The 72,089-nt window shown below is 42.8% G+C and overlaps 1 protein-coding gene across 1 annotated transcript; it reads left to right on the forward strand.

Moving 5' to 3' along the window:
- The first annotated feature begins 17,289 nt into the window (after positions 1-17,289).
- KDR (kinase insert domain receptor) lies at positions 17,290-49,774 on the forward strand. Its single transcript, XM_065697161.1, has 30 exons — positions 17,290-17,463; positions 18,701-18,791; positions 19,342-19,538; positions 20,669-20,793; positions 21,120-21,288; positions 22,520-22,659; positions 22,845-23,013; positions 24,396-24,507; positions 24,601-24,764; positions 25,571-25,727; positions 26,794-26,914; positions 27,530-27,638; positions 28,303-28,647; positions 29,599-29,745; positions 29,893-30,024; positions 31,694-31,800; positions 32,212-32,347; positions 32,604-32,708; positions 33,922-34,035; positions 35,266-35,354; positions 37,022-37,178; positions 38,658-38,758; positions 40,103-40,225; positions 40,358-40,469; positions 40,861-40,960; positions 41,077-41,182; positions 43,072-43,223; positions 46,663-46,759; positions 46,866-46,954; positions 47,755-49,774. The coding sequence occupies exons 1-30, from the start codon at positions 17,412-17,414 to the stop codon at positions 47,972-47,974; spliced, it is 4,038 nt and encodes a 1,345-aa protein (XP_065553233.1). The 5' UTR covers positions 17,290-17,411; the 3' UTR covers positions 47,975-49,774.
- The last annotated feature ends 22,315 nt before the right edge of the window (positions 49,775-72,089 follow it).

Here is a 72,089-nt window from a genome sequence, read left to right on the forward strand (position 1 = left end):
AAAAGGCTTTTTGAAAAACAAAAGTCAAAGAACCCTTTTAATTTTTATGACATCTCCAACCTCTTCTTCCTGTACTGTGGTGCTGCTGCCTTTATTAGTTACCATGGACGTTCTCATTGCTATTACTTTCACTGTGGATCTTGTTGCTAACTGTTACGTGCAGAGTGCCTGAGTGTTCTGCAGTGCTGGTGTCTCTTTTCACCCAGTATTTTCTTCAGCAAAGTGACTGAGCCTGTCACTGGGATATGGTGTTTGTGAGAGCGTGGTCAAAGTGCACCGCACAGCACAGGATGACAGCCTCAGAGTCAGGCCTGCAGCTGTTGTGCTTTGAAAAAGACCTCAGTCAGCTCTTACAAACTTGCTGATGTTATTTCATTCCATCAGACAGGCCGGGAGCCCCAGAGCTGTCTCTCTGCCCATCTGCTCCTGCCATCCCTGCGCACCTCGCTGGGAGCTTGCTGCAAAGGCTCGCTCTTTCTTTCAGTCTGCTGGCACTCTGAACCAGGTCACTGTGACAAGGTGCTTGCAAGCAGTCAAAACTTGACACGGTCTTGAAATGTCACTGTATCAGATCAGGACTTTGCTTTTGGTGGAGTATGAACTGATTTTGATCAACTCTGGCAGGAAGTAAAGCAAAACTTGTGCAAAGTCAAGGTTGGTGAAAGCTGTTTGCAGAGCAGCCCTTCGAACTCTGTGCCCTCAGGAAGAGAAAGAAGAGTAAAAGAGGGAATTGTGAATGTGATGCAGCCTGCAAAAGCAAGTGACACTGCTGCTCATGCCACTTCTGGAGATGGTTATTGGAAAACAGGAAGCTTTGCAGGGAACATGAACCACTAGACTCAGTTGAGACAGCAGCATTACAGTGCAATGACATGATTTACTGAGTCTGACCTAGCTGCTCACTGCCAGCAAGGGGGTGATCTCCACTTCCCAGTTTTCATCAAACAAAAATAATTGCACATTGCATGATGATTGTAGGTTGCATTGGTCCGTTAAGCTTATCTGATGGAAAGTCGTTTCTTACAGTGGGTTTGTTTTCTGCCAGATGATCTCAATGGATCAGCTCACTGTAACTGTGTGGTTATGGCTGTAAAGAGAAGCAATGAGAACTTATGCCTGGGTTTGCGGCATGTTATTAATCCCTTTCAGTGCTGGCATAGGTGAAATATTCAGCTTCATTTTCAGAGGCCGTATCTGAGCCATCAGCTGGACCAGTGGGGGTCAGATTAGCCCTAAAACCATGTCTGGGGATACCAGTGTCAAGGGTGGGCAGAAGCTGTGTTTTCTCTAGGGCTGTTGCACTAACACTGGCCCTGGGAAAGGCACAGGGATGCATGGCTGAGTCTGAGAGAATCTGGGACCATACTTCTCAGAAGCAGTCTTAGCTCACCCCATTTGTGATGCCACAACATCAGGACTGCTGTTTGTTGGTAATGTAGGTGAAAGTTTCTGTCTCCAGGTGAGATGAATACTACTAGTAAAACACAAGTCCTAAACCAGTGTTGCTCCATTAATGTCTGTACATGCATGTCATGGCAAATGATTCAAGCACAAGACTTTGAAAGCTGACCATCTATCAGATTTGGCTACTACTACAGCTATGTGGTCAAAAAGCTGTTTAGCTGCCAAAAGGCATCATTTTGTACTTGTGTGCAAGTTCCTTTCCATAGCAGGGAGCACAGTGACACTTACTACGTACAAGGAAGATGAGGTACCAAGCCATGGCATCAACAGCATACTTCTGAGTGAATGCAGAGGTCTTGTGCCCCTGTTGGCAGTGACGGATTGGTATTTTTTGTCAGCAAGTGGTGAGCATGACCTGGTATCAGCAACATGTAAATGGACGTGAAAGCTCCAAACCCACTTCTGTGTTCACTGATGCTTGTCTTCCGTTGGAGGTGTTTGTCTGGATGTGACTATGACATGGCTGGTTGGTCTCTGGCTACATCCATGTTGCAAAAGGGCTCAGGAGCAGGATACATACCTGGTGAGATGTGATAGATTTAGGTGTCCAGGTCCCCACCTGTTTAGTCTTCTTTCCCAAAGGGCCTTGCCCTTACTGAACCATTGAAGTTAATAATCTTCACAGAACAGGCACTCATCCTGAGATATTTTATTTTGCTGGACTGCAAACCACAAGGATCCAAAGGCTGTCACAGAAGCTGGCAAAATGCCCTACAGCAAAATCAGAAGCTTCTGAGAAATGGATGGCAGAAATCACCACGAGTTTTTCCAGCCCATGAATCAGACCTTCTTTCAAGGTAAAAACACCACTTCCCTGTCTTCTTAACCATTCACCTTTTTATTAAAACAAGAGACTATACATCAACTTTTGGATATCTGTGGACTTGTTTCCCCCAAGTAAAGGTACTAAAAGAAACTTGTTAAAAAGATGTTTAGAAACATGCAGCTTCCTCTAATGTTTTTTTTCTTAGATAGTGAGTTCCACTTTAGAGCCTTGAGATGCTTCAACTTACTTTATGCCTTCCTAATTAATTGCTCTCTGATGACTAGAAAGACAATAGACCGGCAACTCTTAATGAAAATCCAGCTGAGGGAAAACTATATGACCCTGGCTGGATTTTTCTTTCTTTACTTTTACACAGAGTTGATAAGTTCAGAAATTTCACCATAAATTATGTTTTCACTTTCCCCTTACTTAATCTTTAGCCTTGAAAGTGCACTGCGCTTTAGATGATAATGGAAAAATGTATTGCAGTCTTCGCAGGGCTGGGATATAGAGCAGCCCCTTCTTTAAAATGCACTATAGGAAGTGGGATGGGGTGGAACTGCGTACAAAATAAGAGCTCTGCTTCCTGGCAGTTTATTTTCTGTCATTTTATTTTATCAAGGTCCGGGTGTGCTTGCCACTTTCACTGGAAATCCGTGTTTGGCTCTGAATTTTAAGAAAGGATTCAAGAAGTAGAAATCAAATAGAAATATCCCCCATAATGAAAGGAGCTATTAGAGCCTTTTGCTTCAAGACTCCTTTTATGTGTGAAATATTTATTAGTCCTTGCCTGTTCATTATTTGAAGTGATATCTGAACTGGTGTATCCTTAGGGAATCATGAAGGGAGCAGAGGGAATGTTTACAATGAAAATGGTGCTTAATCTCCATGAATGACAGGAAAAGATTAAGCAAACTACAGATAAACCATCTTATCATTCAAAAGTATACATGCTGAATGTGTTGTAAAATAAATACACAGCTGCTCTTTAAGTCCTTTGTGCATCAAAGGGCCAGAAGCACAAAAAGGACTTACTCACCTCAAACAGGATTTACGTGGGCTTTCCATCCAAAGATTTAAAAGAACTTGCACTGATCAACCACCTCAGTCTAGCATCTGAGCTGGTTCGGAGGTTGGACTTGGAAATCAGACCCGCTTGTTGTGCTGCCACCATAGAGAGTCACACTGGCTTCGGCAGTTCCATTCCACTCTCCTCCACTGTGATTTCAAAACTAGCAAAGTGGTCTTCATTCCTATGCTGGCTTCACTGGGCTATTAAATGACTATAGAGTTTTTATTTCAGGAAAGGTTTCCAACAGTAGCCCATTTTATATTCAACACAGTAGTCAACTCACATATCCAAGAAATGGGTACCTTGGGTTTTCTGGCAATTCAAAACTGTTGGATCATGACTTTCAGGGTGTAACTGAACCTATGAAAGCCCCAAATATCTAGAGAACATGACCTCTTGATTGACAAATGGCATTTTGAGAAGACTTTCACAGAAGGAAAAACTTACGTGCCTATAAAACTTTTATCAATAAGGTGAGAGCTCATTAGCTACTTTTCTCAGTAATGTGTTCAGAAGGTTGTTCAGATGCTGTCTTTTTTTCCCACTATAACATTCTCTCTCACATATGCAGCATTTTTCTGCCACTAAAGTTAATGCACCAAAAGCAGAGATTTCCAGCCTTTATAAAAGTTAGTTTTGTACAGCCTTTCCTGTTGTCTGACACTGAGATGAAAGCTCTTCCTCACATAGTCCATTACAATTCCTCTGAGGCTTAAAGGCTGTATATCCAAAGTGCTATATGGCTACCACTAAAGATGATCACAGTGACCCCTGACATAGAGGTGGTTTCATCTGCCTCTGGAAGAGGACAATGTGCAAAAACTTCAGTGAGATGGGTAAAGTGCGGAGCTGCCTTGTTTGCTCTTGTGCTGTGTCATCTCCCAAAGTAAATCTCTTCCAGGTTAAGACTGTCCCCACGCACCACCTGCAAAATTTGAGACAAGCATTTTCCTGTCTCAAGACCCTACCTGTCTATCACTGGGTGCTGTTGTTCACTCGGAAGAAAGTGATTTTTCTCTTCCTACTGCATAAAAAGCCCACCACACTTATGGTGGAGAAATAAATCTTTCTCTACTCCAATTGATAGAAGTAATGACTTCAGGTAGATAGATACTTGATGAAAGCCAACCATTAAGAATGAAATCTAACCTGATCATACTGAAGAAATCTAGATTGACTCCACAGGCGGAAATAACCTTATCATATATTCAATCCAGTTGTAGCTGAATTCCAAATATGCGTTCCTGCCCTGAGAACACAACTTTTTAAGTTGTGGGCCTTCTTTTTACAAAACCAACAGATTTCTACAGGCTGCGTGAGTGCTTCATGACAGATGAAAATCAGCGTCCCTCTTTGCATAGGTCCTTCCCCAAATGTAGCACTGTTGTTTTTAAGAAAACAGACCTGACATCAGCTCAAGGGTGAAATTCTTTTTACTAGTTGGTGGAAGTATCGGTGTGAGGACTCGAGATCCAGAAGACCATATTTCAGATGAAGAATTACTTGGCATTTCTTCTTTCCTCACACTGAGCCAATTTTGTTATTGACTTCAGAGAAGCTAATTTGGGTTACTGTCAAAAGAATTATGCAGCAGAATGAGTCTATCAGAAATGCTGGGGATTTTTCCTGTGTTTTCTGGCTCTCAGAGGGAGTTAGTTTGAAATGGTATTTTACACACACTAGCATTAACCAGCGAAGGATGTCCACGCAGAGTTTTCCAGTCTGCATCAGTGCAAAGGAGGTCAGAACTGGATCAACAGAAGCACACTTACTTTGGAGGCACTGTGGTTTCTTTTTGGAAGACACTGGTCTTTCACTTGGCTATGATGTGATAAATAAATCCAAGGAGCTTTGGCGTTTGGCACCTGATGTACATCTGAACACAGTAATGCATTAACACATCAGCGTTTTGAGCAGCAGAGCTAGCAGGTCTTAGTTCCCCATGGACTTGAGTCCTCTAGAAGTCTCTTCAGCATCACCCCAGCTCCTGCACCCATTTCCATGCCCACTGGGCTGGAGGTGTACCTGTGCTGTAGGTAGTCAGGAGCCAAGAAGAAGCGGGCAGGCTCATATGTGCATGCTCTTTATCTGGCTGCTGTCAAAGAGATTACCTGTTCCCTAGAGGGATAGGGAACTGGGTCTTTCCACAAACATAATTAACTGTGCTATTTCTAACACCCTTTCAGCTTTGCAGAAATTGGCCAATGAATTTAAGAGCTAGTAAGGAGAGTGGGACTTACAGATGGACAAACGATGTAATGGCACAGTTTATTTCCTTAGGACAGCAGCCTAATGCTGCCTTAACTGTGGAAATCTCTCCCAGTAGGTTGAGCTATTTTGTTTGTTTCCCAGTTTGAACTGGGCATGGCAGAAACAGCAAGTCAGGACATATTAAACCACTTCCAGTCCTGCCTAGGGGAGAGATCCATCTGTGAGCAGTAGGACTGCTCAGAGCGGTGAGATTTGGTTACAGGTTCCCCATTCTCATCTGGCCCAAAAGATGCACAAAATGATATTTGATTTGAAAATATTCTTGATGCCCAATTTGGATTAGTTTTGAGTTCAATTGCTTCATTCATGAAACTAATTTTCTCCACACCATAGCCAAAAGTACACAGAATTTGATCTCAGCATGAAGAGAGATGCAGTCCTAGGCCTAGTGCCTTGGTGATGTAGTTGGAGGGATTGAAGTTAACTGTTTCTAGACAAAGGAGCATTTTGTGGTGAAGCCCTCACTAACATGTTCTGCGCTCCCATGACTTTTCCAAGTCACCATGCCACCAGAGGGTGTTGTGCTACTCCTTGGCCTGCCTTGGCTTCTCAGGGACCACAGCACTGGGGACTCGTGAGAAGACCCATCTCCACTGCTCAGTCACTGCCCTTCAATGGTGCGGCCTGAACAACAGCAAATGGGCAGTAATTTCATTTGCTGTAGCATCAGGATAGCAGCCATCACACGAATTGGACCAATGCAGGTAAGGACAGATACATTTCTCCTCCCGGCTCTGCCTTTTTAGGCTGGATTATTGCTCTGTTAAACTACCTCCTTGATGATGTCTGATGCTCACCCTCCAGCTGTGGCTGTTCTCTTCTGTTTTGTCAGAAGAGATGCTTATCCTGGAAAAATTACCAGAGAATAAATTTGGGTGCATAAAGGGGATTGGGAATATTGGAGAAAGTACATACGACTTTTTTTCTGGCATCATCTCCCTTGGAAGAAGAGGACAGAAGCATCTGAAGAAGTGGAACTCTGCTTTTTCATATGTCCTGTTGCTGCTGGGTGCCAGTTTTGCAAAGGCCAAAGTCCCCATTGCCATGAGGCATTCATCATCCTACCCAAAGAGGCAGCAAGCAGGATGCTACATTCTTTTTGATTCCTTTTTCACAATTCAACTACCCCTGCTGCACAGCACACTGGAAACAGTGCTTTGTTTTCCAATGGCAAGAATGGTTGGAACCCAAGCACATTTCCATCACAGCCATCATACGGGCTGATGAAAATAATGAACCCTGGACACGGTGAAGGTACAGGATGTGGTTGTGCTAGCAGAGCTGCTGTGCAGGTGGCAAGCCCTCTCAGCAGAGAAGCCAAGGGTCAGGAAACATGTGGAGTTAAAGGGGCGGAAGAGAAAGTAGTGAGCCTGGCCTCAGTTTTCCTGATGACATGCATATCCAAGAAGAAGGCTGGAGGCTACAGAAAGTGGCTTTTGCTGACTGCACCATGCGAGCGCAGTAAGCCTGCCTACTTATCTCTGCTGGGCTGAGGCAATGCTTAGTAGGTCAAATTGATTAAGGAAGGGAAGCATAATTCAGAGTCCTTTAACAGCTTTTAATCAGGACCTGTAATTTATTTTCCCTTACAAGCTAGAAACCATAGACCTATATTTTCCCACTTGCTTCCTTTAATAACTGGATAATATTATTATATATGGTAGGTATGTTATTCACCTAGCATATTTTGACATCCATACCTTGGGTTTGCCTGAAATATTTTTGCACCAGTTCAATCAAAATATTTTCACAGGTTCACATGGAAAAAAAAATATCAAGAAACTGAAATGATGACAAGAGGGTGCACATCTGCAGTTAAACTGTGTGAATAAAGTAAATGGCATTATGGATGAGTCAGAGGGAAAGGAATGGGGAAACAGAGGATTATTCGACATAGTGACTGTTCATACATCTGTGGATGTTAGAGAGATGCGTTCTTCACTGACTCCAGTTGCTACATTTTCTGGGTTTAAAAAAAACTCAACTATTTTTGAGTTTAGAAATGGCAGTTCTATGCTTAGGTTCTCAGTCTTTATGACACAAATACTCCTGTATTTCTAAGTCTAATATAAAATAAGTCACGTTGGCAGGTATCAGTGATTTTGAGCTCAATGTCTTCCTTCCTTGAACTGCTCAGTTACCTTTTCCTTGGCACACGACAGTCAGCAGATGTCAAAGAGTAAGGAGTTGTGTGGTGCCAACATTTCAGTGCTGGCATAGTATTTCCTGCAAGAAAGGGTCTGGTTTCAGGCTTGTGGAGGATTTGTGCTGCTCTCATCCTGTGGCATTTTATGAACAGAAGTTCAAAACCAGATAATCTGAGATCCATGAGAATCCTATAAGGTGTTCACTCTAAATGGCTGCTTGCACCACTCTTTCTAATGGTGATAGTTGTGGCTACGGGAGAAAGTCCTTCCTACTAATTTAAGCCTGGAGATTTGGCATCCCAGTCTACTTTTGCACGTGTGTCATTCTTGTACTCACAGTTGTACTCGCAGTTCTGCCTCACCTCTTCTTCACTGCCTAGCACTGCTGTGCTGGTCTCAGTGGGAAATGCAGCCACTGAATCATAGCCTCTGCAGAGAAAGCAGCACCCCAGAGGACAGCCTGGCAGCATTCCACCACATGGCCTCCTGTGTATCACTTTTCCCAGTCTGTGGTGTTGTGTATCCAGGACTTGATGGAAAATGTGATCCCAACAATAGCAAGGAACAGAGCCAGGCTCTCTCCAGGGCTGCACCCTCAGCTGCAGGATGGGCCTCTAGGAAACCTTCCAGCCCATCCCAAGGGACTGGGCTTCCCTTAGAGCTTCCTTGGCCTTGTCAGCCTTAATCAGCTCCCTGAGTCTGAGGAGAGGAAAGGAGTATCCTCATTGCTTGCTAGGAGTGTTACAGGGAAGGGTCACCTTGTTTATTCCTACAACCGAAATAATGGGAATGGCAATGCATTTCTTACAAGCACCAAATCAGCAATTTAGTGAAACTGAATAATTTCTGCTTGCTTAGCAGCTATATTTACTCGGTAGTTAATAAACGCTATGCTAGTAGAACTCCAGAAATATTCCTGATGTCCGCAAAAGTGCATACGTTTATGTATATATACGTACATGTATGTGTATATATGTACATGTATGTGTATATATTATAGCCCCCATATATATGAGTATACAGTTATTTGTCCTTTAGAAAAATCTCAATACAGTGCTAAGGTTGCTATTACATGTGGTCCTAAGATCCTCCTGGATAATGTGTAGGCTCTGAGTCTTTCATCGTCTGGCTCTAACTTCAGTCAGGCTCCAGCTGCTGGTAAATATTCCTCTTCCCCTCTACTAGAATTTGCACTTAAATAACGAAGAGGTGTCCCAGTGGGCTCCCTGTTTTGCCTGCAGTTTTCAAAGGTCAGACTACATGTCCTGATATTTCATTTTGGACTTAATGACGATTCCATGAATGTTGTGCATGGCTTGGTCAAATGCTCCCCTCCAGAAAACCAAGTTGAATGTACTTTTTAACCTGTGGTTGGTGACAGCTTCTGGTGAGACAAACTCAGTGGGGAATACAGCCAGTGCCTAGTTGCTTCCTTTCCTTTCCTGTTGATGCTTTTCTTCTGGGAGCCACAGTGCTGCCCATCAGCTACTACATGTTCAGAGGATTTGTTTAGCTACAGCCACAGAAGAAAACAGTGTGAGGGTGGTACGATATTTGCTATGATGTTTCTGCGTGGATGAGAGGTGTGGGAGTGACTAAAAAAAAAGTGTAATCAATCAATCAACTTGTTCATAAAGGTAAAATATGTAGAGAGCAGAGTTTGGGGTTAGGATTTATGGTTTTGGGGTGAAGATGCTGGTTGTGAGGACTGAAGTAGTCTCATTCCCCAGACTGCTGAAAGGTGACTTGCACCCCTGTAAATAGAGGAATTTTTTTCAGAAAATAAGCTGAGACATTCTCCCTGTTCCTTTTCAAAATGGATTAATTTGTGACCTGGAAGGGGAGTCTGAACAGAAGCTGAACTTCTAGCTGAACAGAAGCTGAACTAGCTGAACTAGTGAAACAGTTCTTTTCTTTGGGATAAATGATGGCAAATATCTCGTTAAAGTGGGTATGAAGCGAAAGAAGCAAAAGCATAACACGCAAATAGATGATTGGTTGTGATGAACTTTTATACATTGCAAGAAAAGGGATTTGGGAATAGGGGTGTTAAAAGTCAACTGGTGTATTGCAACTTTAAAGTGATTAATCACGTTTAAAATATTTGCTGTGCAAATAAATTTTGACCGCAACATACTTGAAACAAGGCTTCTTCACTGCTGAGATGAAGGTAGTTCTTCAGAGGGACTGTGAGACCCAGGTGTGCTAGTACCCCTAAAACTCTTTAGAAGAATGGTAGAGTGATGGAGGTCCCTCCTGTATCTATAACAACCCTTTTTCTGTGTCTTTTTCTGGATCTCATGGTTCTTTATGTTCTTACATGCTCATATTGTGGAGACCCTACATTATGTCCCATGACACTATTCAGTTACCATCCAGTTATCCTGGTTGTGAAAATATTTGTGGAGAAAATGAATTATCTGGAAAGAACCAGTCTGGACATTCTGTAAAGGGACTTGCAAGCTTTAGTTGAGAAAGAAGTTGTGTGCTATCGACCCATGCACCATAAATTGCCATTGGCACTGATTTGGGAAAAATGTCTGACACCATTTTGTGCCATCACTATAAAGCACTGCTTGTACTTTGGCAACTGCTGATACACTTCAGTAGTCCCCATCACCTTGTGCTCTGAGACCTCTCCCAGGAGTTCCTAGCTGGAACTAGTGTTGCATGAATAATGGTTTGGAGGTCGGGTGAATAATGGTTTGGTTTTGTTTCTGAACAGAAAAAAATTACAAGAAACCCACTCACTCCAAGATACCTTTCAAAATAGAAATAGAAGAGGTGTTAGCTCAGACTGATCATATTAGTTATCGCAGCTGAGAATAAATACTGAAATGTTGTAGGTTGGTACACTTGTCCCGATAAAGAAGTGCTTCGTTTTTTGGGCTCTTTTATTACAGAACAGAAAACCACAAATTGTATCCCTATCAATCATGAATACGTAGGACTTGAATGAACCTGAGAAAACTATCTAATACCTACTTCTATTGTAAAGCAGAATTAGATTTCATCCCTGACAGAACTGATCTTAAATACCTCAACTGATGCCAATCTCAGACTCCCCACACTACCTTATTCTGTGCTTAACTGCCCCAAAAGTCAGAAAATGTTCCATGTTATGTGAGATAAATCTCCTACCCAGAAAATTAGGCTGATTGTTTCTTCTGTTACCCTTGGTGGCTGTGAGGATAACTGATCAGTCATCTCCAGCCTTCCCCACTGGAAGGCTGTTATCACATGGGTCTGCCTGATCTCTCCTTCTAGACTGAACAGTCTTAAATCCTTCAGCTTTTCCTCGTAGGCTGGGTTTTCACAGTTTCTGACAGGGCTTTGCTCTCCTTTGAGTTGCCTCCACTTTCAGCATCTAATCCTGTCCTATGAAATGCTGGTAGTTGGTGTGACCTGTAAATTTTCGGGATTTGTTTCCTAGGGAAATAGGACCCACCTAATCACATTCTATGTCTGTCTGTTTATTTTTCTATCTACTTGACTCATAATTTTTTAACCCTGCTGCCAGTTTCAAGCAAAAGTGGCAGTGGTCAAATATCTCTAAGATATTACATCTATATATATTTAATTTAAGAAGTGGTAGGATGTAGGCAAGACATTTAGTTATAGCCCTCACCAGTGAAAGGCTGCAACAGATAAAATATGAGCAGACACTGAGGCACCTCCATGGCAGAAAGGTGCCTCAAACAACCCAAAAACCTTCAAATGGAGATTGCTCTTTATGTGATATGGGGGACACAACCTCCCTGGGAGCTGGGGTGCACTGCTTCTACTCCTAATGCAATGACATGTAAGACTACCTTGGATAGGCTGGCGCTCTGTCACATACATTCATAATCTTTATTTATTTCATAGCAAACTGGTAACATCTATTTTTGGCAGTTATTGTTTCCCAAGCAGCTAGACTTCCACCACCATGGAATTTAACCTATGGGAGTCCTGGCTTCAGGTCAGTAGAAACCCTTAGGTACCACGCTATAGCAGATGGGCATTTTAGGTTTCCTGGTGATGCTGTTCCACACCAAACAAAATCCTTCAGTATTTGCATCACTGAGGGTGAGAATGCCAGGTCTCTCCTCCATGACCCACTTTATAGTGTGATGCTGCTCCCTTATTCCCCTCCTTCAGTGAATATTAAGGGAATCAGCATGAAAACGTAGCCATGTGGCCAAAATGACTGAGGAGGCTGCTTTCAATTCCTGCAGCGTGGAGGTGAGGGTATTCTAGCAAGATCATTTCGCAGGAAGGGATGCAGTGAGAGCATGCTGCACCAGTGAACTATTAAAAGAGATTTTTCATTCACCAGCAGTTTTGTAAAGCAAAAAAAAAAAAAAAAAACAAAAAACAAAACCCCAAAAACCAAACAAAAAAGAACAACAAAAAAGGACAAAAGAAGGAAAAAATAAGAAAAAAAAAAAAAGACAGAAAAGAAGAGAAAAAAAGATCGCATGTCACTTCTGTGTAAGGATCTGCAGCTTGTCCCTGTCACCAGCTTCCCATCCATTAGGCTGACTGACCACATGTCCAGGGGCTCAGATACTGAATTACCCTCTGCTTCCTGCTCAGAAAGTGACTCCTCAGAGCTGCTTCCTGCTTCAAGCAGGAGAGAAATTTCCAGAGGCTTCAGCCACATAAACAAGTAAGGGCATTTTCCCCACAAAGCTCCTGCCCCACACAGGGTTTGGTGGGGAAGACCAGCTTGGTGGGGGAAAATGAACATCTCTTATGGAGGGTGCACAGGACCCTGTTGTCCTGGCATGAGCAGTTAGTTATACAGAGAGCTGGGATGTGATTTAGTCAAGCAAATAAACAATGAAAGAAATTGAATTTTTCAAAGGTGTGTCCCAAAAATTCCACAAGCCTCCAACCATAATTAGGCACCTAGGAGTGGAGAGATGTACCCAAGGCTAGTTAGACTAGTCTGGACCTTGACAGTAGTGAACCTGCTCCTCCAGTTGTGTTACAATGAGCATCCAGCCAAGCTAGAATAAAGCTGCTTTGGGGATGTCCACACATGCCACACTCACACCTCCTGTTCGTATCTGGACAAGGCCAGACACAAGTGGACATGTTCACAGATTCCAGCAAAGGTTTCAGCATTTTTTGCATACTCTGAAAGCAGTGTCATTCAGATCTCTACTATTAGGAAATGCCATCTGAAAATGAGCGGTTTTACGCTTTCTCATTCCTATTTCCATGCTTCTTGTCACCTGGGACAGTTATTATTTCATTTCTAGCTGAAAGGACAGATTTTGTCCTTTTCAATGCCACTTGTGAACCAATACATTTTCTGGGGTCTACACATGGAGTATGCATCATGCTAAATATATATTTGATTTTGTACGTGTTTGATATGAAAAGTGATGCATCCAATATTAAATGAGTGCCTTGTCATTTTCTTCTTGTAGCAGCATCTTGAATGTGCTTACTTCCGCATCTGCCTTAGCAAGGTTTATCAGTGTGTTAGCAAAGCACGCGTGATGAAAGGCACATTAAGGCTGTGTTGCCTGGCTCCAGCAGTTGTTGCACAGATGCAGGTTTGCAGTGGTGCAATTTGCAATGCAGACAGAACTGAAGGTAGCTTCCATCATTCATTAAATGATGAGGTGCTTGCAGCCCCAGCTGTGGCACAGAGGTGTGACGGCGAGTTGGTCCAGCTGCTGGCTGCCACATCCCAGATGTATTCTACACGGGACATTGCCCACTTGCAAACCCACTGAGCTACATGAGGAAGGAAGCACATAATCGGTGTTTCCAGCCCTTATCTCCCCAGGTTATTTGAATAATTAAGCAAACAAAAGGTGGCCCGGCTGCTCCTGTTGCTGCAGTTGCTCTGGACAAGCTCCTCTGCTGGGCTGCCCGGGAGGCGCTGACAGCCAGGGAGAGTCGTGACAGGTCAGGGAGGAGAGGGGAGGGGGGGCTGCCCGGTTCCTCTGCTGCTGCTTTGTGTCTTGTTTTTAATGAGCTTTTGGCGACCAGAGGAGCAGATGCATAAACAAAAGCCCGTTGGCCCCCTTTGGGCAAGGCAAGGCTTCGTGCCCGCTCCCGTTGCACTGCCCGTTCCCAGGGGCCATCCGTGGACACAGTTTCCCCTGCACTGGGGCCGTGTCAGAAAGAGGCTGTAGGGAAGGAGGAAAATAACCCCAGAGGCTGGGAACGCACTGATTTCAGGATGGGAGCTGCTCTCAGAGGGGCTCCGGGAGATCCTGTGGGAGCGGGATATTGGTCTGACAAAACCTGGGAGTGATGCGCGGGGTCTGATCGCATCCCGTCTGTCAGCCGCCAGCTCTAGTGCAAACCTCCAGGTCTGGTCCCACACTGGGCTGAGGTCTGCTCAGCGCGGCAGGAAGGCTGACCATTCTCAGAGCTCCTTCCAGCCCCCCATTTCTTTACTGGTATTGTCTGGCCAAGGCAGTGGCACTTTTCTGAACTAATCCAGATTTGAAATGTCTTGGCAGGATTGCCTGTTATTTAAGGCAGGTGAGAGTGCTGGGACAGAGGGTGGGCTAGGTTTAGAAGCCATTGCATGTTGTTTTCAGAATCCCAGGAAGTTTCCCAGGCTGAAACTGTCTCTGGGGAGGTAGGAAATCCCATTCCTTCCTCACTCAATGACATTAATATGTTCGGCTTCTCTGTCTTCTTGCGGTTCAGCACCGACAGTCTCTGGTGCGAGCAAGGCTATGATAGATACTCTGCAAGTCTAAAGGATGATACAAAGACTGTGTGAGATTACAGCCTAAAAGGCTGGGTAAGAAAGCTGCCAACACTGGAATTATTGAAGTTTTGGTTTTATAACCAGACATCTGTTGTCCTATAGCTAGTACTGTAGCAGTGTATTTAAATGAATCTTTCACTTGGACTTCATGTGGCTTCTTCACTGAGGCTGATTTTTCTTGTAAAGGTTCCTCATGGCATCTCCCACTTGAGAAAGCCCCAGCAAAGCTCAAAATAAAAGATTTTTTGTAGTAAGACACATATGATACCATACATCCCATGTTGGTAAAGTCACCTCACATCTTTTCTAGCTCTCACTTTTCCCAGACACCTACCATTCCAGTGATTCTTAGCTAAAGTTTTCACTTGACAATGCTAGAAGTATAGTCCCACCAACATCACGTGTATAAGTAGTCTGATTCAGATAAAAAGGCCACCACCTGTAGAATGACTTTCTAGAGTAAAGTTATTCTTGTATTTAAATGTTTACAGGGTCAGAGTCCCATTCAAGTATCTGGAGTGTAAAGAAATTATCTTCTAGTTTGCTCACTGGTATCCCAAATGTCCCTGGTACCGTAGGGATGGCAATTCATACAGTGAAGTAGCAGTTCCTGCAGCATTATTCTAGCTAACAAGATTATACCAGCAGCCAGGCAAAGTACTGAAGGATTGTGCCCCATTTAGGGAACACAGTGTAAAGACTCTCACCAGGATCACTCAGGAGATCTCACTGGGATCACTCAGGGAGATAAAAACACTTTGTGCTTTTGAAATGTGCACTTCCCTGTAGATGCCCAACATTTGCAATGTGCATGCCGGCTGCTCAGGTCAGTGTGTGCACACAGACCAATCAAGAGGTTTGTATGCTGGAGGGGTCAGCCTTTCCTTCCCTCCCCTTCCTCAGGCCACTGCACGGGAGATGGAAGAAGGGGACATGGCAAATGCCAAAGAGCCTGGGAAGGGCTAGCATTCGTCTCTCTTTTCTTAGTTAGATATGCTTAGGGCAAACAGTGGGTATTCATTCCCGTAAAACTCAGGCACAAAAATAACTTCTAACAATGAAACCAACCACCCCCTCCAAACCGCTCACTTAATAGTAGCAATTGTGCATGAACACAGAGGCTAAGTGGTATTGCAGTAAGCTCTATTTGCACATCGTCTGACTGCATTTCAGAAAAAACACTTGTTAGAATCAATATAGTGGCATATTTTCTAGTGACTGCGTTTTTGGAAGCTCATGTAGGAATGCAGAAGGCACCAGAGTGAGCTACCAGTGATTTTACTGTGCTTATGGATCCTTTAATAATTTCATGTGAATGTTTTTCCACTAACCCCAATAGTTTAATTAGCTTTGTTGACCAGCTCAACTGCTTTGAAGGCAAACAGTCCTTGCAGGTCATCCATTCCCTATCAGTTTTTTACTCTTTGTGGTCAACCAAACAAAACAAGCATCGCCACTAATACAGTTATCAGAACTGTTTCTTCGGCAGGAGGTGCCCTTGGTTCTCTCTAGGCATTTATCACTACCACACAACCCTACGTGCAGCCTAGTGTCAGCAAGGGCTGGTTGTTTAATAATCACTGCCAAAGTTCCACAAATCACCTAGAAAGACCAGTGACCTGACCTGCGGTATGGTGGAGGTGGGGATATTAATAATGACTACTAATTTTCTGGTTTAAGAGCCCATTAAAACAGCAAGAACACATTTCATTTGCACAGTGCTGACTTGCTGCCTCTTGAACCATGAGTCCTCTTTGACTTTTCATGGATTTTATTGGATCTCTGGGAAAAATCAGTGTAGGAATTTGGCTTCTCCCACTCCCTGTATCTTTCTGTGAGCAACAGGGGTGTAATTTCAAAGGAAATTGAAATTCAAACTCATCCCCCAGTATAGTAAACCAGCTGGAACTGCATAGCATGCAAAATAAAATCACTGCTTCATTAACTTAGTTGACTGTTTGTGGACAAGCTCACATGAAGACTTGCAGGGAAAGAAAAATGTAGCATGTAGAGGTATGTACATGTACACGTATGCATAGTTATGTGCATAGTTGTGTATTTCCATCTACCTGATTTTCTACCTATTTACCTATGTATCTGTCTATGAGGATGTATTTATTTCCCTCAGGGCCTTTATGGTCATGTGTATGTTTAAAGCATTAATAACCATGTGTTTATTTTTCCCAAAGGACTTTCTCATGAACTTCTCTTTCAACAAACACTGCTTAATAATTTTGATTAAAAGGTATAATTGCAACTGAGGGGTCATTTTTGGGAAAAATCAAACCTTTGGTGTGAGAGGGGAATGGAACATCCCGCAGGGAGCAGGATGGGGGTGGCTGGATCCCCTTAGATGTGATGTGGCCCATTAGGCTGGTGGGTACATGCTGCATGATTCAGGGACTCCCATGTTGTGAACTTAGCATTGATACCACCAGACGCTTCCAACCCAGTTGGATGAAGTCACTGAGCAAGAAGATGGCCGTGTCTCATACGTGCGCCCCACAGGGCTGGTCTTTGGGGTTTTGGGGGTTGAGGGGACTTGAAGAAACCCCAAAAGCGCACGGTGAAGCCCCAGGTGACATGGAGCTTCAGTGCTGATGTCCCTGAGTCCCTCCCGCCTTTGCCAAGCAGGGGCACTGCTCCCGGTGCCTGACCAAACCAGAGCATCCCACCCCCGCCGGGCCCCGCCGCGGGGCCATGGGGCGGGGACGAGGGGCGGGGTCACGGAGAGCTGGGCAGAGCCTCTGAGGCAAGCCCCGCCCCCTGGCTCAAGAGGGGCGGGGCTGCTCGCCGGGGTCCCGCATCCCCGCTGTGCGGTGCGGTGCGGTGCAGTGCAGTGCAGTGCAGAGCAGAGCGGCGCGGCGGCTCGGCTCGGCTCGGCTCGGCTCGGCTCGGCTCGGCTGCCGGCCGGACAGCGCCGTCGGGCAGAGGGTTCGCGCCGCGCCCCGCGGCGCCCGCGGCATGGAGCACGGTGCGGCGCGGCTGCTGGCGGTCCTGCTGTGCCTCGCTCCCGGTAAGCGCCCAGAGTGCCCCAGCTGCCCGGCGTCCGGCAGCCCCACGGGGCCCCGAGGACAGGCGGCGCGGGGATGATCAGGTGTCAGGAGCGGCGCGGATGCTGGTTTCACTTGGGGTTGTCAGGGAGGGTGGTATGGTGAGGCAGTGCGAACCGTGGGGTGGGACGGGATGCCCAGTACTACGAGATTGCTGTCCTGTCCTCTCACCTTCTCTCCTCGCTTCTCTGGCTGGTGCTGGCCCATCGGAGAGGGCTGCCTGCCGTGGCATAGTGTCCTGCACTCTTGGCTTCAGCATCAGACATCGTTTCCAAGAGCAAAATGTCCCTGGAGCCAAATGCGGGAAACCCGTCATCAGCGAAGAGCCTGCTCGGGATGCCAGTGATTCAAGTGTGGGGAAACACTAGGGAAGTAGGGAAGGTCCCGGTCTGGCCACGCTTTTTTGTTGCCCGTCATAGCCGGCCAAGCCGTCCTGGTTGGGGCTGCTGGCTAGCCCGGGTGAGGCGGGATTCCTGACGGTGATGGGAGCAGCCAGGGCGGGCTGAAAATCTCTCCCTGTGGTACTCCCAAATGTTGCACAAGCTGGGCTGTTGGCCTCAGGGCCCACGCTGACACCCAGATCGCAGCCCTCGCAAGCACGGAGGACTCAGGGTAGGTGCGATGCAAGCCCTGGTGTGAACAAAGTTGGTAGTAACAGACTTTTGCCTAATTGCTTAGGAAGAAAGGGATAACCTCAGAAAATCATGGGACAAAATAAATTCATGGGATCTCGAGTTTCTGGCAAACTTCAAATAGTTTCTTCATATAATTCATTGGTCGGTAGTCTCGAAGAACTCAACTATATTCAATTTATTATAAGAAAAGTTAGTAATCCCTTTCCCCAGGGAGTGAGATCATCAGATGAAGGTTCGCTTCATTTCAATGTCCCACATCCTCTTGTTAGACCTTGAAGTTGGCAATGTAAGAAAACAGGAACTCCACCCTGGCTGGCTGAATTGTAGTGCTCTGCAGCTAGCTCCTGACCATCTGCCTTTGCTTCCTGTTATGACAGAGTTTTTGAACTTTCTGGGATATGTGAAAAGTCATTATTTACCCTTTTCTGATAAGTAGATGATGTGAAAGTGCCCGCTTAAAACTTACTGCATATTCCTATGCATAATGCTTTTCTGATTAAGTAGCATGTGCTTTGTTTATTGGGTTGATTTGCGGGGCTTTATACGTGTTTGTTATTATTTACAGGTTTAGTTATTTCTCTGGATCAGCCAACCCTTAGTATCCAAAAAGATGTCCTCACAATAACTGCAAATAACACTCTGAATATTACTTGCAGGTAAGGGCAAATCGGTCCAGCATGATTTTGATGGGGGTAATTTATGTAGTGAGTTTTTGCATAGAATCACAGGTGATTCTGTCTCTCTCCCATCATTGCTCCTGTTCTTCCTCCCCACATCCTTTGTGCTCCCCCTCCCTACCCCCACCCTCACCTTGCTTGCCCCTTACAGACTTTGGAAATGATCTTAGGGGGTTGCAGCAAGGGAGATCTGGGAAGCACAGGGTGGCCCAGGGAAGGAAGCATCAGCCGGGTCCTCATGGAGCCAGCTGGTGAGCCATGCTCCTGAAATCGTGCTCTTGAAGCTCCCTTTTGGGTACTGTGTCACTCAGGTTCAGCAGAATGTAAATCTCAAATAGCTTCTGTATAGGTATTAACAATAAGTTGATAAATGTGAATTTATCCTACATGGCTTGATGCTCCACATAATAGGATGGAGCCTGTTCCTCTCAATGGCCATAGACACCAGTGAGTCTGGAGTTCACCACCCTGGCATCAGTACTGGTGCTCATCACATGCTCACACCTCTCCAACATTTTTTCTTCCCCAGTGGACAGAGACCACTGGAATGGTCCTGGCCAAGCAACCAGAGCAGTGTTGAGAAGCGCATTTCTGTGACAAACTGCAGTGATGGCCCCTACTGCAAGACACTTACTCTTCTCAAAGTCATCGGCAATGACACAGGCGACTACAGGTGCCTTTACAAGGACAACCAGGCAGCTACAACCATTTATGTCTATGTTCAAGGTAAGTGCTTACACAGCTCTTAGGTGGCTCTTCCCTTAGCCTCAGGAGAAAAAGTATCTCAAAACGGTTTTGACTTTAAAATCTATTAATCCTTGAATTTTTTATTCTGTGAAATTGTTACTTTTCTTCTTTTCATGTTGATTGATTTCATGCCAATATGGTAGTTGCCATCAGTAGAAAAGCCCTTGTACCTGTAATTTTGAAGTGACCTGCCATATGCAGTACTCGGCCTGCTATTCTCCTTTACCTGGAGCTTAGCATACATGTCTCCTTTGCACTGTGAGCCTGTCCTCACGAATACAGAGCTATTACTGACCTCAGGAGAAGGATTACAGAGATTGCATACTTATTAAAAATTGCAGGTTTTGATCCCTTTTACAATTTGTATCTGATACCATTCAAAAAAAAAAAAAAAAAAACAACTCCAAAACATAAACTTCCATACATTTGCTGACTGTGACAGCAAAACCTATTTAGGCTGTAAGAGCTAAGTTTTCATAGTCAGGCTGGTAGCAATGCAGCTGAGTGCCGCAGGTACTGCAAAGCCTTCAGGTATACATTCAGCTTCAGTGAATGAGTACATTGAGGCATCTGCCTTTTTTTGCACTGATGGTTTCATACTCATTTTCTTACACAACCTGTTTCCTTTTATTGTTAACTTATAGTTACCATCTTGAAAAATTAGATGTTATTATGTACTTGGGTTAGCTTGTTTTGTAAGATCATGAGCTTACTATTTTTTTTGGTCTGACTTTAAAGAAGATACTGCCATTGGGGGAGCCAATGTGGCGTGCTACTGTTTCTGACTGATATTTCCTGTAGTACTTACGCAAGGAAAGTCACACTAGGGTAAATCAGATTTTTACCGGCACAAAGACTGCGATGACAGGAAGCTGTTCTCCAAGGTCCACACTGCTGTGGATAACTGTTTTCAGAGTAATTATGCCGTAAAACTGGGGGATGTCTGTCAAAATACGTACTTTCTACTTAGTCCCATCGGTTAAATGTTTTACCACATAGAAAAGAATAAAACTGCTTTGAGAAGAAATAAACAGGGACAGAACAAAATTGGAAAAGTTTCCTCCATAAAAATGTGACAGTATCCATTTACCAACTGAATATTCTTCTAGATTACAGATCTCCATTTGTGACTTCAGTTAGTGATCAGCTTGGCATTGTATACATCACTAAGAATAAAACTGTGGTAGTGCCGTGCCTTGGAACTGTATCAAATCTCAATGTATCTCTACATGCGGTAAGGAAAAAGACCACTTATTATTTTAAGAGTTAGTTGAAATCACTGCGATGCAAATACTTTGCTTGAAGTATAACTGCATTTCTTAAAAACTTCTTTCTATCCTTGGGAATTTTACAGTCTGTGATTACAAGGTGAGTGCTGTAACTGTTCTTGTCCGTGATCCTGCGCTCTCAAAGTGCGGAGTGATTGCCTGTGAAAGGGAGATTGCCTGAGCTGGGATGTTAAGGCTGGGACCCTGCGGTTATGGAAAATGTTGGACTTGAATATTCAGGGTTGTTTGATTTTTTTAAAATCTGACTGTATTTTATCAATGTTTCAAACAGAAATATCCAGAAAAGATATTTGTTCCTGATGGTAAATCAATTTCGTGGAATAATAAAAAGGGCTTCACTATACCCAGCCATTTAATCAACTATGCGGGCATGGTCTTCTGTGAAGCCAAAATAGACGATGAAAGCTACCAGTCTGTGATATACATAGTCGCAGTTGTAGGTAAGCCAAAGTTTTTTCTTTTCCTTTATAGCCAATGTCCTTTTACTTGCTACAACATACTGAACCAATTACATTTGGTTGGACTCTAGGTTATTCAATACTGACAATGCAGCTAATGCAAAATGGATGTTGTGAGATGTATTACTTTTCTTTTAAATGCAATGTATTGTATTCTTTCTGGTTGATCACTGGGATAAGTGCTTCTATTTTAGTGTTTTACATAGATGCCAAGGACTGTTTTTTTTTCCCTGACAATGCAAGCCTTTTTCCTAAAATCAGTTATGTACTTTATTCACTTATCCAGGGTGCAAGTTGTAGCTGGAGGGAACTGGGGGCAGGCATCTATCAGCAGCAGATGGAAAGACATTGCTCTGAGGGGGTACCAAAGCAGTGGGGGATCTGAGGGTTGCATTATGAGCTAGGTTGTCTCTTCTCCCTCAGATCTATGTCCTGGCTCTCATGGGGATTTATGCTTTCCCTGGTATATTTTGTCAGTTATTCACCAAAACTCAGAAATAATGTGATGACTCTGTGGAGGTTTAAGCCTGAGCTGAAACTGCAGCTATTTCCCTTTTGGCTGAGGACGCAGTGGCCACTTCAAGTGGCCAAATGGCACCAACGCAGTCTCACATTGCTTGGTAGGAAGGCGTAACAGCTCTCCACCCTTTACTTTGTGCAACAGGCAATTGCTTCTTCACCAGATTCATCAGTCCTGACTCTGATTTGGAGCATATTCAGAATTTTTGCATTCAGAATATTCTGCATTGGAATATTTTAAATTTTATTGCACAAATTAAAATTTGGATGATTTTGCTAATATCAGACTGTTATTCTTAATAAATTCCCACTTAGTGCTGAGGAATGGGATATGCCTCCTTAAGTTTCAGGTCTCACAAGGGTAAGAAGAAGGTGTCTAAGGCAGAGGATCCATGTGGGTCACCATATCCTGCCTGCTCCTACTTCCGGGGCGCACTCTGATCAAGTGCATACAACCTGCTGTGCCACTGTCTGATGCAGGTCTCGGATGGGAAATGCTCAGGGCAGTCATATTCCTTCCCTCCAGGCTCCTTTGTATGCCTGTCATCATGCTGCACTGGGACACCAAGGGGATTCTTTGTAGCTGGGGTTTCAGTGGGAGTTTTGGTGAATTTTCATGGGAAATTTGGTGCTGAGTGCTGTAAAGAAACCTCTTCTTACCCCCAGGTTTCTGTGTGCCTTTCTCTTCCTCTAGGATACCGAATTTATGACCTGACAATGAACCCACACTCCCAAGTAGAGCTGGCAGTGGGGGAAAAACTGGTTCTCAATTGCACTGTAAGGACGGAGCTGAATGTAGGAATTGATTTTAAATGGGACTACCCTTCCATCAAGGTAAATCTGTAATAAATTAAAAGAGCCAACATCAAAATGAAATAAATGATTTATGTATAATGTCACTCCCCCCTTTATAATATTGTCAAAGCAGGTGATAATACACAAAGAAATGGTCAGTACATACAGGTGCGCAAAGGGTAACAGGAGGAATAACAAACACCTGTGTCTTTTATCTGTTACAGGAAAAACATGCCACCATAAGGGATTTAAAAACCACTGCAGGAGAAGTAAAGAAGTTTGTGAGCACTCTTACCATCGACAGTGTGACCTTAAGTGACAAAGGTCGATATACTTGTGCGGCATCCAGCGGTCGTATGAACATGAAAAACAGCAGCTACTTCATTATCCATGGTATGGCATCTTCTGCTTCAGTTTTGTCGGCTGCTGCAAATTTTGGGTTTCATTACTGGGATGCAGAGGGTGCCTTGGTGATGAATCAAGTAGCAGAAATGAATCAAGCTGCACCTACAGTATTTCTCTTGCACCCACTATAGGATTATACCTATATTTATAAATATATATATACCGCATGCTTAGCTAATGATAAGATTTTAAAGGACTCTGTATGTTACTGAAAGGTGTAGAATCCCATAGGAAAATGGGCAGTAAAATAAACTGAGGTAACCCTCTGGTCCTCTTCTATGTTGACCTCTGTGAGGTCCTGTAAAACTGAATTTGTGTAGATAGCTCTGTATAAGGTAACTTTGTTCTCACTCCGGGTGAGCTTAGGCTAGATTCTGGTGGCTCTGCAGGACAGGAGCCTGGGTCAGTGAAGCTAGGAAAATAAAACTTTCAGCTTTTACACTATGAATAGATGAATCAAGTGAAGTTTGTGTTGTACGGAAGTGATGAAAAGGAAACAGCTTTGGCTAAGTGCATAGATAAGTATGAGGCCACATCCTACAGCTTTTTCTCAAGCCCTTCTTGGCCACAGCCCCAGTGGCTCCACTGGATTACTTCTAGAAAAAATTGCCAGCATGAGAATGGCCCATTTTAAATCACTGAGTCAGACAAAGGGGTTTATATTTTGAAGGAGACTATTTTTTTTAACATTCAAACTAATTATGTGGCACAGTGATTCAAGATAGTATCAATTTTCTCCTGGGTTCTTTGTATTTCTCTTCAGGAGCTAAACAAGATCATGTGCTGCAGTAAATGTACCAGATATTAAGTCCATACTATTCTAAATATTAGTCAGAAGCCTAATCACTGTGTTAATCTGAATGCAAGTTTATAACAAGTAATGTAAATAATTTCAATGTATTCTGTGACTGCAGTGGTTCAGATTCATACTTGAGAAGAGGCTGAACGTATCTAACTGAGTGAAATACTGTGAAAGTATCACATTGTAGTTTTGAATACTATTATTTCCTGTAATGAGTAGGTTGAGATGGCTTCATGATACATTTATATATATGTGTGTGTGTATATATATGTGTATGGGTCTGACACTAGGTCTGGCAGTTGGCATGCTGTCCAGAGAGCTGAGTCTTGTCTCTGCTTTCCAGAGCTCCTCAGTGTGGGAATTGGGCTGTTCCTTTCTGCAAGGGAAAGGGCTGGGTTTTCATGGCAGGTCTGTCTCTCCAGAGCCCTGTTTGGAGCCAGTTGTGCTTCACCAGTGGCATCCTGTCACTGGCCGCTATTTGTCATCTGTCATTAAGTGCTATCCCAAATGAAGAGCACTTAAACTTTTGTCCACATGGAAAAACCATTTAGTTCATTCTTTTTTGCAGAAAGTCCTTTTATTCATCTGGAGAGAATGGAGAATGTGGTTGAGACAAGGCTAGGCGATACAGTCAAAATTCCTGTGAAGTTTAAAGGATATCCTCCACCAGAGGCAAAATGGTAAGAGTGGGAACATCATATGTTTGAAAAACTGAGCTGTTCTTAGTGAAGGTAAATCTCTGAAGTATTCAAAGTGCTCTATTTTTTCTTCAGGTATAAAAATGGAAAAGCCATCAATGCAAATCATACAGTTAAACTTGGCTACGCTTTAGTGATCACCGATTCAACTGAGAAGGATGCTGGGAATTACACTGTTGTCCTTACAAACCCTACTAACAAGTTGCAGAAGAGACATACGTTTACCCTGCTTGTGAATGGTAAGCAGTGTACCACAGGAGTACCTTCTTTCACATGTGGATGTGCTGTATTACCATTCTTAGGATTAAATTAATCCCACTGCTATGAAGATTCAAGTGCGGGGTTGGCTGGGAGAAGAGCACTTGAACCTCAGCCCTGGGAGGGCAGAGGTGGCCCGTCTCTCCTGGCTCTCCTTGTTGAGAGGCCGCAGGCTCCTGCTGGTGGTATTGTGATGATACTTTGTGTGCGTGTGTGTTTGGGGTCAGGGGGGTCTGTATATTATTTCTTTGCTTCTGCATCCTGCTCTTTTCCTGCCCTCCTTGCTGGCCATGTTGCTGAAGTCCTCCCCACCCCGCTCATCCTGGCCCTGTCCCGCCTCACCCATCCTTCCTGCCTCACGCAGGCTGTCCCTCCTCTTCTGACCTGCCCTGTGCAGTACTGATGCTCCTCTTTCTTCTCTTCCTTCTCTTCCTCCTTCTGTCTGCTCCCCAGGAAAAAACCTAGCCCCTATGCTTTGAAGACAGCAGGTCTTGGGAAGGGCAGTGGGGCTACATGCGATGGGAATCATAGACATTTAAGGGGTGGTAGGAGTCTAAGAGCTGCATTTTAAACCAGTGGGTAATGGAAATATTATGGACGATCCTAAGCATTGCATCTTGATGGCCTGATCCTCACGGTGCCGGGCAGGTTCACCTCTTCCCTGAATGTTCATTGAGATGCTCTGTGTTGCACTTGCACATGAGGCAGGGCATAAATTAGTTGCTGGGTGTCTAACACATGCATGCAGTGCTGCTGGGGAGGTGTAACCTGCTGCTCTCTCCTCCAGTCCCTCCTCAGATTGGTGAGAACGCGTTACTGGCCCCTGTCGACTCCTACAAGTATGGCTCGACGCAGGCACTCACCTGCACCGTCTACGCCATCCCACCGCCTGCCACCATCCTCTGGCATTGGCAGCTGGAGGAGGAGTGCACTTTCAGCCCTCAGTGAGTGCCAAGTCCTTGACATCTTCTGCAGGTTACATAGCTCTGGTGCGATGGTTGGGTTGGGGTGTTTGGGTGCATCCCTTGTCCAGGCTCATTGCTAAATTCAGACCCGATGGCTAATGAAGAAAAGCTTGTTGTGGCCAACAGGCTGATCATGGCAGGAAGCCTCTGCCAAAGCCATTGTTGTTGGGAGAGGTAAGGGCCATCTGCAGCAAGGAACTGGCAGTGCATGTATGCTGCTGTCATGCCTTCTTGAAGGGCTTGCTGTGGTTTCAACTGCAGCTATCTGCATGCCCCTCAGATCTCCCTGTGGTCTGCAGAACCAAAACTCCATCCCAAACAGAGGAAATTTACTGTTTATGTTAATTACGGGTCCTTGTGGTGGCTTTTTTTTCTGCTCAAATGCTGAGTGTGACCGTGCTCTTTATCTGTGTGAAAGTGTATCTCAAAGGAAGTGCACTGATTGATGTTGGGGAATGATAGAGAGAGTGCCTGACTGAGATTCACGCAGCTTCCCTTATCTGGGCCTGCCATAAGCCCAGATTTCCTTTAAAAAAAAAACACCAACCAGCAACCAACAAAAAGCATTCTTCTTTCCTGTTGTTGTTTTTAAAGTGATTTCCACTAGTTTCTTCCTTTGGTGCCTGGTTGCTTCTTACACAATGGATACTGTCCCCAAGAAATTCTTGTAAGGAGTTCAGCGATTTCTATGTCTGTCTTCCTTTGAACTAAATTAACTTGAATCATCCATTTATGAATGGAGGTTTGTTCCCAGAATAGCTGCTTCCCTCCAAGCATCCTAATTGAGCTGACACAGGCAGATTAATTAGGAAATTCACCTTTAGGCTTGGGGGTTCCTTACCTTACAGAGCACAAAAGTCCCACAAGGTTATAGGGTACAATTTAATAGAATGTTTCCAGAATTCCCTCCCAGATACAGGTTGTGGCTGGTGATGCATCTGATTTATAGATAAATGTTTGCATATTAAAAAGAAAACACAAACCACTCTCTTGAAGGGTGAATATTCATCTTATCTAATACATATATCTCTACTTATTACCTCAGGAAAGTTCGCTCAGGATCCAATCCATATGCATGCAGGAAGTGGAAAGTGATCTCAGAGAGAAAGGGTGGGAATCAGGTTGAAATTAAGCACCGAGTTGTTACTATTGCTGGGAAAACAAAGGTGAGCAGATTTTCTTTTCTGTTGGCTGGGGATGATTGGCCCTGTTAAGCAGTCCAGATAACTGGAAATGTATCACTAGAGATGAGACTCTCTTCACCTACCGTTAAACTTATGGATCTACTCTTAGCTGGTTGTGCAAACTCCTGCTAGAGCCAATGGACAGAGATACACACTTTCAAGTCCTTTAGACACTGACCCAAAGTGAGTCTCCTTTGAGGAGCACAACCTATTTAGGTTTCAGTGCTTACCTTTTAGCAGTCTGAAGTTACATGAGTCAAACTTCCTATTTAACTGTAATGAGGAGAAGCTGTAGAGGCTGAAGAGCAGAAAAGCATGGGAGCAGCATTTATTCACAAATAAAACAAAATGTGCCTTCTGCTAGGCTGCTTTTTCTTGGATTTTTTTTTTTTTTTACCTGATTGTTACACTCTTAAGGACAAAATGTAAACGTCAGGAGGGGACTGTGCTCCGGCCATGCCATGGAGTTGTGCTTTGGAGGGATTTCTGGTTGTGCAAATACCGGCAGAGCACTTTGCTAGGCTGTTGGAGTGGTCAGGCTCAAGTATGTACTTTGGGACTGACGTGATACGAAATTGCTTGATTGTTCTTTTGCAGACTGTGAGCACCCTTGTGATTCAAGCAGCAAATGTATCTGCTTTGTATAGATGTATGGCCACAAACAGAGCTGGGTCAAGTGAAAGAGTTATCTCCTTTCATGTGACCAGTAAGTATACCCTGTTGAGGACAGCCATGGTAAATTACTGTTATTTTGTCTGTTTTGCTAACGACAGGCTCTTCAGTGCTGTTGTCTGATCGCTGTCCTTTATTAAATCCATTAATAGTTCAGGATTTAGGTTCACTTAAGGTTTCCTGAGGCAGCCTTTAAATTCACCACCTAACTTCAGCCAAATAATTAGTTCTGCTGGCATCTGTGGAGTGGTGGTCCCATGAAAACAATGCAAAATGGGCACTGTTGTCCTGAGAGTGACTGCTTTTGCAGTCACTTAAAAGAGCTACAGCAAAATTGTGTGTAGCAGAAAGAAAAAGGATGTACAGTGAAAGCTAAGACTAACATTTTGAAAAGCAGTGTCAAAGAGCTTCTGTCTTCTTAAAAATCAGTCTCCATATTCATATGATGAAATATTATTTTAAACTAAAAATTAGCTATAAGTAATGCTAAGAATCAGCTTAAGTTGCTGTAAATTTCTGCACAGAGAGGAGCTGTATTCATTACGCAGGCCTTCCTTTTCCTTTTAATGGGATTGTGCTGTTTAGATGATTGACTGATTTTCAGTGTTTTGTTTCCTTATTTACAATTGGATACGATGAGGATAAGGCCACAAAATGTGCAGCCTAATAGGAATTTGTTTTATTTTTTTAACTTGCAGGGGGTCTTGAAATTAATCTCCAGCCTCGGAATCAGCTCACAGAGAAAGATAATATGTCCTTGCAATGCACAGCAGACAAATTCACCTTTGAGAAGCTATCGTGGTACAAACTCAGTGCTCACGCTTCGCAGACCCCCTTTGGAGGGCTGCCTATGCCTGTCTGCAAGAACCTAAATGCTCTCCAGAGGCTGAATGCTACAGTTTCAAATACCAATGGTGAAAATGTCACCTTAGAGCTCATCCTCCGTAACATCTCCCTGCAGGATGGAGGGGACTATGTTTGCATTGCTCAGGACAAAAAGGCTAAAACACAGCACTGCCTGGTGAAGCACCTCACTGTTCAAGGTACAGATCTCTTACTGTGAACCAAAATGGGTGGTTGTACGTAAAAATAACTGCAGCAGTGTCAGGTTTTGGTACCTCCAGGTCTTGCATGCGTTGGGTTAATGGTGCATTCTGTTAAATAGATTCAGACCATTTGTTGTTAAGACACAGGTCTGGGGATTGTCTGAACAGCAGGGCCTTACTGTTTCATTAGTACCAGTGAGGAAACACTGACAGGGCCACTGTGCTGTTCAAAGGGATGAGTCTGGCTTTTGCACAAGTAACAGCACATAATTAGCTCAATAACTTCTCAGTTTTACTTTTCAAAGCACATTTTTCCCTCTAGCTGTATATGCATGTGTGTATTCATGGCATCGATGCTACTGCTTTGTGTCATTGACTTGAGTTTAAAGTAATTGTCTGAAGTTGCCTGTAATTTAAGCTGTCATGAAGTGATGCTGGCACTCAGATACAGGCAGTGAAAGCTGGTAATCAATCAGCTTCGCACACAAATAGTGATGACTTTGTTTTGGACCTGGATGTCTAGGCTGATTAGGCAGATGCAGGAAAATACCTGTGCATGTTCATGGGCTGTTCTGAACGGACATTTGATGGACCTGCAGTATCAGACTTTTCATAATGACTCTGAAAAGAGAAAAGTGAGGGAAGCAATTTCTCACTTATTCCGCCTTCCCTCAGCAGCCTGCCCAGTCACACATCAAACCGTCTAAAGCAGGTTGCATCAATACTGTAAAAATTTTTTTGGCTATTATAATTTCTTCATGCCATGCAGAAGTTTAACTATGATTTTAACATGGATGCTGTGGCTATTGGTGTTTTTAAAGGATCTGAGACTTTGTTACTGAGCCATCAAGTGCTATCATAACACAAAAAAAATTGATGTTTCCTGTGATGTAATTGCTCTTTGACAATGTTCTTGTCAGTAATTTTGCTGTGTATTCTAACCAACAGAACCCATGGCACCCACACTCATCGGAAATTTGGAAAATCAAACAACAAACATAGGTGAAACGATAGAGGTGTCATGCACAGCGAATGGCATTCCTCCTCCAAACATCATGTGGTTTAAAAATAACGAAACCCTTGTCGAAGATTCAGGTGAGGGTCGTTCCTTTGCTATGAGTTTTCTACCACTGAAGGGCTTTCTTTCATGGGACTCACTGCTGATTTTCACCATAAAGAGTTTAATTTTTAACACAAAGTGGCATAAAAATAGCAGAACTGAGAATCACATTTTTTTTCCAGGTATTGTTTTGAAAGATGGAAACAAAACACTAACCATACGTCGAGTGAGGAAAGAAGATGGGGGGCTGTACACCTGCCTTGCCTGCAATGTCCTCGGATGCAGAAAAGCAGTGGCTTTTTTTTCTGTAGAAGGTTAGTGTTAGCTTCTTTCTGGGTTGTGTGTGAAATCTTTATAGTTACTAAAAGGAAAATCTACTGGCTACCCTGGTTGGAGATCTTAAAATATACCACAAGATTTGTGAAAAGTCCTCACCATTTCTATCAAGCTCAAATTGAGTGCCCTCATAGCCATCATATTCCCAACTGTTGAGACTGGCGCTTTCTTCTCCATGTTGTTGTTCAGTGCTTTTCAAGAAAAACTAAATCTATTCTACATGTGGTTGCAAAGAAAACTCTGCCAAGTCTATATTACACACAAAATACAGCCTACCTAAACCTGCAGATACCCTGGGGCGTTTCTATTGTCTTGATAGTGTAATTGTCATCGTATGAGTTTTAACAGTTGTAACTTTTTAAACTATGTCGTTGCTGTCACATCACCTAAGAAAAACAGAGTGAAGACTTTGTGCTGTCTGTTACGGTTGCCGTCCTGTTTCAGTGATAGGAGCAGTTAGCGGTTTTGGGTTAGGGGACTCCAGCCTTAGTCCACTAAGCTCTGAAAGTAGCATTTGCGAGACTTACCTCTCACTTGTTCCAGTCCTATTGTGGCACGCTGAAACGCAATTCACAATGATAAACAATAAATCCTAACGAGGTTAGCCTGCGGTCTGAGTAGCCGGAGCCGTGATGGACTTTCCGTCAAGAGTTGCAATGAGAAGCCTTGAGCTAAAAGCTCCTCGCCCTTGATGTTAGTACATTAGCAAAATCTAGTCACTGAATCCTATACAAACGTCTGTCTTATAAGTCAGGGTGGTTGTTCTATCTGTTCCGTTAGGGTAATTAAAGCAGTATCCTGTTATTCTCATAGATCCTATTAGGATATTTAGATGTTGGGCAATATGTTTACATGGGGTGGAAATTATTTGCAGCTGACATCAATGCACATTTCAGCTGATGTAGTAAACACAGCTGAGGCATGTCTTTAAAAGCTGGAAATCTGTGTAGGACATACTGATTCACTCCAAGAAATTTATAGTGCAGCTCATTTGGGTCATGCAATGAAGTGTGCTACTGTGTAGGAAAATCTACATGATGCAAAGGATGAAATACAAGAGCATGATGTGATGAACAGGAGCTGAAACTTCTACATTAATAGATGTTTGAGTGGTATCTGCTGGAAACTATTTTACTGGGAAAAGGATGTTGTAAATAAGACCTTATTTTGTTGTAAGTAAGACCATATTTCACGGTTCTTGTAGAACTGTGTTTTTTTCATGCCAAAGTTGAAGCATATAGAGAGACAAGAAAGAGACTGTTCTTTGGGTCATCCTCACGGTACTTTATTTATTATATGATGGAGTTTGTTGATTTCTGGAGAAAGAATTTTGGGTATTCTAAAACAATGATTTCTTTGTAAAATGTGAGATTTCACTTTATTATATTTTTTCAAAGGTCCATATATTGTTGTTGGAACAAAGCTGATGCTAAAAAATTGGGTGCTGCATAAAACAACATGAAACAAAGTGTACTATCCCAAAATAAAACCCCAAGCTTTTCGTTTTGTTTTGCTTTCTTTTCCTTGCTCCATGTTGCACTTTTAAAATGAACCTTCAGAACAAGGACCTCCATTCTCTACTTTAATGAATGAACAAAACAAATATGCTTCCAACTATCACTCAGATATTCATTTATTTCTTCCCAGGCGCTGAAGAGAAAACAAATCTGGAGCTCATTATCCTCGTTGGCACTGCAGTGATTGCCATGTTCTTCTGGTTGCTTCTTGTAATCATCCTCCGAACCGTTAAGCGGGTAATGAAAAAATTCTTGTACTGTCCTATCAGCACCGGTCTTGCATGACAAATGAGAGCTGACTTGAGTTCTTTTGTGTTGCTTCTTTCCATTGTTCTTAAATCAACAGACACATTTTTTCTCTCCATGCTGTAACATTCTTGCCTGGAACCTGGGGCACAGAAATTTGTTTTTAATTGAGAAGCCCTCACAAGAGAAAAAATGTTTCAGCTGGTCTTGTTTATTAAAAAAAAACAAAACAAAGTGCAAGTAATTAATGATGATCAGACTCACGATGACATGGTGAAATGGGTAAAATGGTAGCCTGGCATTTCTGAGAACTAATGAAACACTACAGAGTAAGAAAACGGCACTTTGCCCGCACATCACCAGCAAAAAATCTGTGCAACTACAACTAATACCATTTTCCAGGCCAACGGAGGCGACATGAAGACTGGCTACTTGTCAATCATCATGGATCCTGATGAGGTCCCAATAGATGAGCACTGTGAACGGCTGCCATATGATGCCAGCAAGTGGGAGTTTCCCAGGGACCGGCTAAAGCTAGGTGTGTCTCCATTGCATGAGGCATTTTGTGGTACCTGTGCTGGGACATGTTTCAGGTCCTGGCTTGCCATGGGGCTGCCCTGGTGCAGGCCCCCTGGATGGTCTCTGTCGCCCTGTAGGATATAGTAAATCCTCTCCTTATTACCAACACTGTTAATTTCTGATGCATAAACTGTTTTGAGTTGCTCTTTATTCTGCATCTTTTGCCCACTGTGCCAGGGAAATAAACTGGAGTGTGTTCATCTTCTCACTTCAAGGTAAACCTCTTGGGCGTGGAGCTTTTGGCCAGGTTATAGAAGCAGACGCGTTTGGGATTGACAAAACTGCTACCTGCAAAACAGTGGCAGTCAAAATGCTTAAAGGTAAAAATGATGACTAAAACTTCACCTTGAATACAGAATATAGGGATAAATACAGCTATAATACTATAACCAGTAGAAAGAGAAAAAAAACCCAAAATATTTGTACCAAAGGTGTAATTAATGTAATTAATGTTAATGTAATGTAATTGTTAATGTAATTAACAAGTTTAGCTCAACAGTTGGTGTCATGAAGCAATGATTAGGAAAAAAACATGCCTTTCCCTCATTGGTAACTGGATCAACTGTGGTTTCTTACCCACTGCTTTACGTATCTACTCAGGCTCAGAATATGACTTCCTGCAGACAGTTTTCACATGTACATTTTTGCCTCATGCAGCCTGGTAGGGAGCTTTCTGCAAGTCTCAGACAATGGCTTAGGCATGCTCCAAAATGAATTGTAATTTTGAACAGCTTTCTCCTCACTTTAAATCATATTATAGTGCTTTGCATTCACCGCATAAAAGTTGTAAGCTGTGGTTCCAAGCATACTGTTCTTGAAGAGAATGTAGCTGGGGCAGCAAAATGGGGCTGCTAGCATCTAGGGGCTGCATGCCACCCTGTGCTGTACTGGAGGAGGAGTGGGATTTCTGACAGTGCAGTGTGAACATTCACAAGTGCAGGCAATATCTGTTGCAGCCTGGTTGCAATGGGATGGGTGTGCATGGAAGCCCTGTCCCTCCAGCTTCCCAGTGCTCAGGCAGCCCGCAGAGTGCTGCCTCCTCTGCTCCTTCCTCCCCACTGCTTCAGCTCTTTCCTCTTCCCCTTACATCTGTGTGAGATGAGGACACCAGCCACATCTCCAGGCTTTTGGTGAGGCTGCAGGGTCAGGCATGTTTGGCCCTGGCCATATATCCCCTAGACTCATTGGACCCCAGCAATGGCTCTGGGATAATGTTTCTAGCTCTTCTTGGTTGGAAAGGTCAAATGGTAGAGTACAAACTGCTCAAAAGGTCTGTAGGAAAAAAGATGTTTGCTAATCTGGATTGTTTGCACCCCATTCTGATGCACTGGAAAATGTTTAAAAACAGAGCAAAACCAACCCTGTCATGCAATTGCCCAGCTTTGAACAGTGTCCTGCAGCATAGCTGACCCAGACTACCAACCAACAAGACTTCTCACTAGATGAGCAGGAAAAATAACAGGAGAAAATGCAGAAGAGGAGAAAACCTTTCTGCCTTTGATGCTCTTCATCTCTGTTGTTTTACCTCTGCAGAGGGTGCAACCCATAGTGAGCACAGAGCACTTATGTCAGAGCTGAAGATCCTCATTCATATCGGCCATCATCTCAATGTTGTCAATTTACTTGGAGCCTGTACAAAGCCAGGAGGTGAGTAAGTTCTCAGTGAGTGGAAGCTGCTAGTGAAAACCCTGTTTCTGCTTCATAGAAAATTGAGTTTCAAAATAAAGGCTGGAAGAAATAGTCTTCTTTTTTAAAAAAATATATTCTGACAAGAGTGAGCAGGTCTGGAGGTGGATAAGGGCTCAAAAGCCCTGAGTTCTCCATCCAGCTCCATCTATTAGTTGTTGTATCACTTTGCTTTTCTGTATCTCAGATCCATTTTTATAGTGGACATCCAATGTGTGACAGACTTTGGGTCTGAGTCCAGTACCACATTTAACAAATTGGTCTTACTCTTATCACCGGGTACAGTGCAACTGCAAGTTGTGATGTCCCTCTCTGGCTTTGGATGGGATGTGAGTGCCTGCGTGCATGTGTAGGAAGGGAGATTGCCATTGGGAGTCCAGCTCTGGGTGGATGAACCTTTATACCTACTCTATAATGGGGGACAGATGTTTTGTTTAACAAGTCCAGTACTGCATGCTAATTTGGAATAAATTCAGTGTAAATTAACGCAGTAATAATTTTTCGGGAAGCTGACTTGTTGGCTTGCTGTGGGCTCAGAACTTAATTTGTAAATTCCATGGCAGAAGTGCAGGAGTTGAGGGAAACGTAATCCATAAATATTTCTTACCTTGTTTATTCCGTAATAAAATAGAGATGGCCAGTATCTGGAGCCTAGAATGGAAATCTATCCTTTTGACATATGCATATATATGAAGCAATTTGAGCATGAAATACCACATTTGCACTGTATGTTAAGGCACTGTCTGAAACCAAGATTTCTGTTTTAAATTTTTAGGACTTAAACTGCCTGCACAAAAATGCATGGATAATCATGTGTGTAACTGTATTGCAAAGGAGTGGTTAATTACACTGAAGTTCATTGAGATATTTATGTCGCATCCTTACAGTGTCAATTAGCATAGGCAGTTCTTGGCACTTTAAGTAGAAGCACGCCACTATACATTTTCACGTTATGACATGAAGCCTGTGATTTTTCAAAAGCATGTGTTCTTCCTTCCTTCCTTCCTTCCTAATACAGCAGAAAAGGAATCATTTCCCTGCTTTGATTAGATTTTTTTATTACTAGTATTTTTAAAAACCTCTGGATAGGAGAATGTTTTTTGAAATGGATGTATTTCTAGCCCCAGATGATGCTCTGAGATAAGGTGGGTTATGAATAGTCTAAATAGGGAATTGCTTTGTGTTGTACAGGCCCACTCATGGTCATTGTGGAATACTGCAAGTTCGGAAATCTGTCAGCTTACCTACGGAGCAAGAGGAGCGAATTTGTCCCGTACAAGGTAAGGAGTCAAGGTTACTTGACATTACATCGGAATGTTTGTTTTGGTGGGTTTTTTCCACACGCAACGTTTCTGTTTCTAGTGCAGACTGAAGTGGCGATCCTTGGGGATGCTGAATGTCTAGTACTTCCCATGGGAATAAGAGATGGCAAAGACATCAGAGGTCATCTAGTCTTTCCCCTGGCCCCTGCAATGTAGCTATTTTGTTATTGTTAGCTTGAAATGCACAGGAACTGGCCTTCCACTGTTTCCCTTGGCAGATTGTTCTACACTTGGCCATATCTGTCAGGAAGCTTTTCTGATTATCAGCCTGAATTTTTTCCTTTCTTAGTTAAGCTCTGGACCACCTTAAATAACTGCACACCCTGCTTAGTGCGTATACCCATCAGATATCCATAGGTATTTTCTATCACATGATTATCCTTTCCACTATGCCCTTGGCTCATTGCTGAACCAGGCTATATATTTTGCTGTTAATCATTTGTATAATTAATGTATCTCATGAGTTTATGCTGAGCTGTGTACCTCCCAGGTCCTTAGGAAAGGGGAGCTCCATCACAGCACCCCCTCTTTCCACCTCAGTTTGAAAGTAGTGGGAAGTTGGAGGCTGGCATTTTCAAGCTCATTTCTGGATGCCTCTGAGAGGGGGTCTGGTTTCTGGAGAGGGGTTGGGAGGATCCATCCCCTCCAAGGGTTGTACTGCTGGATGAAGAGCATACCTGCATGTACCCAGCACTGAGCATCATGCTTGGGACCATATCCTCTTTCGTCCACAGCCAAGAGGGAAGCCCCTGGGCTGTGCTCTGCTGCTCTGGTAGACCTGAGTCTTCTTGCAGCTGCTGTACCTAGATCAGAGCTTCTTCAAACTGCTTGTTGGCTCTCCAGGGGGTTATTTTTCTTGATCTTTTGAGTCACTGTTTACTATTTTATATTGGCAAAGGCAACTTGCTGCATCTTCTTGTGAGGTATGAAGGATAAACAAACATCTGAGAGGCCTTGAAGGAAGAGTCAGGGTTTCATGAGGGTGCTGACCCTTGCACAAGTGGTGGAGATGGGAATTGGCAGTGGAAAAAGACATCCCTGCCAGGGGAGAAAGGTCACCAAACTGAAGCAGGAGAAAATGGAAATGTGGTTGAGGAAACCTGTGGAGCTGGCATCCTTCCTAGAGGCATTTGGTGTCTTAGGGGAAGGTGGAAATCAGAGTTTTAGGGCTGCTAGGGCTTTGGCCAACATAGAGGTTTAGCAGAGGGGCCTTTGCAACAGTGGGAGGTAAAGCCATAGCAGTACAGAGAGGCTTGAGTATGTGAGAGGAGGTTTGGCAGCATCCATGTGTGCTTCACAAGTGGTGGGCCCCGGGAGGCTGAGACCCCCCCAAGCATGTGGTGATGTTGCTGGGGGGCAGCTGGGAGACCGTGGGAGCAGGCTAAAGCCTTGCTATAGAGTGGCAGAGGGTGCTTGAACTGGTGAGCCCATGTGGCCATGAGTTAGGGTTCCACAACCAGAGCTGGCTTGGAGCAGTGTGGTTGATCATGCCAGTGCTGTGCTGCCCTGGCTGCCCTCAGTGGTGCCAGTGGCACAGATTGCGGGGAGCATCACTGCCTCTCCTGAGAACATTTGTGGTATGCTTTCTGCTTCTGATTTCTCCCACCCTCCCCTCACACTTCTAGAACAAAAGTGCCAGGTTCCGGCAGGGGAAGGAGAACTATGTTGGTGACCTCTCTGCAGACCTGAAGCGACGGCTGGACAGCATCACGAGCAGCCAGAGCTCAGCAAGCTCTGGCTTTGTGGAGGAGCGGTCCCTGAGTGATGTGGAAGAGGAGGACGGTAGGATATGTCTTCTCCTCGTGCTGGAACAGCTGTCTTTACTGGGGGCTGATGAGGAGCATTGGGGACCATGTGATTTCCAAAGCTTCCTCAGAGTTGTGTTCATGGTATTTCCTGGGTGACCCAAGTTCCTGAGTTATGGATTATCTAGTTCAGCATCCCAAACCCCTCAGCATAATCCCAGCTATTGTCCTGTCTTAAAAGGGTGCATTTTTTAGTGCACTGCTTCTGTCTATTTTACACTCCGTTGTCTTCAGGGAGAATTGCAGAGCACGGACTCCGAAGGCTGTGCAGAGGGGATGCAGTTAGAGGATGCTAATTAAATTTCCCCAGTGTTTACCCAGAAGTTAAATATCATGAAATGCCATCAGCTTCACTGCTTATTAGCAGAGAAGCTGATTTGCCTTCCTGCTGCGCAGGTGGTCTGTCAGGAACAGGAAACCTGAATTACCATTCATTCAAAGCCTCCCCTGGATATGTGCACCATCTGCAGCAGTTTCATTGATGCATTTGCCATGTTCAGCTTTGGCAAGGACAGCACAAAGTGCTCAGTGCTGCCAGTATATTTCAGAGACCACTAAATTCAGCAAGTGGTGGGATCTGGCTGGTCAGGAGGGAAGCCATAGCTCAACTGCCTGTACCTCAACTTCTACTAAAAATCATTTAATGCAAAGAAAAACATCAGTATGCTAACAGGGAGGATGATCTTGTGGTTTCAGTTTGATCCTAATGGGTAATGTCAGGCATGCACTTTATGCGTTTGTGCACTGTTTTGGTCCTCAGACATCTCTGGTGTAAAAACTGACCCTCTGAGCTGGAGTGTTGTAAGAAGTATGTACACGTAAAGACGCCTCAATATGAGGGTTTTAGCCACTACTGTGGTAGTTCTTGGGAGATTTCTTCTTAAAATCAAGAGCTGAGTAAAGTTATTGAGTTGTTTGTTTCAGCAGGAACTAAATGCTTATGTATCTTTGTTGGATACTTGACTGTATTATTCCTCCAAGTCACTAGAGGATGAGGTTAGGTTTCTTCTACCTTAAATTAGCAGGCTTTTTGCCAAATTAAGTCTTTCTCCCCATGGCATATTCTTCCCCTCTAAGGACTAGGCGAGGCCTCCCTCTCATGGGTTTCCAAATTCATCTGCTGAAACCACAGCAAGCCTTTCCTGTCCTAGGAACTTGTGAGCTGACTTTTGGTTGTTTTTCTTCTGGGATTGTTCTGCAAATCTTTCCACTGGTGGGAACTGTGGAAATAAGCAAGGAGGCCTGGGGTATAACCCATCATCTCAAAGTTTATTTTACACACGACTAGTTTGGTGTAAAAAGGGCTGTTACTGATAACTATCCTTCCAAAAAAAGGATTATGTTTGCCTTTCCATTTCAATGTGGCATAAGGTTAAGATGGACTTTCACCTAAGAAGCAGTTATGGGTGAAATCAGTGACAAAGGGCATGTTTGACTGTCGTCTGATTCTTTGCAGCTGGTCCTGAAGACCTTTGCAAGAACCCTTTGACCATGGAGGACCTCATCTGTTATAGCTTCCAGGTGGCGAGAGGAATGGAGTTCTTGGCTTCACGCAAAGTAAGGAACTTCTCAGGAAGAGTGGCATGTTATTTATTTGACTGTAGGAAATAGTGCTGTAGGTCTATAGAAGGAAACAGCATGTTCATCTTTGGACTAGCAGTCATCCGCAGCATTTTCTTTTTGCCTTAAGACATAACCGAATCATTAATACTACGGAGTGAAACAGCCCATGCACTTATTGACACAAATGTTAGCGATCTGTACAAGGCTTATGGATCACTGATTCATAGAAGAATGATTAAGTAGTTGGAGGAGGGGAGCTGACTTATCAGGATGATTAAAGGAATTAGGGACAAATCTCTGGTAACCACAGCTAAACAGGAGTAAAGGAGTTTTCTCTGAGGAGGTTGCCTGCTACTTGCGCAGCAGGATTGGAAAGGCAGTGTGAGGAGAGACAATGCTCATCTATGAAACTTCACGGATGACTCCTTGGAGAGTCTCTTGCCAAAGACACCCTGGCAGTTGGTAACACCTCACCTGCATTTTCACTTTCTAGAAGTGCTTTTCTGTGGTTTGATCCTAAATATGTATAGCACATGTTTCAAAGGATGGAAATGCCAGCAAGAGCAAAGAGTTGCTGCAGTTGTATAGGCACAAAAAGTATTTAGAAACGGGAAAAGGGAATAAAAGCAGGGAATACAGCACTGCTCTAGAGTGCAGGCTAGGAGCTCAAAACCAGACTTGAGTCCTTTCTAAAAACATGCATTTCTCTACATTTCATACATCATGGTTGGTGTGTGTATGTAAAAATATGTCTTTAAATGATCTGCAGTTCTAGTCCATACTAGAAGCATATCTGCAGCCACTTTTGGAACTTGGCTTTTTTTACTTCAAGCTGCTGATGCTTGAGTTTTGAAGACTTTGAGTTGCTGGCTAAGCTGTTGTTCTGCATATGTAAAGACATGGACTTTTCTCTCTGTAGTCAAGATTAGTTTGTGTTGGAAACAAATAGATGTTTTAGTGTGGTGTGTTTTTCAGAGAGCATAGAGCGCATAGATTTGAGTGAACCTAAGTAAATCTAAAGGTAATTAGATCTGAACCTGTTTCATGTCAGCTTCTTAGGATAATTAATTAGGTAGCTTCAAAGGCCCTCTCTGCATAGTGGGTAAACAGATGTATGTTTGGACTTGGGAATACAAGTCTCTGTGAGCCAAATCAGTTGTGACCATCACAAAACCACTTAAAATCAGTAACTGTTGATGCCGAGGTTTCTTTTTCTTAAAAGGTTTTAAGAATTCTCTGGCCTTTGAGGGTCGGGGAGCACATATGTGAAAGCGATCAGCCCTGTGGACAGCGCTGTGACAACAGGCAGCGTACGAAGTTGTTTACTTCTCTTTGCAGTGCATCCACAGGGACCTGGCTGCTCGTAATATCCTCTTGTCAGACAATAACGTGGTCAAAATCTGTGATTTTGGCTTGGCTCGAGACATCTACAAAGACCCAGATTACGTCAGGAAAGGAGATGTAAGTTTCAGATTCTCTGTTTCAGAGAGAATTAATATCAAATCCGGACTCCTTCCCCAACCACCCTTAAATGGGTTTGTGTAAACTGTTTGCTAAACTGTGATACCTTTTTGTTTACGGAAATGCTTTCAGGCCAGACTACCCCTAAAATGGATGGCACCAGAAACCATTTTTGATAGAGTATATACCATTCAGAGTGATGTATGGTCCTTCGGAGTTCTGCTATGGGAAATATTTTCATTGGGTAAGTCACTTTAATTTTACTGAGCCACCTTAAATTTTAAACAACAGAATCAAGCAGTCAAAACAGAAAACGGTCAGAGTGTTCTTGGATGCTCTGTAGCATTTTGTTCTTTTTACTTCTTGAAAATTTCCTGTTTATTTTCTCCATCAAAATAAAATACTCAGATTTCCTTCAAAATGCAAATATAGGAACATGGACTTGAAATGCTTCTTCGTAAAATCTCTGTAGGTGATGACCTGCTTCATCTACTCCATCATAAATCTAAATTGTTTGCTCATCCAAATATGAGGGATTACCTTATTAACTCAGGCCATAGTGAATTATCTGTTTGAAAATCAATCCCAGAATTTAAGAGTCTAATGCATTAAAATTACCCTTGCTGTCATTTTAGGTGCATCGCCATACCCAGGAGTGAAAATTGACGAGGAATTTTGCAGAAGACTGAAAGAAGGAACAAGAATGAGAGCACCAGACTACACAACACCCGAAATGTGAGAAACTGTTCTTCCAGCTGCCTGCATTTACCCCACAATGATAGCAGGTGCTGGAGCAAGCAGTAGGTGCTGTTTTCTTCATGCTGATATTTTAATGGGCTTTGTTCTTCCAGGTACCAAACAATGCTGGATTGCTGGCATGGGGATCCTAAGCAGAGGCCAACTTTTTCAGAGCTGGTGGAGCACCTGGGGAATTTGCTGCAAGCCAACGTCCGTCAGGTACATGGAATGTATTTTCTGGTTGCTAAACCCACCAGGTGAACCCCTCCTATCCTGACAGCCACCATGAAATCCCCTAGTTGGGTACTGTCCACTGGGGATATGAGGGAGCCTGGCCTTCTTCCACCCCTTCAGTTTCACTGAGCGGCATAGGTGGGGAAAGGTTGCAGAGGTCTGTTGTGATAACCCAAAGCCATGTTGCCCTGCCAGCAAGGGCTTCCCATGACACCTCCACTGCTGTTACTTAGCTGTCTGGCTGGGAGTTGTAGGTATGCTGGGGAGTTGTTCCCCAGCCAGACAGCAGTGGCATCATGGGCTCAATTCCCTGCTCTGCTGCTCATTTCTCTGCATACTACAGAGGCACTTTGGCAGGTGGCTCCTGTTGATCTTATTGTGCCACAGACAGGTATCTTGGCATATGTGAGCATGTGGGCTGCAATACTCTCGTGACTCTTATGGAAAACAAGTATGCAGGTGTTTTGCTGTCTGTCAGGAGCTCCATGCAGATAAGTGTAGTAAGACTTTTCCTATGTGCAGGCATGTGTGTCCAGGTGAGTTATATGGGCCTCCCCCCCAGGCTTTCCATCTTGTGGCTGCCTCTTGGTGTACTATGGAAGTGGACAAGGCCAGGGCAACAGATGCGAGCACACTGGGTGAGGGAGGCTGAGTTTGGCCATATGCTCTGCTGTTAGACAAGTTCTCCCTTTCTGACCTATTAGTAATGATGGGAATTACCTGCCCTTCCAAGCTATTGTGTCTGTGCATACCAAAACTCGGAAAGGGGATTGTTTCTTCACTTTTCTGCAGAGCAGCTTTTATCACATGTATCACATCATCACAGGCTGGCTGAGGTTCGATGGGGCCTCTGGAGGTCATCTGGTCCAGCCCCACTGCTCAAGCAGGACCACTGATACCCGTTTGCCCAGGACCATGTCCAGATTGGCTTTTGAATATCTCCAAGTATGGAAACTTCACAACCTCTCTGGGCAACCTCTGCCACTGCCCAGTCACCCTCACAGGAAAAAAATGTTTCCTTTTATGTTCAAAACATATTTTGTGTTATTTACCTATAACCTAATACGGTTGGATTGCTAATGATTTAGACCACCTTGTCATAAACTGTTGTGTACTGCGACTATAAAAGACAAACCTGATTTACTGTCTGATAACAAATAGCTAAATATGTATGTGTCATATTGTAATCCAAAAGAGATAGATGCAAAAAAAATTCAGAGGAAATTAGATTAGAAAATCTACTAAAGGATTTCTTATGGGACTACAAACAGATATGCAGTACTGAAGGATGCATAATCCATTTTTGTCTCTATTATTTTAGAGAAAAAATGTAAAGAAGTGGAAGAAATTTAAAAAGTAGTTATCCTTGTTATTCACATCAAGTTTGATGTCAAAGTATTGATAGAAAATGTCCTTTTTTGCTTGGTTTTTTTTTTTTTATTTATTTAATTTACTTCTACTTAATTTAATCTTTCTGGTTAATACCAGAAATTTTGATAGCCTAATTCATTTTAAGGTAATCCTTTTCCTCAGGTTCACATTCTTTGTGCCACTGAGATTTAAACATTGCTAAACCCTACATTATTTTTTTCAAAGACATCAATAAAAGAAGTTCAGTTTATTCTTTATATTACAATATGTCATATAAAACCATCATTTTTGAATCTAAAATTACTCGACAGTGATTCTTGTTAAGTTTCCTTCTTTTAATGTAGCTGCTCTGCGAAGGTGATAAAATGTTCGTAGTTCAATAAAGCAGCCACGGTAGTACTGTTGGACTGTTGCATTCTCCATGTACATGTGTGTGTAACTGTTTATGTCAGCGCATCTCTGTAGCCAATTTAATTTTTGTATTTTTTCACTGCATTCTACAGGATGGTAAAGACTACGTTGTCCTTCCTTTGTCAGTATCACTGAATATGGAAGAGGACTCGGGTCTCTCTCTCCCCACTTCACCTGCTTCCTGTAGGGAGGAAGAGGAAGTCTGTGATCCTAAATTCCATTATGACAACACAGCAGGAATTAGGTATTTTATACGGTGGACATCCTACTGGGGCCTCTGGGCAGGTTTTGTTCATGCTGGGGGCAGGGAAAATGAAAGGAAGAGACTTCAGCTGCTTGGTCCATATTTAACCTCCTCCAGAGGGATAAGAAGGAAACTGTAGAGCTTTTGTAGGCAAAAACTAGTTTCTTATCTCCCCAAATGCCAATGACTTTTTTTTTTTTTTTTTAGTACCCTTTTAAGATTTGGTATTATCATTTAAAAAAAGAAAAATAAATCTTAAGTGTACTTCACTTAGTTTTCAAGAATCTGAATAAAAAAGTCTTACTGATCCAATACAATTGTGTTCACACTCTTGTATTGCAGCTGCCTGAAATATTAATGGTAATAGATTTATCATTAGTGACCTCTCTGGCATTTCCTCCTAGAGTGAAATGCTGGTAAATAGGTCATGAATTGACGGCCAAAGGGAATGCAACCTAAATGTTGTTGCTGCTTTTTGTCCACGGCTTGCTTCTGGTGGGCTTTTGGGGCATCCGTGATGGAGCAACAGTGGTAGATGCTGTTTGGTGTTGTGGCAGAGGTGACTTCCCCAGTAAGGGCTTGTGTTGGACCTTGTGAGGACCTCAGGCATGGGATGTAAGGGAGAAAGGTATTTTCTCATCCAGTGCTGCCTAAGATCAAATTCAGCCACTTGGATGCTGGAAGGTCTGGGTTGCTTGCTGCAATCTCAGGAGTAGCAGGAGGATAGCAGGAGATGGATCCAGCTATAAGGGTAGAGGAGGGCTCTGTTGGTAGCGTTCATGTGGTTTCCACAAAGTGGAACCCTCTCCCTCACTGTTTGTCTTACATCTACCAAAGACAAACAAAGTTCCCAATGATTTTGTGTACCACAGGATGGCTTTTTTATGTTGTCCTGGGAAAGACTAAGACACAGTGCATTTCACACTTCAGTTGATCTTGTGGTCCTAGAGTTGAAATCTCAACCCTCATGCTTTAGTAGTGGGTCAGTCCAAAATATGAATATTCAAAAGACAAAAAAGCATGATGTAACACTGAAAAGTCGCACATATTTTTCCACTTCTAGTACTTCCTATGTGATTTTTCCTGGTCCCCATTTTCTGTTGTGAACAGAAGTAAAATCTCTCTGTTAACTTTTAAAGAGACTTTGAAACTCTTTCTCTTGTCCTATAGTGTGACAGGGGTGTGAAAGCACTTGTGGGAATCATCCTGGGAGAGGCAGAGTGGGGAGCTTAAGACATGCTTAGGAGCTTTATTCTTCTGGTAGCGGGAAACAATTTTGTTGGCATGGATCTTGCTATACATTTAGTGGAAAAGGTTGATCTGTTCAGTAATGTCTTTTTCAATCATCACAAAAGTACTAACTATGAGGAAAGGCTGAAAAATACGATCTCTAAATCAAAGCAGGAAGAAGAAAAGCAAGCACAGGGAAAGCAGAGAATATTAAAGAATATTTACATTGCTGAGGTAAATTAAAATCAGCAGGATGTCCTAATAGCTGCTGTATTTGGCTTAGGAAATAGATCTGTAATTTTTGAACCTCGCAAGATTGTAATTAAGAACAGTCAGGTGCAGTAAAGAAGATTTAGGGAAGTGTAAAGGTATGTATGTAAATGCTTGATTTTAGAAAGCACAGAAAAGGCGTAACCTTAAATCAGGTTAACCTGAATCCTAGAAATGATGCCAGACTAAACAATCAGATGAATAATGGTAAATGCCTACAAGAGAATTAAGTAACTAAAAATGGCCAGCATGGATTTGTCAAGAACAAATCAAGTCAAACCAATCTACAATTCATTTTTAGGGAGATTAGTGGGCTTGGTAGATAGCAGAAAAGATAGGGGTTTATTTTCTCTGGGGGATTTTTCGCCATTTTTTAATGGGACAGTCTATTATAAAATGCAAACGTGTCAGGAAATACTGTCAGTGTGTCATCTGAGCCCTCACTGCCACTGGTCAGGAGTCAGACTCCCCGTGTGGCCTCCCTCTGCCTGCACACTATTTCTGGTCCTGTTTGCAGAATAGCTTGGCTTAACCAGGAGGATCTTGCTCGTTGTAGTCCATGAAGGCTGACTCTTGTCTGGGTTGAGCAGAAAGACACAGGACTTCCATAACTGGGAGGTTGTTCATATCAAGAGGCTGGGGTTTCCAGTCCTAACCCTGGTAACTGTAGTCCTGGCCATGCAGTTCTGTGCCTGTGTGGACGATTAGATGCAAGCACAGACTAAGAAGGCAAGTTGTGAATGAACTTCTCACCATTCAAGGTGATGTTGTACAGGAGGATAAGTGGACTAGATTCTCCATTAGATGTTTTTGGTCCTGTCAGGGTTGGGTTGGGAGCGGATTAGATAACATTGCAGAGTAACAGGAGCAGAAGACATGGTCAGTATAGAGATCTTGAAAGAACTGGTTTTGTTAAGTCTAGGAAGAGCAAATGGAGAGGGAACATATTAACAGTTTCCAGTAAATGAAAAGTTGCTTGAAAGAGGATGCTAATTGTTTATTCTGTGTCTGTAGCAATAGGACAAATTTTATTTGCAGCAAATACTTGGGTTTAATATTTGAAAACCATTCTAGAGTGTGATTGAGCACCTGGGCAGGCTACAAAGGGAACTTGCGAAATCCCCACCAGCTTAAATATGTGTTTGTTAGAAATAGGCAGGACTCAGGATAGCTAGACTCAAAGCTGGGAAATGGGAGGAATGATGCTCTTAATTGTCTTCAGCTTTATGCTTCAGGTGAATGCAGGTTTCTTTTCTAAATCCGTGGCTTTTTGTTCATTAGCTGTTAGGAACATCAATGTGTCCTGTTTAACTGGGACAGTATCCCTTTTACTCCATATCCATTTAGACAGAAAGCTGAGGGTAGCTGTTTTGTTTGCCGTATTAGTACCTCCATGAAATTAATGAGGATATTTTGTCCAATATTTTTTATGGATGTCATCCTGACCAGAGGGCTTCTTTTGGAGAAGAGCCTTCAAGAGACGCGTAGCACTCCCTGTCCTGATCCCCACGGTTTAAGGGCGGCAGTCTGCTGAGTCTGCTGTTGTTGTCCTAGGTCCAGCCAGGGGTCTCAGAAGTGCAGTCCAAAGGAAGAGACACATATCTGAGCTCCAGGCTCCTCTGTTTATTATACTTCTAAGTGAAGCTTGCAGGAAGTAAAGCCCTCCAGTGTAACTGAGAAAAGAGGCTGTTTTCTCTAAGCCATTTCTTAGAATTTGCTCAGAGATCAAGATTGTCAGGAGTAGAAGGTCAGAAACATGCCACTTTCTAGCCTGTTCGTCCTTCTCAATAAATGGATATTTTGAGGTTTGCATAATATGTTTTGACAAAAGGATTAACTTCTCTGTAGAGAGATAAAAGGATTCTGATATCATTGTGCTGTTTGCAGCCAAGTTGTGGAAAGTGGACACAAAATATTTTTTGTTTTGTTTTCTTTTCAGTCAGTACCGACAAGGTAGCAAAAGAAAAAGCCGCCCTGTGAGTGTGAAAACATTTGAAGATGTCCCATTGGTAACCACTGTAAAAGTTGTTCAGGAGGTGAGTTTGTCTGATATTTGTATGTCTTCCGTCCGCCTGTTTATTTCATATTATATTTTATTTTATTTATCCCTTTGCATTTAATGCATTCCTAACACCTTTGCAGGAAAACCAGACAGATAGTGGCATGGTTCTCGCATCTGAAGAACTGAAGACTTTGGAAGAGAATGATAAACAAGTGAAAATACCCTTTAGGTAAGGATTAGGCTGCATGTAGATTTGAACATGACATTTCGCTTGCAGTATGTCAGAAATCTGATTGGTTTCTAAATTTTTTAGAAGAGAAAATATTGTCTTACTGTATTTTTAAAAGCACAAAGAAATATTGTGCATTGTGCCCCTGGTCATCTGTGTTTGGTACCAGGAGAGGAAAGGTAATGGAGCCATTGGAAATAATGGCTAGCAACACAGAAGGGACTTGTATTTGTCAGCTATAAAAGCATCAACCACCAGTCAAAGCAACTGAGTTGTTGCACACAATTGAACGTATTTGTGAGGGCTTTTCTGCAGTGACAAAGAGCTCCTTTTCTTTTTCTTTCTTTTTTTCTAAAGCTGACTGTTGAGTTTTCAGGATGTACCTGGGTGTATTTTCAGAGCATTGTTCAGGGGGTTCATTGTGCAGTTCACAGGAAGCACAGTAGCGTTCATGGAGCTCAAACCTCACGTATGCTCTCTGAGAGCTTCTCAGGAATTATTTTTTCCAGGACAACTTCAGTGCAAACGAAAGTATACTGCAGTTACAATTGCACCACAGCTGAAATATGTGAAGCTTCTCAAAGTTTTCTGCCCATTTCATCCGTGTTCACAATCTAACTCTTTGTATCGCCATAAAATTAAATATCTTTTTCCATGTGTTAGTGAAGTTAGGGCATATAAAAAGGTCTCTTTTATAATGAAATGCATGTTTAAAAAGGCTTGAAGCCAGCTTTGCTAAGTGCCCTCCAGAAGACAGTCTCCACAGCTCTCTCAGTCCTGTTTCTGCTTGTTTTTCACAGCACGCTGGTCCCCAGCAAGAGTAATGAGTCCGTCATGTCTGAAGCCTCCAACCAGACGAGCGGGTACCAGTCAGGGTACCACTCAGATGACATGGACACCACTGTGTACTCCAGCGAGGAGACTGAACTCTTGTGTGCCCGGGAGCCTTCTCCCCAGCTCTGCCGTGCTCATGGGCTCGCCTATGATGGCTCCATGCCGCTCGCCTCCCCACCGCTCTAGGGCAAAGCTCCAGGTCCCCCCATGATGTGCCTTCCTTGCCTGGGCTCGGTGGTATTCAGGTTTGATGTACAGAAAGACAGCGTCCATGAGACTAAGAAAAGACGTTTATTTTTCCTGAAGAGGATGCAGGAGCATCTGGCAGCAAAACTGCGCCATGCTGGGCTGTGGGGCACTTTTCTCAAGAGATGCTTGTGGCTGAGGGTGCAAAGCCCCGGCTGCAGTGTGTGGGCTGTGCCAACCCAGTGGCAGAGGCAGCATGGTGGCCTTAGGGACCCTGGTGACACGGTGTTCAACTGAACTGTTTCTAGTTGTACGAGATAACGGCACAACCCTGCTCTTTTTTTGTTGTTGTTGTTGTTTCTCCACTTGTGGCTGGACTCCAGGAAGGAAACAGCACGGCACTGGCTTCTTGTTTCTCAGAGTTATCCCTTGCTTGTACCTCCACAAACAAAAAAAGGAACCTCCAGCTCAAGGCTCTGGCAGTCGCTGATGGCCTGAGTCTAAACATAGGCTGGGCTAAATATAGGTGGGGGTGATGGTCTCTGTCCTTGGCAGAGGAAAAGAGTTGCTGTACCAGACCGCATGAGCTGTATTTGCTTGCAAGACTTGTGCGGTGACGCTGATCAGTAGGGAAAAGGCAGAGCACCGAGCCAAGTGATGGGACAGGGGTGCAGGGGCCATGCCTCACGTCTGAGGATGGCTCTGGCCCATGTTGTCCCCAGCACCCTTGACCCATGCCACATGCCTGCCTGCTTCTGAGCTAGCCTGAAACAGCTGCAGAAAATACCCCCTCTCTGAATCGCCACCAGGGCAGCCTCTACAACAGGTAGAAAAGTCAACGTAATCTACCTTAGGACCACAGGGAGCCCTGTGGTCTTCATGGGGCATCCTAAAGGCACCCTATCTTCTCATCTCATCCCCCCTCCCTCACATGTAGGTCTGACTCTTTCAATTTGCAAACTCAAAGTCTGTTTGCAATAGCAGAGATCTCGGTTTATGTAGTCTTGGGTATGGTGGCTGGTTTCGTGGCAGCTCCAATCTTCCCTGAGTGGTGAGATTGTGCCTAATTGTTGGACAACGTCTTACCTGTGCTCTTGTAGTCCCAGAGCTCTGCTGATAGACAAAATGCAGGCTACAAGATCTTAAAATGTAAAGCTATTTCTACTGAGTTCTTTTTTGTATTTTTATAATTATTTTTTTCAGTTTGTACTTACTATAATGTCAAATGCTGGGAACCATGAATATAAGGCATATACAGTATTTATAGCCTCTTTATGTAGAAACAAATGTAATATATTAAAATATAAATATATATTATATAATGTTATTGTACTAGTCACATTTTATATCAGTATTCTGTAGCATTACAAGGGTCACAAAACTTTTAATAGGTAAAACTTCACTTTATTAAAAGGGACTGGAAATTTAGAGGTGGGGGCTACGAGTAGATCTGTTTGCTTTTCTTACCTGTATTTTCTTATATCCTTTCTATTGACAGTGAGGTTTGTCAAGTGCTACTTAGTTCAAGTGCCATTTAATGAATCCAGTTATTTATACCATTGTATGGGTCTATCAACATTTCTGTGGCTACCTGTAGTAAAGAAGCTTCACTGATTTTAGCAGGTGGCAATAAGTGCCTTTAGAGAAATGGGCACAGGAACAGGCTGCTTGTACAGACCGAATCTCCTCTGAAGGAGTTTATTATGTTCAGTTTGGGAACGGTTGATCTAATTGTATTGTGACTTTTGCCTTGGGAGTAGCAGTTTCTCTTAAAGGCTTATTCATCTTCTTCCACTTGCATTTCTTCCCTCTCACTTCTTATAACTGAGATGTTGTCCCTGCTCTCGTGTAGCAACGTCTACCTTTATTTTAAATCTGTACTTAAAGCTCCCACCTTTTCACTCTGTTGTCCACCTTTTGACTTCCTCTTCTGCACTGTGCAGGCCTTCATTCTCAGTGGAAGACTGGCCACTGTTGGGGTATTCAGGACTCCAAGTACTGCAACAGCTTATGATAAAAGAAATCAAGTGAAGTTAAACTACAAACCCCAGACTTTATTCAACTTCTCTTCACTGCAGTTTGAAATGAGACCATTGTAGGATACTGCATAGTCAGACCACTTCTCTTGGAAGTGGGAGATAGCACTGCTAAATTCTTCTCAGTCTGAATATGGGACTAACACCTTCTACACACTATGTGCACATCCTAGCTACAAGTCTGTGGAATGTCAAGCTTCAAATGTCTCTCCATTCCTCTCCTGAATCTGAAGCATTTTACATAAAGGAAAGCAGGAACTGGGAGGTCAGGTAGAAAAATAAGGGAGAGGCTTCATAAATCTACTTTAAGGGCTTCTAGGAAGGACTTGTTTTTTCGTGTATATATTTGATATTTACCTTGCATCCTGGGCAAGAGTCTAGCCAATAATTGTATGCTCAATAGCCAATGCTACAAACTTTACCTTCCCTCCTTTCCAATATTCTTCACTATCTTTAATGAAAATGTTCTTATGTGTATTACTGCACAATGGACATAAAATACTGACACTGGCAGAATTTTGGTAGGCAACCTGCTGAGCCACATGTTAAGAGAGTCCTGACAGAGAGGTGGAGATGGAGATCTATCTTTGATGTCCATCTGCCCTAGTTCTGGAACTCCCAAATGTTTGGGATGTTCAATTTAGATATCTCATTTTGTAGTTTTGTTTCCTCTCCAGATTGGTGTGACACACCATATGTGCCACGTAGTCAGAGGCTTCCCTTTGTGGCTGTAGAACCTCTAAAATGGTTGTCTACCATAATGTAGACTGACGAAGTTGCAATATAACCATTTCTGCTAATGAGTTCTCACAATTCTTGCCAGCCAGTGAATCTCTCTTGTGGGTCCAAATTATTTTACATATGCCTGGAAAATGTGGGAACTAGGACACAGCTGCTTTAGGAGAGGAAATTAGTGTCTTTAAAACAAAAACTAGAACACCTCCCCCCCCGCAAAAAAAAAAGCCACCTCATATATTCAGACTCAGGAGAAAGCAAAGCTTCTATAAATGTGTTCATATATTTGGCATCCACTAACACACTTCTTTTCTTAGACCACGGCCATTACATCCTTTAAAACACCTGGACTTTCTGTTGTATTCTGCATACAGCATGTTCAGCTAATCCCTAGTCAGGCCACATCTGTCTCAATAGACACTTTAAGTTCCAAAAAGGATATTTTCAATGAAATGACAGAGATACAAAGCACAGATTTGCAAATGCTTCACAAACCACTCCCAGCTTTATCTCCATTCTGCAGCCATGAAGCAAAGTAGCAGCATTTGGATCAGCATCCTTATCCATGAAATCCAGCTTGACTCTGAGCCCAATAAGCTACAAACAGAAGGGGCACTTGTGAGATTAGGGATCCAAACATACCACTCTGAGCAGCTGTGAATAGGGAGAAGCAGTGATGGGGTTGACTCCTCTTGCTCAAATGAACTACCAGAATGAACTGTAATTGCTGGTGGGTTTGGATGTGGCGAATCAAGCAGAGCCATGCCTGAAATAGGCAGGTTTGCAGCTTGAAGATGGCCCATGTCAACTCTTATCAATGTAAACACAGCCCATCTGAAGAATGCAGGGGCAGTCAAGCATAGTAGCTAGGTACTTCTCCTTGCAAAAGATACTGTAAAATGTATCTCATTCTTTGCCTGGAAATGTCTTGCAAATCCAGTCCTTGCCTAAGCTTTTCTTATTAATGCATCTCCAACCACAAGCAAGTGCATTTCACACAAGCATAAAATGTGTTATGGTGACCCTCCCTGTCTTCTTCTGATGTGATTGTCCCCAAGCACCATACCTGGGGACTTCTGGGACGAAGTGCTTGTTAATCCTAAAAGCAGCGTGTGACTAAAAAAGGCTACAATCACAGAGCTGTTGAATTGGGAACAAAAGTTTCCTGATAACTGCGTATCTTCTGGATGGTTCTAAGGCTGGGAAACATAGCTGGGTAGCATGGATAGCCTCCAGAAATAAAGCTGAAATTGGCTATTTTTATATGAAACATTCCCAAACCATGAATCATCTGAGGCTTCCCCTCATCCCTGATACTTGAGTACACACCCTGTGTTACCTCGCAGTATGGGACCTCACAAAGCAACAGCAAGGGCAAGGAAAACAAAGTTAGCATTTGTTCTTCCTAATTGAGAAATTTATCAGGGACAGAAGTTAACCAACAAAGAACTTTTCTTTGGACTTCGGCCCTGGATTTTCATCCTGCCTGGCTGAGTGTTGCATTCTGTGTCATAATATATGTCCTCAGCTCCCCAACCCCTGACATTCAGACTGATTAAGTCCCAGAAGGTCATTGGGAAACATAGCAGAAGCTTGTAACATATGGTGCTGATAAACATCTCAGCATCAGAGATAAGGAGCTGGTCAATGAAATCTTAGGAAGCTCAGATTTGCTTGCCATAAAACTGTACAATGTAAAGCCTAATCCCTACACAGGTTTAATTAGCTGTTAAGCGTATCATGTTCATGATGAAGGGTGTTCTGGTAACCCTGGTGTTCACTGACTGCCACCAGTTGGTTCAGATGTGAAGTATCTTTGCCTTGCAGCTTGTTAGGATGACATGTTATGGTGAATGATGCCTGCTTTGTAAGCTTTTTTGGGGAGGGACAAATGAATTCGATTTCCAGACTCCCAGCTGTAGTGTCAGACACAGCCTCTGGTGCCAGGAAAAATGGCAATGCTCTGTGGTTTCCTAACTCTTGGTCAGAAAAAGACTTTCATGGGGGTGGAATAAATGAACTGAGGTTTAATTCTGCTTTCCAGGGAGCCAAAGCTGTCCAGCATCACACAGAACTGTTTCCCTGGGCACTGTGCTGCTTTCTCTTTCGGTGTAGTCGTGCTAAGTGGCATGATTAGCAATGGTTTCACTAAAGTGAGTGGAAATGTAGCTACATTTCAGTTTTTTTCTCCTGGTCTGTTTTCGCACTACAGTCAGAAGCATGATTGCAACATGCTGTTTGTGAGGTAGTTTTCATCTTGCCAGGCTAAGCAGTGAGGGTTTAGCAGCCTGGACTTCTGCTTGTTGCAGTGTTGCACATTGCTAGTGTGATGCACAGCAAACCTGTGCTGCTGGCACCAAGCTCACTAGTAGAAAGCCGGCTGCAGGATATCCTCTGTATGTGCCAAAGTAACACCTTCAACTGCAGCACATCCACATGTGCAGCCACAGGGCTGCAAGCAATGTTTGGTTACTGGAGTTTCTCGTATACCGGGTACATGATTATACCTGTGTCCTGCACTGTGATGGCAAAGAGTATGTCATTTCTTTGTTATCAGTTTCATTTCTTTGGTATCAGAATGTCATTACTACAATCTCTTCTCAGACTCAGTTGAGATTGGAGACTGCAGCTTGTTTTCCACCATTTGTTCCCAGTATAGTAGACCCTGGCTCTGTGGACCCTACTCAGCCCCACAGCTGATGGGGACCAGTGGGCAGCAATGGCCTTTGGAGTGACACTCTGCCTGGATATAGTAGTGCTGCTGGCATGGAACAGGGGAGAGGAGCAAAAGGCTGAAAGGAAGTTTTATTAATTGTGTATGTCCTTTTCAAATATGCATAGGTCCTTATACTGGAGAGTTGTACTTCAGGACAGGAACTGAGGAAGAGCAAAGGGGATTTGCTTGTTAAGAGAGCATCAAGTTGAGACACCATAGGACTGGAAAACCAGCATTGCTTATTACTAGTCATCTGGAGACTGCTTTGCAGTCCGTATTTCATACAAAAGTAGGGTCCCTAAGGGTTACTAGAGTTTCACTTGAAGACTTGCAGAGCACATTGTTTATTACTCTGTTCACAATGTTCAGGCTACGGTTTAGGAGCTCATCAGCTGACCAAGGCATTTGAAGCATCAATGGACCCTCACATTTAATATCCTTTGACAGATTTTCCACTTGCTTTTTGAACCCATGTAAAACTCTTCGCACCTGCAACATCCAGCAGCAAAGACCTTTTGCATGCAGATTTTCACTTGATGGCTCAAGCTATTTTTCCTTCTACTACCAAGTTTCCCTACTAATTTTCTCCACATTATTCAGGATTTTGTGGACAGCTGTCCCCTCAGTCCTTCCCTTTCAAGACAGAATATTCCTAGCCCATAACAATACCTGTTTCTATCTCCACAAACTTGTACATACGGCCCATTGGAGAGAAGGTGACATTTGCTTGGCACAGTTTCCAAGCAGGTCCCTGCAAGGTATCCGGCTTCAGGTGGGAGGAAGGAGAGTGTGGGACAGTCAGCAGAGGACAGCGCTATGTCAACCAATTTGCGTGACTGATGTACCACAGCATCGGCAAACATCAATGTCAAGATCCCACTCTGCTGACATCTTCTCAGCATTGCTATTTTTGGCCTTTGAAATGTCTCCAGGGGTTGGGCTGGACTAGGCTCCCGTGTGTGCAGTGTCGCCCTGTTCCCAGGCTGTTTGCGCTGGCTCCTGGCTGGCTGCGGGGAGGGATAAGATGCAGAAAGCAGAGGCTGCATGGCTCAAATGTGGCGCAAACAGGGGCACCATTTACCACTACAGACCAGCAGAACAGAGTGAAAGCAGGGCCTATCTTATCAGTTACTTACTGAGTTAAGACTCGGGGGTATAAAAACTCTCTCTAAACCCTGGATAATACCCATAAACGGAGCCCTTAAGAGATAACTTCGCAAGTGGAACTTTTTGGGTGCACTTACGTGTAGTTTTATATTGCAATCACAAAGACATCTTTATATTGTCTGATAAACTTCTTAAACTGGCAACAACTATTTAACATTACAGTTTAGTTAAGTACTAAAACAGCAGGGAGTGTGCAGCTAAAGTGGTGCAATTATTAATGTATGGTTCAGTAACGCTATCAAAACAATGGCTTTGGGCATTTTAAGCCTGCTCTCAGGCTAATGTCACTAATTTTTCAGAAGGATTATTAAGTTTTATTAGCAGTTTGCATCTCAGTGTAATTATACGGATATTAGAGAAATCAATATTGTATAATGTAGAATCCCTTAATGGCTATACAGTTTGTTGAGTCTGTTATGGGAATAGCTTTGAAGTCAATTTAAGGAGGAATCTTTATAATTCTGCTGGAATTACTTTGCATGGTGAGATAGATGTCTTAGATATTGAAGAGAGGATTGCAAAATCTGTCCTTATTCTTGAATCTTTGCATTCAAGTGACACTTTTAGAGGTAGACTACAGCAAGATCATTGCCGTATGTTTAAACATCTTCCCCCCATTCTGACTTCTAGTCTTCATTAAAATTCCTGACCACTACATGGCTTTTAAGCAAATTAATATATTCTTATAAATATATGTATGTTCAAATCACCATGCCATAAACATGCTTGTCACCCATTCAAAACCTCACTTATCTAAGGTGATATAAGGTGGAGAACTGTCTGTCACAGAAGTGTTTGTGACAGATTTCTTATCTGAATTAATGAAGTGAAATTCTTTTCCACAGGTTGCTAGTATTTACGTCAGTTCAGAAAAATGTGAAGCAAATCAGTGGATGAAGAAAGCATTTAGGTGTACTAAATACAAAGATTCCATCACAAGTTTGAGAAATGTCTGAGCTGCAAATCATGGGAAACTGAGGTAGGGTATTTGGGAAGAGTTTTCTGTGCTCTTATCCTGATCTTTTACACTTTCTTAGGCTTCCACTATCGAATACTAAGATTTCTGTAAGGGTGCTTCGTTATCCTGTGGTATGATCCCCCTGAAGTCTTTATAAGCTAACTTGTAAGCTGTTACAATTAGCCAAAACACTGGCTCAACACATTAATTCTCTGCAAGAGTAACAGAGTTCATCCTGCACTTAAATGATCATAAGTTTGTACTTTTTCAACACACACTTAAACTGCTCTGCACTAAGCACTGTGTAGGTTAATAAAGGGAATTCTGCTAAAATTGCTCCAGGGAGTCCTGAGCCCTTGGAAATAGAGCATGTCTGCAAAGAGAAAATGCGTGTGTGACTGCAGCCTGAGGTGTGATTTCAGTGATGCTTCAGCACCACCATGTACCAGCTGCAGAGCTTATACCTCATGTCAGTGGCTTGTTGAAGAGCCATGCAACCTCTGGGTGAGAGACTTTAGACCCTGATTTTCATCCTTTTTGCTGCAAATAAACAATGCATTCCTGACATTTCAAGTACACAGTCAGAATATCCTCAGCTCCAGCAGGCTGCTGACAAGCTGTGCACAGGAAATCTACTACAGCATCAGGAACTGATGGGTTTCCTACTCATTCTCAACAGATTGACTAGTGCTAAATATATATATCCTGTATTTCCACACAATCTTGGTAAAGAAGTCAACCTGTTTACTCTTTTTTTTTTTTTTAAGACAGAGAAAAACATAAGGTGAATGCAAAGTGGTAATTAATAAAGCAAAATCTAAATCACATTTTTCTTACTACTCTATGATTCTAGCTCAAAGTTTGCTGAGCACCACATCAAACCATGCTCAGCAATGTACAGAGAGGGAAAACTCATTGACATCATTAGGAAGCATGTGTAGTTAGTAATTTTACAAGGAAAAATTTCCTGGAGACTAAAGCATGGAAGTGCTGAACAATTGCTGAAAGTCCATGAGATGCAAACACTGTTTACTTTGGTGACTTTGGTGTCTTTGGATGTTGCCTTGCCATATTAACCTTTAGAAGATACTCAGATATAATAGCCTTGGGAAAATCTCCAGTAACAAAATGTAGCTAGACATAATGAGCTCAGTCCTGAAGCTGCTGGGACTCGCACATCCACAGCTTGTCTGCAGACAAACAACTGTCCTGAACATGAGCCTGAGCAGAAGAGCCACATCAGATTTGAAGCTTGGCATCTGGTGCAGTTGAGCGCCCAATAACTGTCAGTGTTGCTACAGGTCTGTCAGCCCATGCACAGCAGGTACATGAGAGCTCTGGATCCACACGGATCACACGTGATTCTGAAGATACGTGTAATGCATAACGGTAAGAGACCTTCCCAGCAGTGTAACACAGCTGTTAACCTGTCTGATTCTTCCAAGCCTTTCCCATAAGAAACCAAGCAGACAGCCTGATGAAACTGCACTCTGCAAAAATCCAGCTCCTTGTTTCAGCTTATGCTTCACTATCTGTGTGCTATTCCAGCAAGCCACTGTCTCACTTGAAGTCTTCTCCCACGTGAGAGATATGATACGAACTCGTAAACAAGCTTCTTCTGCAAATATTGCTGTAAGTTTGGAGTGGGGCTCCAGGAAATTTCAGAAACAGCCTACCTTGTTCCCACTTTAAAAAGACTCTACCTTAGAAATATAACGTTAGACCTTAGGTGTTAACTGTTCAAATAGATTTTTTTTCCTTGCTTATTGCCTTTTTTCACGTACACACTAACACCTTAACATTTCAGTCATCCTCAGCATTATCTTTAGATCAAGGCTGTATAAACTTGGTCTACCTTTCCTTAGTTATTGCTGGGGATATATGGAGATGCAAGACTGATTGACATTGCAAAAGCAGGAGCTAATCAGGCCCTGGGAAAAAGTGTTTACTGCTAGGAAGGCAGCAGGGAAAACTCAAGTTGCAGCCTGATTTCTCTAAACTCAGCCCTCCCAGATCAGGCAGTTTTAAAATAAAATTTAGTAGAAGAATATGTTTGTAGCACTCGAGATTGGAATAAAAGGGAAAAGCAGACAGGTCTGCCCTCTGAGCCTGGAGCCAGCAAAACTGGACTGGCTGTGTGTGGCTCCTGCTCCCACAGTCAGATTTCTTAGTGCCTAATAAGTTACCAACTCCGTTTGAAGCCTTCCCTCAGCACTGAAGTTCATATATAAAATGATAAAATGGAAAACTAATAGCTTAAAATGGTCAGTTGATTAAAGTTGCTGTGGAGGTCAGGAAGGGAGAACAGGAGAACAGTGTGATTACATTAAAGTGATTTCCTGCCTGGGGTCTGCAAGAACCATCAAGGCGATGTCATGCAAAAAGTTAAGCGCTGTACATAATATGCCACAACCATTGAATACTGCGGTTTAGAGAATACAGTTTTCTCTGAAATTCACTGGATTTTTGCCCTCATACAAACCTCCTCCCTGTGAGGAATATCACCCTGCAAAAGGGGCTGGGTGAAACTCTGTCCTCATTGAAATCCATGAGTGTTTCACCTTTGATTTTAGTCCTGCAGAGATTTTACTTGCTGCTGTCTCTGCAATATCTCATAACCTGTGCATAGAAAAATCACTTTTCACTGGTCTCACAGTTTCTGAAGCCCATGGGACAGTATCTGTGGAAAAAAACAAGACAAATTAGACAACAATAACCCAGGCTTCTCCCTACAAAACAGCAGTCCCCTCCCAGCACAGCTAAAGGAAGCAACAAGCCAGATGAGGAAGGTAAACTTGGGATCTGAAAGGAAAGAGTCTTTGGTATTTATAAAAGTCAGAGGTTCACACGGAAACTTAGTTCCAGCACTGATCCTCTCCAGTCTATTTCAGGACACGCAACCCTTTCTCAGCTATAGTATTTGACTCATTAGTGTTAGAATATTTCTCCTCTCTTTAACTCTTTGAGTGGAAAACTTTGCACTGATTTGAAACTGTATTGACAGCTGGAATACACAAAGTGGGAGCTAAGCACTGAAATCCACTGCCTGAATTAGAACAGAGAGAAAACTAAATCATAGCTTTAGAATGCGACCTCTAAGTGATAGATCCGTTTTACTCATTGTGGTCTTCCGTGATTAACAAACCCATGGCATGGAAAAAGAGAAACTGCCAGCAGTGGGTACTGTGCTGAAGTGCAAAGAATGCTGATGCGTACTGCATTTCAGATGTTAATATCCTCTGAAGGAACAGCCTGGGCTGCATTTAATGCCTTCTCAAAGAATCATGGGGCAAATGAGGACGGAAGGTACTGCAGAAGGCCCCTAAAGCAGGACCAGCTCTGAGATCCAATCGAAGTGTACTTCATCACTGCCTTCAGGTCACTGGTAAAGATGTTAAACACAAGAGGTTCCAAGATAGACCCCTGTACTAGCCCATTTCTTACCAGCTTCTAGGTGAAGGATGACTCATTAACCCTCTAAGCCTGATTATCCAACTGACCTTTTAGTCATCTAGTTATCCAGCCATCCAGACTGTGATGTCCTAACTTAGGATACAAGAATGCTCTTACTGACAGTCTCAAAACCCTTGCAAAAGTCAAGGTAAATGACATCCACTGCTCTGCCCTCACCCACAAACCCAGTGATTTTATCACAGAAGACAATCAAGTTGGCTAGGCATGACTTACAATTGGTAAATCCATATTAACTGTTCCAAATCACCTTCATACCCTTATATGCCCAGAAATATCTTCCAACAGCAAGAGGACTTGCTTCAACATTTTCCCAGGAATCAGAGCGAGACTAACAAGTCTGCAGTTCCCTGGACTGGCTTTTTGGCCTATTTTGAAGATATGTAACTAAAGCATGTAACGCGTGCTTTTCTCCAGTCACTAGAGAGACTTTTTGAAGACGATAGAGAGGGACCTCACAGTGACAGCAGCCACTTCTCTCAGCACCTTCAGATGCAGCTCATCTGGTTTCTTTGTGGCACCATCTTTTATTTGGCAAACAGTTAGGTTCTCTGTATTTTGATTGTTAGTACTAGTAACCTGCAGTAGAAGTAACAGTATTGAGAAACAGCTAAATAAGATGCTAGATTTGGAAAAACATACACAAAAGGATTTTCCTTGTGACAGTGGATGAATGGTGGCAAGGACTCAGTGACTACGCTGCATGTGGGGAGAAGAGGTTTTGAACTGTTTCTAGTCAGGTATCATAGCCTGAATGTCCATTAGTGGCTGGGACATCAGTTGTGTTTCTAGAGCTCACCTTTCTGTCCAGTGTCACCTGAAGGGACCCCAGTTTTCACACTCTGCAATAGTGCCCCAGCATGACCAAAGTGTTCACCCATGGGGGGAGTGGAAGATTTGCTTCCCTTTCAGAAAGGAGCAAAAATACTGATGTCAGTGCAGCCTGAGTTACCCATTGTGAATATTGTTTCTGACTGAAGTAGTTTCCATATCACTGTTAGTCCAGGCTCCTCTCCTTACCCAGACCCTTTCTGAGACTTGTTAATATAAGCCTTTAGCTTTTCTCAACAAATTGGTTTGAACTTTCTAACCTCAAAGGTTAAGCCTGAGACTCAGTGAATATCTCATATTATCTGTCTTTATAAGCTAGAAGAAGGCCTGTGTCACCCCAGCTGAGGATGTTTGCTCCACTCCTGGCAGGATTTTAACATTGCAGGTTACACCTGTTTATCATCTGGAATGAGAAAAGCAACGTGACTCTCTCTGTAGCAGCACTGTGTTTACCTGAGAGCTCAAGCTCAGGATCGTGAGAACCTCAGGAGACCACATCTCAACTTGGTATCCTGATTTGTGGCCTCTAACTGTTTGTTTTGAAAACAGAACTGTCATCAGCATCCCTTGAAAACAGAGCTCTGGGCTTTAACTATGTTGTACCAGTCACTTGATATCACTGCTAAAATGAGAGCACATGTCAATGTTAATTGAGGTCAGTGTCAGATGTGTTTTATTGGCTTCTGATTGCTACCATTACAACTGTTATTACTACTGCTTACCTTTCTATAACCTCCTTGCTCATCCATTAGGTAGTATATCAGTTAAGCAGGTTTCTTCTCATTGTAATAAATGGCAAATGAGAGATAATAAGAAAGTCAGCTTGTCTTGAGATTAATGGAAGTGTCGTCACTTCACCAACATAATACCAAGCTAATAGTGCTGAAAGAGACATTATAGCATTTCCCTCATTAGGAAAAAAGGAAAAAAAAGGAAGAAGGAAAAGAAAAAAGACAGGATTATGCACTTATATCAGTCCTAAAACTTAAAAGCTATAATTCCAAGGGGGAATAAGAGAGAGGGGGGCACCTGTCAGCACTATCACATTGAGCAGTCCTGGCTTCTGGTCTCATGATAAGCACTTTTCTATGCTTTGACTTTGGGAAGACATCCTAGTTTCCAAATGCCTGAAAATAGTCACAGGGCATATGCATTCATAAATACATTCAGGTATGTCATAGGGAAATTGATATGTAAGTATCATGATAGTGTTAGACAGAAATGATGGTGACTGTCAGACCATTCCAAACCATTCCAGGCAATCTCAAGCAAGATGCTGAGATGGTGGAGGAACAAGCTAACATGAGTTAACGGGAACCTCATGAAGTTCAATAAAGACCTGCAAAGAAACAAGATGTGCTGCATTCTGGTGCAGTAACCCCACACAGCAGCATGGGCTGGGACCAGTTTTATGGAGGAAGAGGAATCTGCTGGATGAGAAATTGAACACAAGCCAGCAGTGAGGAGATGCTGAGGGAGCTGGGTTGGTATGCCCTGTGGAAGTAAAGGCTTAGGGGGACCTAATTGCTGGTTTTAGCTACTGTTACGGCATAGAGAGAAGTTAGAGTTAGGTTCTTGTAGGTGAAAGGACAAGAGGAAATAGTCAAACACATAAGACCAAGAGACATTTCAGACAGGTATGAAGAAAAACTCTTCATCATGAGCACCAGAGCAGGTTGCCTAGAGAAGAAACTTTGCAGATTTTACAGATCTGATGGAGACAAGGCCCTGCATAATCTGTTCTGACTTTGAAGTTAACCCTGGTTTGGGCAGAAGGATGGACTAGGTGACCCCAGAGCTCACGCAAATCCTAAATTATTCTATGACTTAAAGTTTGGGTTGTACTGAGAAAATATTTCTGTAGGAAGCTTTCCATAGAACTGTTGTGTAAAAATGAAACTATTTCACATGACCATGTGTGTTTTGAGATGACACTTCTCAAACATCTCAAAACTGCATTTGTAAAACTCCGAACTAAACCAGGGCTTGTTATTTCAGTTGTTACATCATCTGTATAGTTTTTACAAGCTCATGCGGTAAACATATACATATATTCTATTGTAACACTGAACTACTGTGGAAAGGAATGAAATTCTACATTACCAAATTACTGTGATAAGGTCTGGCTGATGGTTCCAAATTCCCACCATTTGGAGTATTTTCTGCAGAAATTTACAGAGTTTTAGTTATTTTCTGAGGAAAACAAAGGTCATATTTATCTGAAAAGGGGCACATAGACGTCCTGTCATCCATAAATCATATACTAACTCACAGAAGTGACAAAATGCATCACATCAAATACATTTTACTTGTATGCTGCCTCACACAGAAGCCACCCATGTTTTGGTTCCAGAGAGAAAATCTTCAGCGAGAAAGCTGTTATCACCAGTTGCTTTCAATTCTGATCTCAGTATCATCTGAGTGATAAAAGGGATGTATCAACTCAATGAGGCAAGAAGTCTTTTTCTGCTTCATGATTCAGAAGTTACGCCACATCCCCTTTTGGTGAATTTCTCTAAAAAAATAGGATCTTCTTTTGAATGAGCTGCTGAAGTACTAAGAATCCATCCTTAAAGGAAATTATGAACTTGGTCCTTTGTAAGCAGAGAAGTTTGAACAGCTCTAGGTTTTGTGCATGGCATTGTCACTCCAGCCAAGCTGAAAGTGGTTCCCAACACTGCATTCCTCATTTGGTAAAGCGGATGGTTTCTTTTCTTTCTGCTCTTGAGAGCTTACATTTACCTAATCGTCTGGATTCGCTTCCATTTTTCTAAGCCAAGTTCCTGTTGTGTTTTTACTCTTCACGGTAATTTTCATTTGTTTCGATTTAATTTTCAAAATTTTATAAAGCAGCGTAAGAGATGGATTTTGCAATAACCCAAATCACATTTGCAGGAGCATAATGGAGTTTGAAATCATGCTTGAACATTTACTTCCCTGTCCCTGGCAAGTAAGGCTGAGAAGTCACCAGCCATGGGCCTAGGGATGGAGACGACTAGATTAAGAAAATGATGTCCTTCACCTCCTGGATGAAGTAAGGACAGGTAAAGATGAGGAGGCAGGGTAGCAGATACGTTTCTGCCCAGTTATCCCTATTACCCAGAAAGACTGGAGGAGCGCAGTGAAAAGAAGACAAAACTCACAGTGGGGTGAGGGCTGTCTGCTTGTGTTGTCCAAGCTGAACTTTTTAGTTAGGACAAACTCTTCAAGAGGCTTGGGAAGAGATTAAAGAAGTGTAAGAAACAGCCCTCTCAGTCCCTTTCCTCCAGCCAATTTGGGTAGTTGGAAGCCTCATATTCTTTTGCATTTACTGTCTTTTCCTCCACAGCACTGGTAGTGAATTAACTGAGAAGTGTGACCAGAATGGAGCTCACTTTGGCTGGTCAGGGCTTTATGTTCTAAGCAGCAGGGACAAGTCCCAGGAGCCGAGGGGTATGAAATGAGATGTGCTTGGAAGGATGAGGTTTTAACACTGAGCAATATTCAAGCACTTAAAGGATAAGAGTTCATAGACTTGCACATGGACAAACTGATTTTGCCATGACCATTTGGGTGTCATCAGCACCTACTTCATCTGTCCTGGAATTAAGCTGCATGTTTTTAAAATAAAACACCGTGTTTACCTTGTCAAGAAAATGACTGGCAATGTCCTAATCTTGAGGTGCGATATTTTCACAAGAAAAAGAAATAAAGTTTGACCATTGAAACCTTGTAATTAATGGCAAAAAACAAGTGGTTCATTCATAGAACAACTGAGCACAACTGAAGAATGGCATCTTTAACTGATCTGTTGAAAGACCTTTGGAAGAAGAAAATCATCATTCATCTTTGCACGTCTTTTGACTGAAGTTGCTTCAGGGATCATCTTTCAGAAGGAAAACAGCCTTAGGATATAAACCACTTTGGCCAATGTTTATCCAAGGCAAAGCATGAGGACACAACTTAGGTGTGTATAAACAGTTAATTTCATGGGGAATTAGTCTGTATTTCAGGGATCAACAGGACAGCAAGGTACAATGTGCTACAAGCTGCCTCCAAAACTCAGAAAAGTTTTAGCAGAATATGTAATGTTATTCAGAATATTTATCTTTGTAGTCATTTTTTCCACTGTGATACAAATTTTTACCTGCAACGGCACACAGCAACAACTGAGGCAACAGCAAAAATGGTAGGAAGTGTATAGGAGGTGTACTTGTGCAGGCTATGTCCTCTCCCACTTTTCACAAGTGGGAAAAGGAAATGCAGAGATTGGAAATGACAAGTTAAAGGCATAACTGTTCTGGCAGCTGAACCCCACACTAGTGTCACCTGTCTCAGTAACTGAGTGAAAAGACTCCCACACACCAAAATTCATGGCATTTTTAGCAGCGTTTGCAGACCATCAGGTTTCACAGGCTGGAAAGCACCAGAAACCACCTTGCCCCCAGTGGTGAAAAACATTCCCACTGCAGAAAAAGTTGCATGAGAAATGTTTTCCTGCTTCCTCGCAGGTCTTCTACGTGGGCACCTTACTTGGAACAGAACCCACAGCTGCACAGTGGCCAGAGGAAAACTCAGAAAATTCACTTTCCTTACCTTGAAAAACTTGAGAGAAGGACTTGAGTGAAAACTGAAAGAGGAAAAATGTTTAAGTAGTACTAGTAGGAATTTTTTAAATAAATTCTGAAAGAAAACCTTATGTTTAAAGAAATCCTGTATCTCTTTCAGGGAAAAAATATCCTTCATTTTAATCCTTCCCACGTAGAAAACTAATAACATTTATACTGTGGCTTGGTTCTTGGGTTTCATTTAGCAAAAAAAAATGTTTCTAAGATACAATCAGTAGACAAGGTTTTGTCCGATGGGGCATACATTTCAAAAGTGCATTATGTATCTCCACCTTTTCTTAGTAACAGAAGAAATTGATGAGAGTCAAATGCCACCTCCAGGTTTTCCCTCTAGCTGCTCTTTTTCACTTGTAAGTTTGGGAACTTGGGAAGGTGAACATCAGAAGAAAGAGTGCACAATGCAATTGGGAGCATGACTTTTCTCTGCCTGGTCTCTGCATTTGGATGACTGCTATTCACTGGGCATTAACCTTCTAGTCTGTTAGTCCTGATATAATCCTGATTGCCCTGTTTTATAGCAAGTTTGCACTGTGTTTCTTTGCTGTGCCTATGCAATAATAATGGAATACCAAGACAAAGTACATTTTCCACTTCAGACAGTGCTGAGAGGTGAGCTTTGCCTTCTGGAACCTTTAAGTGAGCTTCACAGCTGCAGAGAAAGAACTGCTCTCCCCATCTCTGAAGGTGAACTTTTCCATCAAGGAAACTGCCAGCAGCCCACAATTACCCACCAAAGAAGCTGTTCCGTGCGTTTTAGCTTCATGACTTTGACATGAAACTGCACATGGGAACCTGACTTTTACTGGCTGGGAACCGATAATGACAACGGAACACAAAGTTGTTGTGGTCTCAACAGCTTCTGCTGGCTGGGGTGCCATGCTGTAAAATCATATTGATAAATGAGATGGCCATATGTGTTTGGATCCATAGCCCTGATGTGTGTTTTTAATTGGAGTATAACCTGTAGATATCTTTTTTTTCTTTTTGGAAATCTCTACCGTTTCCAGCAATATTCCTTGTAGGGAATTCCCCTGGAAATGCCCAACTTTTCAGACTGACACTTACTTTCCCAGACATTAATTATCCAGCAGAATATTTATCTTGCTCCTACTTGTGACTTTTAAGGCTAAGATACCCCTTTCTGGAGGTTCTGAAATCAGTCACAGCCTATAACAGTATCTTTTACATAGAAATGCATCACACAAAATAAATAGAATAAAAACAAAGTATAAATTTTAACATATAAGTTTTGTATTTCAGTCAAATTTCAAGTAAAACCAGGAGCTGACTGGCTCTGATGCTGTATGATGTGGCATTTAACGTGAAAAATAACAAGTCAACAAGACCATCAGGGTTCTTACTTCCAGGAAGCAATCTATTTTTAATATTAGAAATGCCTTCCTGTTTTCTTTTCTCCGAGATTTCTCTAGTGCATATGAAATTCTACAGTTTAAACATTTATGTTTTTCCTTGGCCATGTTAAGCAATCAGGGAGAGAGATCAACATTTGTTATTTATTTTAAGAAAGCCTCTGCCCTATATTAACCGAGCAGGATAACATTGATCGGGTTTATGGTTCACAACTGTCACCCTTGTTTTAGCTGAAAAGCTACTGCTGCTAGAAAGCTCTTGCACTGTGTGTGCGTCTCGTGTACGTGGGACACATGTTCTGAGACTGAGAGTGGTCAGGATATCTACTGATCTGCAATTAGATTATCTGTGTTATTATTTTTAGTTCTTATTGAATTGTAAGCAAAGTGAGCTCAGAAAGAAACCATCAAATGGCTCCAACTGAGATCAGTGATAAACAACTGTTTTTCTTTTCACACAGCAAAAAGCAGAGTAAACACAGCCCTAGTTTGCTCTGGTCGTGATGCTTGTCATAGAGAAGAACATCCTTTTCTAATTCTTGTCCAGACTGCTGCAACAGGCAGAAAGCAGACTGTGTTTAGAGAGACTTCTCCAGGCTTTATGCAATCTCCATAGCAGCTGCAGCACACCCTGGGGGTAACAGGGGAGCAAAGAGGAGTATAGATATTCATGGTTGCATGAAGATCAACCAAGATGCCCATGTCAAGATACAGCTTGATCATTCCCTGGTTTTGCTTTGCAAGGTACCTTTCTCAGTGAGCAGGTGCTGTAAGAGTTTCTGAAAACAGGTTAGATGGTTTTGCTGAAAATTGCCCAAACCACTTTTAAAACTAATCTTCATGTTTGCATTTGCCAGTGTATTATGACTGCTTCTGGACTATGTTGCAAAATCAGAAGCCGTGATGCTGTTAAAATGGATTTTTGAGTTCAACTCTTCACTGAGTAATGTGATGTCTGATTTTCAGCCCCAGTTTTTGTCAGAACCCCTTATTCTCCAGAAGATCTTACATGTCTTGTCTTATGGCTACAGTGTTTCTGTTGTTACGCATTGCATACTCAGTAGTGAAGAGCCTACAATTGTGCTTTACACATCCAGACTTACCCATAAAATCTGATTTTCAGATGCTTTCCTTTCTGCTCAGTGTTCACTTCAGAGAGTGGTAATGGGTAATGGGTTAAAACTTAAACAGGGGAAGTTTAGATTGGATATAAGGAAGAAGTTCTTTACTGTTGGGGTGGTGAGGCACTGGAATGAGTTGTCCAGGGAAGTTGTGAATGCTCCATCCCTGGCAGTGTTCAAGGCCAGGTTGGACAGAGCCTTGGGTGACATGCTTTAGTGTGGGGTGTCCCTGCCCATGGCAGGGGGGTTAGAACTTGATGATCTTAAGGTCCTTTCCAACACTAACTATTCTATGATTCTATGATTCGTATTTCTGATGCTTCATTGTCTTCTGCCTTTTGACCCTTTCTTTATTTTTGAAACTAAATGGCTGCCCATTACAAACAGAATTTAATTGTTTCCTGGTTCTTCATGCTTTTTCATGAGTCATACCAGAACTGCTGATTCGCAGCAAGATGCAGAGCTGGAGTTCCTAGGCTCATCACGATCTGCACCCATCTTCCTTGCTAGCACCTGCTTCCTTTTCTGGTGCACTACTACAACAAAAACTGTAAGTAACATGGCAAATTCCAGAGCCATTTGCAGTCATCTGGCATCCATCCACTGACCTTGGTCCATAAGCTGAAGACCAGCTGAAAGACTGTGAGTTGATTCATTGCCAGTTTATCCTGGAAATCCTCGGTAGCTTTCTTATCTGCTATGAATGCATGACTTTGGTGGTCCTCCAGCAGCTCAGGTAAAGTCATCCATTTCCCTCCCAACCCTAAGCCCCCAATGCCTTTGTCTTCACTCTCAGCTGTTTCCCTCAGTTGCCTATATTGCTGGCTGCCTCCAAGCCACATGCTGATGGTCTGTACACCATCCGGGTGATTCCGTCTGTCTTCCAGAGGACTGTTCTGCAAGACCTTGAGAGATGCACCATTCATGCAAGGGCATTGACAGTTGTTCCTACCTCTGTTAATCTTCCAACAGATCACAATGAACAGAGATGAGCAAATTGAACATCTTTAGGAGTGACCTTCATAATGGAACAGAGTGCACACATAGCTAGTTTACAGGCAGTACAAAATCACGAGGGTGCTGATACACCAAATCATTGTGCTGCCATGCAGAGGGACCTGGACAGGCCATAGAAATGTTCTGTCAGGAGCTTCCTGATGTTCAGCAAGGGGAAATGCAGAGTCCTACACCGAGGGAAGAATAACCCCAGACATCAGTACAGACTGGGGATGAAAGGGTTGGAAAGCAGCTCTGCAGAGATGACCTTAAGGGTCCTGCTGGACACCAAGTTGAACACAGGCTAGGAATGTGCCCTTGCAGCCAAGAAGTTCAATAGGCTCCTGGACTGAACTGGGAAGAATCGAAGATAAGGGGGAAACTTTTCCCTCTAGTCATGACTGGTGAGACAGATCTGGAGTGCTAGATCCAGTTTTGGGATCCCCAGTACAAGAAGGACATGGACATACTGGAGTTAGTCTTGCAAAGTGCCATGAAGATGATTAAGGAATTGGAAAATCTCTCCTATGACGAAAGGCTGAAACAGCTGAGACTCTTCTTTCAGCCTAGAGAAGCACCTTTGCTATGTGAATATATATATATACTTGATGGGAAGGAGCAAAGGAGAGGGAGTTGGGATTTTCTCGGTGCTGTCCACTGGCAGGTTCAGAGGCAATGAACACAAACTGAAGCACAAGAAACTGAACATCAGGAAACACTTCTTTACTGTAAGAGTGATCAGGAACTGGCACAGGTTGCCCAAGGAGGCTGTGGAGCCACTGTTGTTGGAGATACTCGAAACCCGACCGGGCATGGCTGTGAGCAACCTACCCTGATCAGGGGAGTTATACTGAGTGATCTCCAGAGGTCCTTTCCAGCCCCACCCATTCCGTGATTCTGTGATCTTTGCAGTATCTGAAGGGGGATGATCCAATCTATCTCCTTTCCATGGTTAGAAACAGATTGGAAAAGTCATAATAATCATAAAATGGATCTGATCCTTTATTCTTGTGGATATTCTTGTTGTTTCCTGGTGCTTCCATGTTTCTAGCCCGTGTCAGTCAGGCTGCTGTCCTTGCTTTTCCAAGCTGGGAGTGTTGCAAATGGGCTTCAGATTTCTCCAAGAGTTTGTTGATTTTACCCATGCTTTAAAAAAGCATCCTAGGCAAAATACCTTTTCTGTGCTATTTATATGAAGCCTTCAGATTCTGTTTGAAAGACAGGTCCTTCTTTAAATTCATACATCATGGACCAATTTTAAGGTATGTGAGAACCTTAATATTTGTTCATTCTTGTTTCAAAGTCCTGTTATCTTTCTACAAGACACCAGTCACAGTTCTTGACACCAGCTAGTACAAGATGAAGCTCAGGTCCCCCCATGAAGGGAAAAACAGGGAATGCAGTCAGGTATCAGATACAGTCATGGTTTCTCTCAAGAAAATCAAAGCCCCTTTTCCCTGAATTTTACTGAATTCAAATAAGAAAGAGATTAGATCTTTTACCCAGAAGTCAGTCCTCAAAAATAGGATCCCTTCAGTCGACTTAACTGCTTCTGAGGGCAGTGGTAATGAAGTGTCTAGTGCTCCTGCATCTTTATTATTAGTACCTCTTGCCTTTCTGCTGCTTTTCTCACAATACCAGCTCAAAGAAGCAATGCCTGGCCCTTGGCATTGCTAGGTGAGCTCCTAGGATAAACAAACATACGAGGTGCACCATAAAGATAGGTGAATGTTTTGATTAAAGCATTCTGTGGGCTCCTGTTTTGCTAGCAGCTGCTTTGACCTGACTGCCTAGGAGAGTTTGATCGTTTCTCTACAGTTTTCTTCCATTAGACAAAATTTAGAGAAGTTACCCAACATACGATAAGGTGTACTTTGCTATCATGGACCTGGGCTTGACAGGCTCTGGATTTGGTAAGACCCAGATGTTATAAGCAATGCTCTATTCCCCAGACATCACCTACACATGCAGCACCTGACTGCCTCTGGAGAGACTGCACTTCCAAACAAGAAACCACTAATGACTAAATATACAAAGCACTAATGATTAGCACGGATTCACTCCAAAACAAAATACACTGAAATATCAATTATTAAGCGATAATATGAACTTTCTCTCCTTTCACTGCTCAGGAACTTGCACTGTAGAAGCAACCCATGTCTCTAGCTGGTTCCAAATAACTGACCCCTAACTCCAAAGGTGTAGGCACTGTCTGTGGCTATTTAATACAGAAAACCACTCTGCACTGGCATTTGCAAGCATGTTTCTGTGGCTGACATTCTCTGCTGTATGCATTAATTTCTAATTCCTTCACTTTCATTATCTGAATGTAGTGATTTTTCCATTATATTTGTAAAGGTGCAGCCAAAAAAAAAACGTATGAAACAACAATTGGCCACTGGGCAGGAAATGAATCACTCTGCTTTGAGTGTGCTAGCTACAGATACTGCAAATATACAGAAACACTTTGAAAACTTTCCAAGGACAGTGCTCTGTTAAAACTATAACATGTATTCTGGGGCTCTGGATGTATTATTACACAACTTCTTGAAAACAAAAAACAAACGAAGCACACAGTAAAAAGCCTGGGGATGTGTTTGGATGGGAACTGTTGTTTCGAATGGGTTGACATCTACTACTCTCAAACAGCACACTATAGCCAGATCTCCATTCTCCTTTCTAGGAAGGACTCGGCAGACTGCTGAATGAGAGTCAGGTTAACTCTTGCCAGAGAATTTTCTCTCTGCACATCAGTCTCATCCCCAAAGGATGCTGCTGCAGTAATGTGTTGGCATGTTTTGTCAGAGAATATGTGACTATTTTTTTCCAAAAGGAAAGTAAGGGATTTCTCCATGCCCTGCTGTCATACTTGACATTTGTCAGAGCATGTCCTGCCATTTCACATCACATTGACAGTTTACATAATGTTTGCAGTTTGATTTGCTTGATGGGGTCCCACTTGCTTAAGAGGGCTGAAGATACATAGTTGAGATCAAAGGTTGTCTCAGAAACTTTTCATTCTTCTCTACTCCTACATTGTGATCAGAGCAGAATACTTAAAGAAAAGCTGCAAACTATGGGCAAAATTCAATCCTAACTCATCCTCTTTGATTCAATTTAGGTGATGGGAAACACAAGCAGTTTGGATAGGATCAGTTACTTCCCAGCATGTTACACCATGTCATTAGTAGAGATTATGTTCATTTCATTATCTTTTTAGGTATATACAGAAGGTTATCTCGAAATCAAATAAAATATTGACTTTCTTTTGGATACTTCTTCATTGTGACTCCTTTTTGAGCTGCCCAGGTCTGGATAGTAGGTGACTCAACCAGGGGATAAAAAAACCCAACAAGGTAAAACATCTGTGGTTCATTTTTAAAACATCATAACAAACAACATAAAGTGTGAAAGTTCATGCAGCTTTATTTGAACAGCCTGCCTCAGACCAAGCTTGCTGTGTTTCTTTTCCTTCAAATCACAACACAGAATGAGGTTTGTCATAACCATTTGGCCTTCAGCTGGGGCTGCAGCTGGATCAGCTCTCAAATGCAGAGTTGCTGAGGAGTCTGTTATTTGAAATAAGCCCAAGGGAAGAAAAACCAGTAAGTGACAGCTGTTACTGACTGTTTAAAAATTGTCTTTAATTTTAAAAGGAAATTTTAAACAAAGGTATTTTGGCCATGTTTCAGACACAGGCATGGCAGCAAGAGTAAGGAATATGCAGGTTTGGTTGCTAATCCAGGATAATGGATGGTACCCCTTCCCACCTGACTGCATGCTCCTCTGTCACACAGAGTAAGAAGCCCTGGGTGCTGTGCAGCCTGGTGGACATGGCCAACCAGCCCATCGCACAAACTATCTTGAGTTAGTAGACAGATATGGCAACATCACTGTAACTCGTATCCAGCTGGCATTCCTGGCTACTCTGCTATATGCAACAGTTATGACGCCTCAAGGACCTTAATGACTCCTTTGTAATCAGTCTGGCTCTACTAATGAGCTAGAGAGGATCAATACTTAATGATTTGGTACATGTATGAGAACCTCAGGTTTCACTGAGTACTATTTGCATGGAGTATGGCCAACACAAGAATCCAGGCAGGT

The sequence above is a fragment of the Lathamus discolor genome, chromosome 1 (genome assembly GCF_037157495.1).
Source record: "Lathamus discolor isolate bLatDis1 chromosome 1, bLatDis1.hap1, whole genome shotgun sequence".
NCBI classification, from domain to species: domain Eukaryota; kingdom Metazoa; phylum Chordata; class Aves; order Psittaciformes; family Psittacidae; genus Lathamus; species Lathamus discolor.

Coding starts and splice junctions, on each gene's coding strand:
- KDR (XM_065697161.1), top strand. CDS start 17,412: ATGGAGCACGGTGCGGCGCGGCTGCTGGCGGTCCTGCTGTGCCTCGCT. Junction 31,801..32,211: donor TCCTCCGAACCGTTAAGCGG/GTAATGAAAAAA, acceptor ACCATTTTCCAG/GCCAACGGAGGCGACATGAA. Junction 40,470..40,860: donor ATGGGAAATATTTTCATTGG/GTAAGTCACTTT, acceptor CTGTCATTTTAG/GTGCATCGCCATACCCAGGA.